Raw genomic sequence first — 70445 nt, forward strand, 5'->3', positions numbered from 1 at the left:
CACATCCGACTCGCTGCGCTATTAATTCTGGTATTGATTGGTTGATTCTGGCATTGTCTTCGCGCAAACCATTGAAAGGGAGGACGTCATTTTTAAGCAGCTGCTAAGTAGGTACACTCCAATGTTTAAAGATTAGCAACTGCTCATTGAATTTCTGGCGAGTGGCAGTGAAACGTTCTGTTCATAAATGAGTACCTTACTAGTACCTAGTAGGTACCTACCCAGTGGCAAATAACTACCGCAGTCAATGAGCATGATTCACGAAGTCCCTAGATTTCTATTAGATAGGCCCTTCAAATGTGCAACATTTGCGTCTTCTCCGCGTTGTATCGTTTCCAGCAAATGAGAAAATCTGCATCTTCTCGACAGCCCTGAACTCAACAAGCTTTCCACATGGCATTATTCCCGAACATAATTTTCAAACATGGGAATCCTCCTCCCCCCCCCCTAAAAAAAAAAAAAAAACGGAAGCACCGTTTCCGTCGCCTCCAATGCGCCGCTCGCCCAGGGAGACGGGAATGTTATATTCTCGGCGGTCCAGTCTGTACTCTGCAGCACGCTCAAGGCTTGGCGGACCCCTAGCTCATGACTGCCTGCGCGATTCGTATTGTGAGGTGACGATAGCAAATGAATTCACTGGTGTTTCGGAATAATTGAAGGCGGCGCAGCCCAGCGTCTTAAAATGAACCACAGCGGCGAATGCACTATGCAGAGAAGAAATTGATTGAGCAGGTGCTCAACCACGCTGAATTGTTAATGTAAAATTGTGCTTTACATTTTCATTATTGCATTTAAGGTTGGAAATGAACGACTTGCGACCCTTATGGCTTACATAACTCGGCACCCTGGTTCGGTTGAACTACACTGCATCTCTTCGGAGCCTAAGCATTTTACAATTTACAACTCAGCTATGCACAAGCACAGGTTTATAATTCAATACTCAACTCCCTTTCCCTATCATCTTTTTGGCACCGTCAATCGCCGTTTGCGCTGTCCACTGTCCAGCGAATAAAACCGGCCGTCTCCAGTTCTCCAGCAGGGGCTTCCAAACTCAAGCGAACTTGCCGAGGTTTCGCGATTCAATGCACAGGATATGTACAATGGAGTTTGAGAGCCTCTGGATTGGCTCGGCGCGCCTGCGCTGCGCCGTTGGTCCGTCCAAGTACGTGAGTGACGTCATGCTATAAGCGTCATCCCTCGACCATAGTCACCAATCAGAGCCCTATAATTGACGTACAGTTCCACACTTAGGTAACTCGCGACCGGGACGACCCAGACGCATTATCCCGTTCGCTGCGCTGCGCGACGTGATGGGCGCTGATCTTCGCGATCGGAACGCACGTGCGTTAATGGCTCGGGCGCCGCTGGGGCGCGCCTCCCACGCAGTTTCCAGGCTGGTCTCCGTGTCTCCTCATCTCGCCGGTGTCCACGCCCAAGTGACCAGGCGGCCGCGTGCGCCGTGCTCTCGCCCGAGGCGTCAACGGCTGGCGCCGCCGTTCAAACGAGGGCGCCGCGCCCACGCCCCGCCCGAGCGCGCGCTTCACGAGACGCCCGGCCGCGCGCTGCGAGACTGCTCGATGAAACAGAACGAACCCACATGTGTTTTAGAGCGTTTTTCTTCTTTTTAGCCTCATTTTTGTGGTTATGATGACGCATCCCCGATTATCCACTTTTGTGTTCTTGCAAAGGGGTAGAAGACGTGGCTGGTAAATTTGCGGAGCGTTATTTATCGGTTCATTACTCGTGGAATGCGCGCTACCCACTCGTTTATGGTCGCGCTGGTCGACGGAGCGTCCGCACCCGTCCCCGGGCACTCCCACTGCAGGGTAATAGCACGGTAATTTGTTTATTTCGTTAATTTTCACCTTGTTAACCCGAGGCGCGGTCGGCGCCGGCCGGCCATCGTCCACCGCCTCCGGCGCTACCGCGCGCTCGGCAGCGCGGCTCTGGCTCCGCGCGGCGCCCAGCCAGAGCCGGACATTCCAGCGGCGGATCGGGCCGGCCGGCGCCCGGTGGCTGCGGTGGCGCGACCGTCCACACGACGGCGCCCCGGCTCGCTCTGCCGCCGCGCCGCCAGCTGACTGGGCGCTCCGCCGCCGCCGCCGCTCTAGCGGGTAGACCGGAGCACGCGCGCCACCAGGGGCGCCGCCGCTCGCTCGCGCTCGCGCGCGCGCCCGGCCGCCTTGTCGGCGCGTTTGATTCGCCGCCGCGGCCGTTTTGAAGCTTACACACTGTGGATATGGATAATTTGACGGCCGTTTGCCGCGTTAACCGACGATTATTGTTACGAGGAGTGATCAGGTGGCGGTTGGGGTCCACTGAGCGGGGACTGTGTGTGAACGGTGGCACGTGGCGGCTGTCAATTATATTGATGATGTCTCGACTGAGCCGACAGGTGGGAGTCTCTGCGTGTCTTTTTGTGATGGGAATGAGGTGTGAAAAAAGGAGAGGAGAGTCGTGGGGAAAGTTGAATGAATGGGGATGCTTGTGGTCGCACAGTATTTGTTTGGGTCAGAAGAACTGAAGAACGGGATGAATAACTCGTTATTTTAATAAGGCTGCTGAGCAACAGCTATCACTGTCAGATGGCATAGCAACAGCAATAAGAAGTTGCTAATATATTTGATGTTGTGTGCATCAGCAATGCATGATTCAATGTGCATATTTGGCAGAGCTCATGATCTGAACAGATACCCTCTTGACGTGGTCGTTGTGCCATTTATCCACGCGTGACTTACGTCAAGCAATTTATGCAGCACATCCCATGTTTCTGAACTTATCGCATATGCAACTGAGACTGGCTTCCTTACCCGGTGGCAAAGCGGCCTACTGACTTAGCTGTCATTCGTGGCGTTACGATTTTGGCATATATGGCTCTCATTGTAATGAGGAATATACGGGCTGATCGGCTAAGAGTCTATAGACATAGCTTGAAATTAAGAGGTAGCATGCGAATAGTTACATAAACACTTGCTACTCAGCTTTCTCGTTAAAGATAAAGCATTTCCTTGACAGTTAACGACCAGCCAATGAGAAATATTGACTTACGTCTATAGATCCTCCTAGTCTAGTCCTAAAACCACATTCTCAGTGCCACTTTTGCCTCGATTTTTGTGACATTGCCGCCTTTACCGCCGCCACCACCACCTTCGTCACCTAAGGTGGTGGTGGCGGTGTCACCTTTTTCATCGGCACCTCCAGACGGGGGATATTACTACTTATTCATCCTTAATTCCTCCTTATCCGTGAGACATAGCCGAGCCGTGTCCGGTATGTCTGAATTTCTGGGAAACTGTCCGGCCCATTTCCGTGTGATTACGTCATCTTACGTCACTGCGTGCCATCATAACGTCATATATCGTGATGTGGCCTGACATCAGATATGCATTACACATCGCAGATCGAAAAAGATAGATGGCGCCATCTTAAGTTGTAATATTACGCTTTTTATTGCGCGTGCGTGGAGTTACGACACACCCGGTATCATTATTAATTTCTGTGAAAAGATCATAACGGATCAAGGATAAGTTTGTGAGTTACGGATTTTCTACATATCCCATTTTTGGAACGGAGAATCCGATTTACCGTAACGTTTCTTGTACTTTCATAATGAAAAGATGAGGTGGCGACATTGTTTAATTCCTCCTGTGCTCTTTCTCACGCACCTCAAACCTCCTCCCTCCATCCGGTCCATCCCTCGCCGACTCACACAGCACACCGCACACCATCTAGCGGCAGATTAGTGAACTGCTCGGCCGCCGCCGCCGCCGCCGCGGGCGCCCACATTCCATCAAACAATGGGCGCCCGCCGCTACTGGTGGGCGCCGCGCGCGTGTGTAAATTGCGCCCACCCCATTACGTATGTATACGTACCACCGCACTAATGGTTAGGGTAATGGGACGAGCGTACTGACGCTGAGTTGTGCTTACCTGAAGGCTTGCGGGCGTTTATGTTATAGCAGAAACCAGTGGAGCGCGTCTGGAGAAACAGTTAGTGTGTGATGTTGAAATTTACTAAGAGTAGTGTTGTTAGAGTTAAAGCACTGAGTACTTGGAATGAAAATGTTTCCATTGGAATACGATGGATAATCGTTTATGTTAATCGTAATCGTTATCTTTTAAGGGAATGTTTTATGACATGGATCAATTCTCATCAATCTGGAGTAAAATAAAATAGCTTCTGTAAAATAATATTATTTTCCCCGTTGTTTGCCAGTGACGTATTTCATCGCAAAATTGTATATTTTTGTGTCATAACAAACGTTTCCACTTAATTTCAGTTTCTTGATAGCCTGGCATGCCCTCGGAAGCTGCTCGTGCCTATGCCTACTCGTATTTACTGAACCTCTCCGCAGAATGCTCGTGCTCAAACGCAGCCGCCGGCTTCGGTGGCGGTTTTCAACATCTCTCGTCCGTTCAGCCATTCTGCTCGCCCGTTTTCCCCATGTGCAATTACAAATTACCTTCCAATGTTCATTTGCTCGAGGGCGCTGGATGGCGCACGCGAATCTCGCCCTTAGCGACTGGCGGCGCCCGTGTCTACCGGGCCCAGTAATGGGGTGGCGGGGGCGATATTCGCCCGGCGCGCACCGCACTTTGAAGCCCGCTGAAATGTGAAATGTTCTTAGCGGCGTAATTTGCATGTGGCCGAGATCCAGGCCGAGTTATTGATCCGAGCCGGGTGAGCGCTGTCTAGCTGCAGGCCGGGCTTTAGTGGGAACTGCCGACCGCGGCTCTGCTGGGTTAGGATGGGACTGAGCTGGGCCGGGCTTTAGCGAAATGACAGACCGTGACTGGACTGGGTTAGACTTGGAACTAAGATGGGCTAGATTGAAAACTGAGCTGGGTTAGACTGGGAGCTAGTCTGGACTGACACTGAACTGGGCTTGACTGGTACTGTATTTGGCTGGACTTGGTAGTTGGTACTGAACTAGGCTGGACTGGTACTGCTCTAGCCTAAACTAGCGTCGGATAACTGACGGAATTGAGCTAGGACTCGGCTGCTTTGGGTTGATCTTTACTGCGCTGTGTATGGTAGGTGTAATCTAAATCTGAATGACAAGGTGATACTGAATTCTTATCGGAAAAATGTAAATCGCTATTCAACCATTCGGCAAGTCGTTTGAATTTGATTTTATTGTCTACAACCGTTTTCTGGCCATCCTTACTGTAATGAAAGTACGGCAGCGATCGGCGAAAGATGTAGGTATTACATTATTCCATCGCCAACGGGTAGCGACAGCTCGTATCGCCAGAGTGGGCTCAGCTCGGGGGTATGGGGAGGTAGGGGGGGGGGCACCGCAGGACAAATAATGGGGCGTTACTGTTGAGCCATGGGGAGTGGGGGTTGAGCCCTGTTCCATAAAGCGGTATTTGCATAAATTGCTGGCTCACATGGATCCTGCCTAACATATAGATCGGCGATGCGGTGTGGGTTGAATTTAAACCGTGTCATTTTAATCCTGCTTTGTGGGTATGTTGTAGTGGTTATTTATTGGCAGCTCGAGCTGTGTTAGTTTCTTTATGCGTTACTTATGCGCGTGGATGACGGGCTTCTAGTCGGTTGATCCTACGCGATCAGAGTGCAGATAGTTCTTGCAAAGCTTGGTCAATGGTCATATTCGACGTCGACATGGGTGGAAAGAAAGCTCGCGCTCCATAAAAGCTAGCTAAGTTGCAAGTCAAAAGCCATCTATCGTGTGCTAACGCTCACTTTCTTCGCAACTGTCTTGAGCACGGTGATTTCAAAGTTTCCGTTTTTTTCAAGACGCTCGTGATAACTCTTCGACGTTTTCTTCCCCTTTCGAGACACGCGTTTTGGACTCGCCCACTTGTCTGTCGCCTCACTTCCCCCGTTGATATCTTCGTTCACCCTGTCTCGTCTCCGCTGATCCGTTTCGCTCTCGCCCTCTCCTCTGTTCTCGCGTCGGTGTCGTCGTGTCGGCGCCGATGCCTCCCGGATGTCGACTCCTTCCGGTGCTCGACGCGCCACCATTGTCGACGCGTCAGCGCGCGCAATGTGGCGCACACGCGTGCATTGTGGCGCACACTGTCGGCGCCACTCAATGCTAATAGCTACTGCTGGCGACTTAAGTGGCGCGCCAACAACTCGGCCAGAAACGGCGCGCGCGAGTTTTATTCGACGCAGGCGGCCCGTGGCGAATATTGCGCGCGCGGGTACATTTATGGCGCGCTGTGGTGTTTTTGAGTGGGGCTGCTGATGCATTGGAGTGGCTGGAGAGGTGGTGACTTTTGATCAGCTCACACGCCTGCCTTGGCTGTCGGTGTGAAATTGCGAAATTTGTTTGCAACACATTGCTTACATTAATGTTTCTTATTCTGGCATCTGGCAGAACGAAATTCTGCTCGCACATCTATGATCTATTGAATTATCCGTCTGATAATTGAGGGCATAGTTAGTTTGTCAAACCAGATACATGCGTGACTGTTAGCTTTGGCATTGTCTTGGGAACTACCAACATATAGTTCAAACCTGTCTTCTTCGCTGTGTTAATTCTCACTTCGCGTCAAACCGATTTGTTGACAGTGGCGTCTCGCTTTTCATGACCGCCTGTTCCGTCTGCTCTCGTTGCACCTCCTCACAAATAAAACACGGCGCCGAGCAAAAAGGCCGCTTGGTCGTGGGCAATCGGCGGGTTCGTGTTGCCTCCTCATCCTTTCAAGCGGTAATAACCCGTATTAGCCGGCATTCAGACGCCCCCGGCGGCTGTGTGCTCATATTTTCCGCCTGATTTACCGCCTCAGACATCTAACTGGGGCCTGTTCCATACAGAGAAACGGCGAGCAGCATCCACAAGATGATTGCTGCGTTTAGAACACCCAACCGCGCCTAACCACTTCCACGGCGTGAAATTACGCCCGATAAAAACACCTGTGTGTGCACACTCGCCTCTGCGGCGTAGAAAAGGTGACGTATTTGCGGTCGTTATGACAGGTGGTCTTCAATAGGGCGCTGTATGACGGGCGATCAAATGGTGTGAGAAAGGCCGGTGGCTGGGCGTATTACACGCCTCGCTATTGTATCGCCCTGAAAAGGATTATGTTATGATGCGTTGAACTGCGGGGGAAAATTCATAAGGTCCCTCGTTGGGCCCTCCCCTAGGCGAGCGCGATGAATGGCGTATTAATTGGCCAACCGCTAAGTGAGCAGGGGGAGTGCACGAGCCTAAAGTGAATTGCAGGGGGCTGCAGGGTGCGCGCGCGCGGTAAATTGAGATGTCTGTGCAGCGGGTAAGCGGTGGGTTAATGGCAATGAGCGAAACTGGTGTCTCTAACTGGTCTTTGAACTTGCGTGGGGATTCGAAATCTTTTTGTGTCCGGCGACGCGATGATACAATGTAACTGATGCAATAATTCAGTAACTGAGACAAAAATTAAATGATGCCTATCCGATTCAACAATGCAGAATCGGAATATTCATAATAGATGTAATTTCTTCAAAATAATCATCTGCTAGCATCAATTTCTCAATACTTAATCGACAACATAAAAGGAAGAGAAGGAAGTGTGTACCTATTTTAACGTCGAACACCAGCTAGGCTGATGTTTCTCCTAAAACTGCCCTCATTTCCCAGAACCTGCGCCATGGTGTGTACGGTAGCACGCCATGATAGGATGGGTGTTAAATTAATGCTATCTCCGGTGAAGTACCTCTCCACAAGATAGAACGCTAACAGATGTGCGCGCCCTGATTGTCCCCTCTATCGTAGCGTTATCCTGCCTATAACATTACACTACAAACTCTGTTAGATAACGCACTAAAATGTCGGCCCAACTTTCCCACCATATTTGCTGACTGTTTGGCAGAGAACAGAGCTGACCTCGTGTAGCTATCAGTGGTATCTTGCAACGGATATTTCTGTTACACATTTGCAACATCCCATTGCAAGATATTGTTCGTAGCTGTCCTTGAGTTGTCTTTCTCGTGGTTGTATTTGTTGGATTTTTTCCTGCCTGTCGTGTGTTTCAGCTATTGTTCTCGTGAAGATGGTCAGTTCATTTATGTGACTCGTTCATGGATAATTAATGGGGTAAGGCTGTTCCACATATCAAAACGTTGTTCTCAGAAGGCATGCAATCCAGGAGAGACAGCAGATATCGTGTTGGTGTTGTTTTTTTAAATTCATTACACGTTGAAAATTGAATTTGTGGTCTACGCGCAGCAAGGTCCTTGCGATTATTTTCACCATGAAAATATGTGAAAAGGACAGGTCACCCAGAACTTGAACCTTCAAAGTCCTACTGACTACTCCAGCTTCGCCTTTAGTCGATTTTAAGGAACGGTTCACTGCCAGGCCTTTTCGAGTTTCGACCGTTTAATTTGACTCGTGTTCCGTCATTTTTTAGCTCTATTTTGGCGTGAATGGTGTGACAAAGCCGTTGTAAGGCCGATGCGTGCTCCATTGTTGCCTGATGTTTTTAGTCGCGTTAGGTCGTGTTAAAAAGTATCCTGACAGTGTTAATGCGATGTTACGACCGAAATCGCGCACTGGGTATTCCCTGGTCCGGTGAGGTGTAATTTATGAACCATGCTGGTAATGAGACGTTAATGGAGGTCGGATTTTTATAAACATAATGCGTAAAACGCATGTCTGATGTAGGTAATGGATCAAAAGCTGTCCATTTTCCTTGACACCATTATAACGAGGTAAATTGTATAATTATATGTAACAGAAAATGCTACTCGGAAAGTACAATGTTGCTTATTGTCTACTCCGCACAGGATATTTGCTGACAATTTTTGATGACACAGGCAACGGTAATCACTGATCTTGGATTTTTTCGTAACTTTAGCCTGCAGTCCACAGGATGCGATAAGCCAACCAGCAATAGTTTGTTTATTTATCCTGCTTAGTAACGAGCTGGACACCAATGGCATTGGCGATGACCATTGACCAGTACCCATTGCACCACCGGACGTCCCTAATCCTGATAGTCACATCTCATTTGGTACGATCGTACCCACACTTTCCGCTACAGGTAGCGGTACGCCATATTGCACCACCGGGCCGGCGGCAGCGGCGGCGGCGGCATCTGAAAATAGCCGCTGGCGGTGATTCATGTCAGGGGTCACCCGCCGCCGGGCGGTCAGCCGCGGCGGAACCCTTTGATGTGGCCCCTGTGCGCCTTTGAGGCCCCGTGCCCGTGTAGATGTTGGCCGGGCCGGGCGAGCTTTCGTTTGATCTCAGCGGAGCATTCGACAATCGCGCACGCGGCGCCGGCGGATTCGGGGAAATGTACCCCTGTGGGTCTGAGGAAGGGGGCACCGGGGGGGGGGGGGGTGAGGGCTGACCGCCAGTGGGATGGGGTAGCGGCTGGCAAAGTATGGAACACACGAAATGTTCACCCACAATATATTTTTTTTTTACTTCCGTTCTTGCTCATTCATTTTCTGCCCGGCCGATCATATCTACAATACAATATATTTTTAAGGAAATTTATAAGTAGAACAGTATTTTTCCACGTACCAACGTATCTTTCAATCTTTCCTATCTCTTGTTAATCTGTTTACTTCTCCATCTATCCGATCTATCCAATATTAAATTCCTCAAGGCCGTGAAATTCCTGGCAAGGATTCTGTTAATTTGGTCGAACTTTCTCGCCATTCCGTTTTCCACGTGCCATGGTGTTGGGTCGCTCCTGCTGGTTCCCGTCAAGGCAGCTCGTTGGCTAGTTTGTATGACATCATTCGTTTACAGCTGCCCGCCTCCTGGTCTTTTTACGTGTATTTTTTTCTGTGCGGCGGCTGCTTCGTGTCATTGAGGAGTGGACGGTCTTGGGGGGGAGGGGCTCTTACCCGGTGGGGGGGGGAGGGTGACAGGCCGGATGTGGGCCCGGATTTTGAGACAGACCGTAGCTCATGGGCGGTCATTTATCATGGATGGGAGCTGTGTGTGACGGAAAATTTATCATTTTCCACAGACTAGTGTTGAAATGCTTGTGTTTTGTCACCCTGGCTAGCTTTAATTGTCAAACTGCTGTCAGGTGCTACGATTAATGTAGCTTTAGCTTGAGAAACTCGCGGTAATACTTGTGAACTAATCATGTGTATGGTATTTTGATATGATTTTGGTTATCATTGATTTAATAGAAATGCATTCTCATATCAATTTTAAACACCCCTTTCTTCAAATATAATGGCAATGATGAAGGACAACGATATCAAGAAAACTTTGCTGAATATTGAATATTTGATCAACGTGTCCTCGCCAGGACGCGACGAGGTTCACTAACTGCCTTTTTTATTAAACGCAGGAGGTACTTGTTATTTTATTTTGCATCAGTTTTGAACATCAGTTAGGTACTCTGAAAAGTGAAAACATCAATATGCTCAGACCTCGTCCATCACATCCCCTTTCCTCCTAGCTGAGACTAGCACTCCCCCTCCCCTCTCTGGGCCGTCTCTCTCGTCTGCAGCAGCCACCTGTATTGACCCACCTGTCTGCGAGCGGCGAGCTCCAGGTCGTGACCCCGGTGACCCGGTCACCCCCTCCCCTCCCCCGCCGGCGGCAGCACGTCTCGCCGTCTGGCGGCGCCCTTTGATCTCCCTGGCGATTGGTTCAGCCGCCCTGCAACAAAGCGGCGGCGGCATCGACCGTCGGCGTCGGCAGCGACGGGGATTCGTCGGCGCCGACGGCCGACGGCGGCGACGAACGACGGGGGCGGGACCGGGCGCGCGCCGGCCGCCGGTGGTCAGTGGTCGTGGGGAGAGGAGATGGCGGGTTCTATCGAGTCGAAAAAACGGTGACTTTTGACAAAGATGATGGCTGATTATCAAATTTTGTAAGTCATCTTGGTGTGTTTTTTGGTCTTGGCTTGCCGGGCTGATATGCTGAGATGTATCCTAATTGCATTCTTCCAGTTTGTATAAATTACCTTACTTGGTTTATTTGGATACTGGTGGATCGATTGCGTTCCAAAAAAAAAAAAAAAAAAAATAAGCTTTCCAACTTACTGTTAATTAGTGCACTTCTCAATGGTGGAGTTAAAGCAAAAACCTCGGACTGAGCATCCTAAAAAGGCTAAAGGAAGGTCGTGTTAACTCGGAATTTTCAGAGCAAATGTCGATTTGTTGTGTTCCTTTTTTCGTTTGCTTTTTATGTAGGCTTTTGTTCAGCGGACCACTTTTGATTCGTGCCGGTGTAAAAAGGTCGGATTTTGTCGCCAATGACTCTTTCAGCTATTACGGGATAATCATATTTTTCCTGTGTTTTGTAAAAAAAAAGTTTTTTTCATTTTGGAAATCACGTGCAGTTGCTCTGGCGGCCTCCGCCGCCGGGTTCAGTCGGGGCCGCCACCGCTGCTCGGAGCCATCGATCCCCACTGCTCGCTGATTGGTCGGCCAGCGGCCGCCGGCGGCGCTGATTGGCTAATGGGACTGTCATTTGCAAGGGTGTCCCTCGGGGGAGGCCCGGCGGATGTGTCGATGGGAATGAAAAATAAATAAAACAGACTCGGGCCGAGATCAAAGCGGCTACTCTCGGGCCGGAGGTAATGGCTCTGTGCGCTGCCGTTGAGCCAATTAAATGCTCTGCCGAGCCCGTGTCGGCACCAGGCGAACAAGAGCCGATTTTGGAAGCACTGTGGGCAGATGCAGCTGCCACAGTTGCCGCTGTTGTCACCGGGGGAGATGGAAAAATCCCCGCCACCGCCGGCGGTTGCCAGCCGCTTCTCACGGGGATGTCATTCCTGGCGCTGAAGGTGATAAGGTATTTCCTGAAGCACAGATTGCGAGACATACCATCGTTAGCAACAGCGAGAGCAAAGGCAGGGCTTTATGCATTTAGGCCAGTAGCAACCAGCTGCCGTCGGTTACCGCTGGGCTTCGCCGCTGCTTCCAGCTCATTTGAAAAACTTGGATGTTTTATTTGAATTCAAATGTTTGCGGTTTTTTTTCGCTCGAAGCATAGATATTCTATTAATTGGTCGCATTTTCCGAAAAGCAACAATTATTGCATTATATTTTGGAACAAGACCCAAAACTTACCTTGGGTTCCTGTTTTTATGTAAAACAAAAACGTCAATTTTGAATGCGCTCCTCGCAAAAATGTTTCCTTTGATGACCTGTTTCCGTAAATTGTTTGCTAGTTTTCGTGTGCGATCGCAGAGTAAGTTGGATTCGTGCTCCACTTTCCTGCACAAGATGTCATATTGTTGACTTTGAATAAGCACCTGACCGCCTGTCAATCCAACAGTTGTGTGCAAGTTCGAACGCAAACAAGTTCCGCACAAACCATGTCTCGCTCTTCTTTCAACCACACTCTGTGCTTTGTTGCATGTGTCCATTTGACGGCCACCGTATCAAAGCTGCTACCGTTCAGCGAACAGTTTTCATCTGGATGACGTCACCCTGTCAACATGTGTGTTCAAACACGGCGATATGTGACGTCATAGCTGCGAACAGCTGCCGTCCGGCCGCGCGATAGTGTGTGACGTCACTGTGAGCCTGCAGTGCAGTGTGCTGTTAGGCTCCTCCAATGAAAGTGTTCACTAGATGTGCCGATGTTTTTTTTTTTTGTCACTTATGGTAAAGACGTTTCAATCATGCCTTCATTCGTCCATGCTGACTTGCGCCCATATTTATTGAACAGTCACCTGTTCAGGGCGAACAGTTTTCTTCTTTACACTCCCCCTCTCAACCCCTCCCCCCCCTCCCGCCCCACCTTCATCCCACCGAATCCCCCGTAATGACATGAATCCCATCCGCCGCCCCGTCCGAGCACATTTGCGCTAAAGAACACTGTTACAATGGCCACCCGAAACTAAGCCGTTTTTTGTGCGTTCCGCGAGCGGGACTCGACCCGTCTGTCGGCTCCCATCATCGTGTCGCCGCTGTTGTCCTGTCTGTCATTTTGTCCGCTCTTTATGCGCTCTCCCTTCCGCGCGCGCGCTCTTCATTGGTAACAGTTCCGGCGCGCGTGTGCACGTGCGCCGCTGGATAGGCGCAGAGCGGTGGTAATCCGCCGTGCTAATTTTGGACGGGTTGTGTGTGAGAGCAAACAGGATTAAAGACAATTTGGAATCTGTCGTGGAGAGAGACGATTGTGGCGGTGGTGGTGGTGGTGTGGTGTCAGGTGTGGTGGTGGTGGTGGTTGATATTTTAGTGGCGGTGTTGGTGATAGTGTTTGGTGCAGGTTGTGGATCATTCGAAACAATTTTTCATGTTTTTAAATTGCAAAGAAAAACGGATATTCATTGTAAACACCTAAATACTTTCCAACAGTCTACGACAGCAGGTTTTCAATATGTTTACAACGAAACATTTTCGTTACTGAATTAGACGTGTTTGTGTTAAGGCTTTCCTAGAAAATGTTTTTCCCGATCTTTTGGGCCAAGCGTCAGATCAGTATCACAAAAAATGTTGGGATTTCATCTCCACCCAATTAATCTCCATTCAATTCATCAATGTTTGACAAACATTTACCAATTTTAAGGAATGTCTGAAAAAGTGAGCAATAGGCAGCTAACGATAAGTGAAAACTTGCAAATGTCTCCTGTTTGAAGTGATGGCTTCGGGGAAATATAACTGGTCGCTAAGTCCATGAATTTATATCGACAGTTATGGCAGTTTTGAGATGCAGTGGTGCAGAGAGACTTGATATTTACCTTTTAGATGCTCATGAATTCGGATAGCTTCGAACAAGACGTGTTGCCGGATCGGGAGTGGTCCTTAGACCTTAGCCAGTGATGCGGAAACTTCTGTTTTCCTTACAATCCTAATTCTGAACACAGTTCTTATGTTACTGAAGTGCTTCTGTTGTTATTACTAAGTGAGTTGAATTCTTCGAAAAAACAACAACTTTTGGAACCATGTTTGTTGCCCATTTAAATGGCATGTCTTTTGAATATTTCACGTTTGATGCCCTCTACCGCTCGCGCTTAACTTTAAACCATGGTTTTAGCACTGCCGCAAATAACTCCTCCCAGCTAGGATCTTTTAGCCAAAAATAGCTATAACGAGAACACATCTATTAAGCCTTGTCGCGCGGGTTAAAACTGGCTGCTGGTGCCGTTGTTCTGATGAGTCAGGGTGGCCGGTGCGCGGCTCAGCAGCCGCTAGCTGGCTGCATCCGCCGCCGGCACGCTCCCGGGCCCGCCGCCGCCCGGCTCAACCCTTTGATCTTGCCGACATTGCATACGGCGCGACCGGACTCTTTAATCGGGCAGACGGCACGTGCCGGGCGGCGCAGTGTCCGAATAGCGAATTTTCATCAGAAACTGAATTTTCAGCCGGTCGGAGCTCGTGCAGTTTTTAGCGGGCCGCCTATTGGCGGCGCAGGCAATAGGAACTGTATTTCAGGGTATCGTTTCCGGTCGAAATGACGGTATTTGCCGGGGGCGCAACAAGAAGAGGAGAGTTCATGGGTGGAGCTTTTCCAGGAAAGTTGGTGGGGCAAAAAGTTGTCAAACCTACAATGTCCGATTGTTAAGTTAGATAAAATTCAACAATGAATCAATTATTTTCATTACAGAGGTAATATTTTGCATTACACAGACATTTCAAAGCTACTCAATGCGAAAAAACATAGGTTTGCTAAGCAGTAAAGTCCTGCAAATCGGCTTAAGTTGGTGGGGCAAAACGCTTATTGGTGGGGCAAAATGGCAAGTTGGTGGGGCAGGCGCCCCACCAAGTGAATAGGAAGCTCCACCCCTGGGAGAGTTAATCACAAGCAGCAGACACTGAAAAACCAACACCACTCTCCGAGAGTGGTGTTGGTTTTTCAGTGTCTGCTGCTTGTGATTAAAAAGTTATTTCTATTTGCGCGAGACAAACGAATGGAGACAATGTTTTAAGAGATTGTAAAAGTTCGCTGAGTTTGATATTGTTCCACTCACAAGCATGCTTTTCTTTCTTTATTCTTCGAGGAGGCAACTATGGCAAATCAACAGCCTTAGGTGGTTATTCGTTTAAGAACAGCAAACCTTTGAGATACATCGCTATGATTGCAATGGGAAAGTGCTTGCTGTACGACAAATGTAGGTAAAGCTCACATGATCACGTGTTGAAACTTCGCTCAAACTGCTATTTGCAAAATGTCTTAACTGCCCAAGGTTTTACACAGCACCAAAATCCACGCCAAACACCAGCCCTGTCGCGGTCGCCCCTCGCGCGAAGTATCTGAGCCCTGACCTCTGACCCCACCCGTCCTCAGCGCACTCAACAGGCGCCCTCACCACCGCCCGAGGCGCTAAATCTGGCAACTCTCGCGGTGCGTCGATTGAATCTGGCAGCATTGGTATTCAGTGGGCGTATGGAAATAGCCACCTTAACGGCGGAGACGGTAAGGTATGTTGACGGATCGGATAGGGACGCACGGCGAAGTGAGGGGAGAGAGGGGGAACAACGGGAGGGGGAGGGACGGCGGGAGGCGCATGGCCGCGGGGAGGCAGGGGCGAGAGGGAAGCGGAGAGGGACATGCCAGGCGCCAGTCGACAGAGGGCAGCGAGCGCGGCAAGACGTGCAGCAGTGATTTTTTTTTCGCTCGTGGGTGTGACGCGCAGGCAAGGGAGCTATGGCGAGACGTTCAGTGTTGATCAGTGAAAGAGATGGGAGTCGGCGAGATCGACAGCGGGGGATTCGCACTCGGCGAAGGAAGTTGGAGGCTAGAGGACCGGCAGCAGGTGACCCAAGGGGAAGGGAGTCAAGAACAACAGGTAAGGGGCCATGAACGGCTTGTTTTGCTGTCTTCCGTTGCCCGCCACGAGGGACCGGGATCATGAATGGCGTCCGAACCGAGTGAAAGAGCGCAAGGAAATGCCTCAGGCGCTGACCGGGCTGACGTTAGGTGGTATCTGTTGAGGTGTCGTTTTTCTGCTGTGTTCAGTCAGGACGGGAGCTGACCTGAGTTTGGACCTCATTAATGTTCGAGGACCGATTGTGGTACTTACCTACTAATGTGGCGCCTGCAGGGGCGGTCAGTGGCGAGGTACATACGTATGTAAGTACCTCGCAAACGCACAAGTCAGGCGCATATCGCGGCTAGCGCGCCCTGTAGCACGGACGCAGCCTGTTTGCCTACAGTGAATAGACGCGGGTCTATGGGCCAGCGGGCGTCGCCGGCGGCTAGCCCCATTCGGCGGAGACGAGGGGTGGAGGTCCGACAAACAGCCCGTCTTTTGGGTCAGCAGTGTCCGATGGCGGCGGTCGGGACGGCCGGTTCACAGCCGAGACCGGAGATGATGTTTAGTTAGGACGGCGGCGCAAGGCCGGGACAAACGGGCAGAGGGGCAGGGACAGGGAGCGAAGGAGCGGGATACCGTCTGGAGGGGAGGTGGGGGGGGGGAGGGCAGGCAGTGACTCACCCGGAGGAGAGGGGGAATCACTGGGTTTGTGTTCTACTGTGTTCTACTACGGGTTTGTGTTCTACTGACGTTTCACCGAGTGGGTGTCACACCGCAGGGTCGGGAGTGTCGGCGGTGTGGCCGGGAAGGATCGGGCCGGAATGGCCGGGTGGTCGGCCGATGTGGCCGGGTGGTCGGCTGATGCAGCCGGGTGGTCGGCTGGTGCAGCCGGGTGGTCGGCTGATGCAGCCGGGTGGTCGGCTGATAGAGCCGGGTGGTCGGCTGATGGAGCCGGGTGGTCGGCTGACGCAGCCGGGTGGTCGGCTGATGGAGCCGGGTGGTCGGCTGATGCAGCCGGGTGGTCGGCTGATAGAGCCGGGTGGTCGGCTGATGGAGCCGGGTGGTCGGCTGATAGAGCCGGGTGGTCGGCTGATGCAGCCGGGTGGTCGGCTGATAGAGCCGGGTGGTCGGCTGATGCAGCCGGGTGGTCGGCTGATAGAGCCGGGTGGTCGGCTGATGGAGCCGGGTGGTCGGCTGACGCAGCCGGGTGGTCGGCTGATGGAGCCGGGTGGTCGGCTGATGCAGCCGGGTGGTCGGCTGATAGAGCCGGGTGGTCGGCTGATGGAGCCGGGTGGTCGGCCGATGTGGCCGGTTGGTAGGAACGGATGATGGTATGACGGTTGGTATGGCGGTGGGCGAGGGGTAAGCGCCTAGCGGTACCGGCCGGCCGTGTCAGTGTAACAGCCCATCACCGATACATCAACCTGTCAGTCAGTGGGGTCCGCCCACACGGGGACTGCGCGACCAGGAGAGAGAGGGGTCTTATTCATGACAGACAGCGGGGCACCGCAGACGAGGCGACGGCCATCATCGTGGGTGGCGCGGCCTGCTGAACGCACCGCACACACCGCACGCAGCAGTGTGCGGTGCCCGTGAACACCCCTGTTCACAGACGAGAGAAGAGGAAGGACATGGGAGGTGAGTGAGCATGACTGGGGGTAGAGTGTGGTTGGGTGATTCGGCCGGTACGGCCGCTGGTGAGCCGGGGGAGCGGTCGGCTGGTGAGCCGGGAGCGGTCGGCTGGTAAGCCGGGAGTGGTCGGCTGGTGAGCCGGGAGCGGTCGGCTGGTAAGCCGGGAGTGGTCGGCTGGTAAGCCGGGAGTGGTCGGCTGGTGAGCCGGGAGTGGTCGGCTGGTAAGCCGGGAGTGGTCGGCTGGTGAGCCGGGAGCGGTCGGCTGGTAAGCCGGGAGTGGTCGGCTGGTAAGCCGGGAGTGGTCGGCTGGTGAGCCGGGAGTGGTCGGCTGGCGAGCCGGGAGTGGTCGGCTGGTAAGCCGGGAGTGGTCGGCTGGTGAGCCGGGAGTGGTCGGCTGGTCAGCCGGGAGTGGTCGGCTGGTCAGCCGGGAGTGGGCGGCTGGGGAGCCGGGAGTGGTCGGCTGGTGAGCCGGGAGTGGTCGGCTGGTGAGCCGGGAGTGGTTGGCTGGTGAGCCGGGAGTGGTCGGCTGGTGAGCCGGGAGTGGTCGGCTGGCGAGCCGGGAGTGGTCGGCTGGTAAGCCGGGAGTGGTCGGCTGGTGAGCCGGGAGTGGTCGGCTGGTAAGCCGGGAGTGGGCGGCTGGGGAGCCGGGAGTGGTCGGCTGGTGAGCCGGGAGTGGTCGGCTGGTGAGCCGGGAGTGGTTGGCTGGTGAGCCGGGAGCGGTCGGCTGGTGAGCCGGGAGTGGTCGGCTGGTGAGCCGGGAGCGGTCGGCTGGTGAGCCGGGAGCGGTCGGCTGGTGAGCCGGGAGCGGTCGGCTGGTTAGCCGGGAACTTTTCCGGTCGGGTCATGACCTTGACCAGCAGTCAAATTTTCAAGTTAACATTTAGGAGTTAACTTATGGTCTGTCGACTCGTCTCGACGAGAGGAGTACGATCCTTGCAAAGTAATGTCGTGGCTCTACTGAGTCAAGGTGGTTGGAAAAAAAAAAACATTTTCTGTAAACCAGTTATTTCGTTGTTGTTTTTTTTTTTTTTTTTTTGCCCTCTAGAGGCCTGACCGTGGGCATGGGGGTCAAATCTGAGGACGCAATCCGGAAAGAGGGTTAAAAGTGCTATCGAATGCGCTCTTCCGCGGCGCTGTGGCTTTGTTGGTTCTCGAGTTATGTGCGGCTGTTACCATTTTTTTCCAAGTGTTGAACAACACGGAGGTTACAGCGCGCTCCTGAAAAACCGCGACGTCACCGCGAATAGGTGCGCACGGAGGAGGAACGTGCGTTTCTCGTTCCGGGTAGTTAGCGGGACGCGACCGGCTGGACGCGGCGCGTCCCAGTTGCGTGCCTGGGGACGCCGTCTAGCCGACGCTGATTTCATATGCGTCTGAGGAGGGTGCAGTGTTACGGTATGTGGTGGCGGCGCGAGTCGCACGAGAGGGCGAGCAGCGCGGTGGGCAGCTGCCGCCGCCTGGCAGAACCCGCGGCGCGGTCCAGCAGAATGGCCCTCAGCGGGGCGGCTCGGTTGCCCCCCCCCCCCCCCAGCGTTTCCACCCGCGCCGCTACGTGACAGGACAATGGACAGTGACCGCGGCCGAGACACGCCCCGGCGAGGCGCTCGCTCGGGTAGGGAACTGACGGTCGTCGCGCAGGTGTCTCGGTGTCACACTCCCTCCCCCCGACCCCCTGGGGAGCCGATTTGGGAGGAGGCGGGGGAGACTGGCCGATACGTCGGCGCACCCTCTTCCGAAGAGGAAAGGAAGGGATGGGACAAGGGGCGCTGATCGCCGGGATGAGGCAAGAGGGGCAGAATAAGCTACAGCGGGGAGGGATTGGGGACTGCAGGGGCCGTGCGACGCTTGCAGGGAGTATGTGAGCAAACGGCAGGAAAGCGGCCGTAGTCGTTTCGGGGCTTGCGAGTTGTTGTCTCGCGGCCGATTTCATATCTTGGTAATATCTCACATCACGTGGTATTTTACGCCCCAAGTAACAACACTCTCGATGCCTAATATGCCCCAACTGTATGTCTGCGTGCTTGGGTTGCAGTTCACTTTATCACTATGGAAATCATAGCTAGTAACAGAATACGATAATACCATTCAGCTTTCAAAAGAGAATAGGCGGAAAACGGTCAGATATTTTTTTTAGCCACCTTTATGGAATCGACCGCTGATGGTAGCTTACTGCGAAGACGAAATGTATTCCGTGCAAACGCGTTCCGGGCATCTTCGGTCTGCACAGGAATGTAGCTTCGGAAGTACGACGTCACGGTAAAAATATTTTGCCGCAGAACGGCATGAGAGCAGTAATCGCCACGAAACTCGAATGCGCAGATCGCTCACGAGGGCGCAATACAACACATACAATATAGTGCATACAATGCATGACAACCTAACCGGCCCGGGAGGACGGCTAGAGCTGTGCGAGGCTTCTAAGGAGCCTGTCAGGAGCGGGCAGCTGTGGCCTGACCGGGACCGGTGAGGGTCTGTCGGGGGTTATGTGGTCTGACCGGGATCATGACGGCTGGACAGGAGCCGTGGGAGACTGCTGGAGCCGTGCGGGGCTTATAAGGAGCCTGCCAGCGGTGGCCTTATCGGGGTATGTGAGGATCTGTCGGGGTTTAGGTGGTCCGTCTGAGACCAGAACGGCTTGACCAGTGCCGTGGGAAACTGCTGGGGCTGCGAGGGGCTTGTAAGGAGCCTGTCAGCGGGCAGCGGTGGCCTGATCGGGGCCTGTGATGGTCTGTCGGGGGCTAGGTGGCCTGACTGAGACCAGGACGGCATGACCGGTGCCGTGGGAAATGCTGGGGCTGCGCGGGGCTTGTAAAGAGCCTGTGAGCAGCGGGCAGATGTGGCATGACCGGGGCCGGTGAGGGTCTGTCGGGGGTTATGTGGCCTGACTGAGACCTTGCTGGCATGGCCGGTGCCGTGGGAAATGCTGGGGCTGCGCGGGGCTTGTAAAGAGCCTGTGAGCAGCGGGCAGCTGTGGCCTGATCGGGGCCGGTGAGGGTCTGTCGGGGGTTATGTGGTCTGACTGAGACTAGAACGGCTGGCCTGGCGCCGTGGGAAACTGCTGAGGCTGTGCGGGGCTTGTAAAGAGCCTGCCAGCGGTGGCCTGATCGGGGCATGTGAGGGTCTGTCGGGGTTTAGGTGGTCCGACTGAGACCAGAACGGCTTGACCGGTGCCGTGGAAAACTGCTGGGGCTGCGCGGGGCTTGTAAGGAGCCTGTCAGCGGGCAGCGGTGGCCTGATCGGGGCCTGCGATGGTCTGTCGGGGGTTATGTGGTCTGACCGGGAACACGACGGCTTGACCGGAGCCGTGGAAGACTGCTAGAGCTGTGCGGGGCTTGTAAGGAGCCTGTCAGGAGCGGGCAGCTGTGGCCTGACCGGGGCCTGTGAGGGTCTGTCGGGGGTTATGTGGTCTGACCGGGACCACGACGGTTTGACCGGAGCCGTGGAAGACTGCTGAGGCTGCGCGGAGCTTGTAAGGAGCCTGCCAGGAGCGGGCAGCTGTGGCCTGACCGGGGCCTGTGAGGGTCTGTCGGGGGTTAGGTGGTCTGACTGAGACCAGGACGACTTGACCGCAGCCGTGGGAGAACGCTGGAGCGTGCCGGGCTTGTAAAGAGCCTGTCAGTAGCTGGCAGGAGGGCGCCAGTGGCCCTTTCCGGGGACTACGAGTCGTTTGTCCTAATGGCTGCATCACTGCGAATATGTATGCATTTCCACGCGCACGCGCACGCTGATGTAAGGTCGATCCCCCGCTGACGAGTTCTCTCGAGAGAACCACACCGCCTGCGGGTTCACAACGGCCCCTCCCCTTTAACGAGAAAAACGAAATAGCGTTCTAGGAATTCCATGGAAGAAGGTAAAAAAAAAAAAAAAAAATCACTGCTGCACGTCTTGCCGCGCTCGCTGCCCTCTGTCGACTGGCGCCTGGCATGTCCCTCTCCGCTTCCCTCTCGCCCCTGCCTCCCCGCGGCCATGCGCCTCCCGCCGTCCCTCCCCCTCCCGTTGTTCCCCCTCTCTCCCCTCACTTCGCCGTGCGTCCCTATCCGATCCGTCAACATACCTTACCGTCTCCGCCGTTAAGGTGGCTATTGACGTCCTCGGTCCGGTCTGCACGGTAATCACGTTCACATAGTTGAGCAGTCGGGTAGGAAGTAAGGCATGTATCGCATTCGTGGGATAGTATGAGTGAAATGGTTTTTATCGTGGCTTAGATCCAAGATGGCTTCAAGGCTACTAAGTTTCCCGAAATGTGTACATTTTGTTATGCGATGTTATGCCATGGATAGCTATATATGTATTTATTCATGTACTAAATGAGCAGCTGAGTTTATCATGAAGCTTCCCTCCCATTATCTCGTAGCTAGTAATACGCTAAAATCACCTAACCCTCACATCAGATAGGCCGTGACGGGCGGCATTTTGGACATAAAAATAGCCTCTGCACTGGTGTCTGAATGGCCTATTTGGCGTTTTTGTTGGGCTAATAGCTGCTCTCGTTTGTTGTACCCTTCAGAGGCTCGTCAGATCTCGCAAAGATCGCAGAGATATCGCGGCGGGCATTGTGTCGCAGAGGGTCGCCACGGGTCTTCATTGTTTTATTGAGTCGGCTGCAGATGCTAGCTATGTGATAGTATCTGTGATGAGAGGGGTAGGGGCTGAGAGGGAGAGATGGGGTAGGGTGAGGGAGGAATATTGAATATTCAAAGGGTGAAATAAATTATGAGAGTGTAGCGCACCGTCCATGCCCGTTTTATACGTTTTCAGATGCTATTTTGGTTTCGCTATGTTGGTCGGAATATATCGTTGCAGCTTTCCGCTGTATGGCGATTAGAGTATCGGCATGTTTGCAGAAAGCTGAGTGGAAATTTTTGTGTTGATGAGCTCTGTGCTGCAATGTGTGATTTGTCGGACGGGGTGTGCTGTCATGTATAGTTTGTCACTGATACTGACGTGTGCAAGTCAATCGGATACTCTTCTAGTTTTTTTTTTAATTTCATGGCTTTTAGCAACGGCCAGTCAGATTGTAATTCAGTTCACCGCTCAGTTTCGATTCAATTAAAGTCTGCTTGCTATGATTTCGCCGTAACTCCTTTGTACCTCAGCGGAAGAACTTTTGGCTCGCTTTTGTCATTCCTGATAAGAATCTCTTTCGCTACGTGGATAGTCATGCACCTTGGGCAGTGGGCACTTATAATCACATAACAGATTTTACCATATTTAGTTTCTTCGAGCTCCAAACTGACGTTGTCTTGCTCCTATTTTCAGTCGTCAACCTTCTTTACATACCTGAAGTGCCACATTTAAGTTTCTCTTTTTCCCCACATCTGACGTCTTTTTCTCCCTGTTTTCCAGCCGGGAAAGGTGCCTCTGCACCCGCCGGGTATCTCGCCGTTCTTCTACTCTGGAGATTCACTGTCGCAGCCCCCGCCCGCCCACATGGGTATACCGTCGTACCCGCTGGATCCCAAACCAGGTAAGACATGGGAGAAATATCGGGCGGGATTGTGTTCTTGGGTGAATGTATGGTATTGGGATAAAGATATGCTCGTGGGTGAAGATATATGCCTGGGTGAGACCTACATTGGGCGCGATCTATACTTGCACGTCCTTTGATACGATTTCAAACGCGGATTCGTAGATACGTAGATGCGAGATTACGAATTGATTGGATAAGACAGATCAAGTCCCAATGGCCCAGTAAATAGCCAGTAATATTTCACGTGACCATTTTAGTTGGAACCGGCCAGCCGCGTAAACACACAAAAATAAGGACACATGGTCATTGGTTAGCTTCATCAGATATTGTGCGCTGATATCGCTCTGCATCAGGAAGAAAGGCGTGGTACGCGCTTCGGTGGCATCTCCTGGGCTACGGCCGGACGACGCTACGACTCGGGTGTTCCACTGGGGTGTGACGATTTTCCTCGTTAGTTTTTCACATGAGAGGCTGGCAGTGCTTGTTACTGGGCATTCTTCGCTATCTTATAGCAACTTGTGACGCTAAGAGATCGGCGTGAGCGCGCAGCTCAGCACATTTGTCTCGAAGAGCCTCCTGGCTCGGTCAAATTGACCGATACCTTGCTGTGTTGCCAAGTGTGACAAATTCAGGATTATAATGAACATGGATGTTGCATTTATTTTTAATGGCATCTTTCCCGGATAACATTGATATCCCCATGTGAGTACACTTCACGAAGTCAAGTATAATTCTTTAAGCCATTTTTGTCGTAAGCCTTGACTTTGCCAGTGCCGTCCTGTCAGTCAAGTCAGTCATGTCCCTCAGAGGTATCGTGTCTAAACTTTCCTAAGCCATATTTATGAGCCAAGCCATGTCTAAGCCAACCTTAGATCACAAGCCATGCTCTCGCTGCATTGCGTCTGGACGCCACATGCGGTCGCCTGTCTTTGACGCTTCTGGCTCTATATCTGCACTGGTCCAAATATCACTATCGGCTGTCTATGACTGCTGCCAGACGCACCGGTGACAGGGCTGTCATATCCGTCAGGACTGTCATATCTGTGCTCGTGCACCGGTATACGTCAATCGTCACTCGGGGGGGGGGGGGGTCTGGAAGTTTGGTGGTGGATCTGTGCCATCATGAGATCTTGCGCTGTGGTGTGAGAACTGGAAGCGACTATACGACGTCTCAATGCCGCCTATGCAGTGCTAGCGATATGCCTATTGCCAAATGTTTTGCAGCGATATGCAATTGATAAAAATCTACTTCGCCCGGTCTTGTTCTTTGCAGCGTTCATGCGTTGACCACCTGGATTCTGTTGTTCTGACAACCGGGGAGGTAACTCGTTTTGCGGTGGCATATCGTGGCCATGATGGCACTAACGGGAAACCGTATCATTCGCCGGTGCCCACAGGAAAATTTAGACGGATAGCGTGTTATCCAAGTTTTACGGAAGTATTTTCGTGGCGCGAAGTAGACAAAAGTGTATTCATAACGTGCGAAGACTCTGTTTTACATGGTAATTTACATGGGCGTTATTTAAAACTGCATTTTAGCACCTTTCACAGACGTTCACAGACATGGTTTCCTATGAAGCGTTTCATATTGAAATCACGCAAACTAAGTTTGCTGGAAACGTACACCGTTAGTAACACCCATGCACCCACCACAATAATGTTATCTATCAACTATCTTTCGACCAGTCTCAAATATTTGTTTTTGGGCGCAGACGTTCATAACTCTGATTTTATCGAATTTCTACCGGCTGTCCAGTGGCCGGGCCCTCCCTCGGTTGGATTGAAGAGTTTTTCTCCGTCGAACCGTGCGCTGATTTCGCCAGAGCCGATTCAATCTCGTCCAATTCTGTCCCGATGTGTTGTGACCGATTGATCCGATGTGAGAGAAGAACCTCCTGATTGGAATCGGGATTAAATAGCGCAGATTTTGAAAAGCGCACCGGATGTCGTCCGGGTAAGCCTTTTTGGTCAGAGGCGTGTCCAGAACGGGAACGAGTTTTCCGGCGGAAACTGTGAATTTTTGTCGCGTGGGCGCGTATTTGTATGTGATTTTTGTCGCGTATTCATTTGCTATCTAAAAACTCAATAGAACGAAGCTTGTCACAGCATACTGATCATGCATTTGATGCGCGGCACGACCCCAAAGACACAAGGTCCAGAAGTCTTGTTCTCCCATTTTCTCGATGCTGGCGACGCCTCTACGAGGCTGGGCTTAGACGGTGAAATCCAGGAAGTTCATTCTTGTAATCCGCGCAGAAAAATGCTGCCTCAGAAAGGATCGTCTCCAGATAAATCGAGCCCTCGTTATGATCATTTTGTCGGCGCTTGGTTTCGGATGGGTCTCAGGGGTAAGGAAAATTGGACTTTGAGTCGCGTGAGGGTGCTTTGATTCGCCAAATGCCGCTGTTGTCTCGGCGGGTTTAGACCACTATACAGCAAAAATTTACGATTTCAAATGGCACAACGTTATTCAATTCTCTTTTCCTTTGATACTAAAAGCGTGAAATTCTTCTACCTGGAATACCCCTCATCAAATGAGCTTATTTGCCATTTCTTTCAGTAGCTATTCCCATTTCTTTCAGCAGCTTTTCCGATTCCATGAATGACCACCACATCAATCACACTGACGAGCCATGCCGTTATCTCAATAGATCACGACTCACGAGTCAGTTCCAGATGGCTGTTGTCCGTACCTTAATCCACCACCGCCACCGTATCTACATTTTTACCCTCAGCAGCCTCCGCGCCGTGCAAAAACCATTCTTGTGGCGTCAATTGCCGGTCGAATGGTCCTCACTGTCTCATCGGCAGTGACAGCTGCGATACATGACCGTCTGCAGTGCACAGAATGTCCGCCCTGTGTCCCGATTTATACAGGGCACATGAACCGCACTGCTCAGCGATGTTTTATACAGAACGGAGCCCATTTGGGGCGGCCATTTGCACACAATGAAGATGTTACGGTGGATGTGACTGTCTGGCCCGCTGGCATGCTGTGTGGCTGGCTGGCAGGCTGTGTTGGCTGGCTGATGGGTCAGCAGGAACAGGAGGCTTGTTCCTCAGGGTGTCAGCCGTGCCGGCCGATGGCACTTGTTGCACACGAGAGGGGGGGGGGGGGGGGTGAATGTCGTGGGAACCGCTACGTGGGAGCGTGACTGAACTGTCATCGGGGGCTTAGACCATTGTAATGAAAAATACAGCGGCGGGTATTTCGTGTTTGTTGTAGGACCAGTGGTTGGTACTTCGGGCAGTCGACATTGGGATTTTTGTTCTGTGTAATGTGTATTCTTGGCTTATGTTCCTTCATGTGACCTTTACAGGCATCGGCGAGTATGTCGTCAATGTATGTGACCTTGACCCAATGTGACCTTGACATGCATTTGACGCTTTGCCGGCAGGGATGGCGCGGGCTCCGGTGTACCCGTTCACACCAGTCTCCTCCCACTGCGCGTACCCGCCATTAGGCGCGCCCGACCTGCCGCCGTGGTGAGTCACTCTCCGGAGATCGCGGGTTCGAATCTCAGGGACTGCCTTCGTTTATAAAAGATGTCTGTAGTCAATAAAGCAGTGGCATTTATGAATGACGGGAAGAGTTGTTGGTCTACGATGATAATTTTGTTTTTGTGATACCAAAGTTTGTTTAGTGGTTAACAACATATTTGTAGGTAGCTCTTCCACTACCCCGTTTTCACTCGTTTTGGACTTGTAGAAAAACCATGTTTGCCTCATCAGACCTCGTAGGCCTAACTTTCGCTGTTATAGACATTTTCAACGTGGACTGTGTACCGTCTCGTGCAGCTAGACTTCTGTCAGGCTGTGTCAGTGTTTCTCGTGCCTTCCTGTTCTCGTGGCGTTGTCTTATGTCTATATCTCCTTTATGTTGTCTCATGCTCGGTATTCCATCTTTGTGTCCTCCCGTGTCCCCCCAGCCTGGGTGTCCTCAGGTGTCCTGCCCCCCCCCCCCGTACTGATCACGTGTCCTCTGACGCTAAATACTCGCTCGGCCGACCCTCACCACTATTGGAAGTGACATCGCTGTCGGTGATAAGACTAACACGTGTTGGAGGCGGCTGGTTAGCATAGGACACTGATTGATGTCGGGTTGAGCGAGGCTCAGAGTGAGAGATGACGTCATCAATTTAGGTAGAGTAAAAGATGACTGAGGTAGAGTGAAGGCCGGTCAGTTCCATCTAGAAGACTCGTGGATTTATCTCGTGGACCATGGATACTAATTATATCAAGCAAACTATGTTATGCACTCAACTCTGTTTCTGAAGTTTCGGGCAGATCAGCCACTGGTTGTGGTCACTACCCCACCGATCTGGAGCTTGCCTGGCAGCTGGCTGCAGTGAAGCATCATCTGGCAACGTTGAAGCAGCGACGGCCAGTGCTGTTACCAGATGGACATTTCGTGTCCGGCCGGCTGCTGCCTTATCGCAGCTCCCAGATCTCCAGTAGCGGAGACGGCTGGGGCGGATAGTGCTGACATCTAGCGGAAGGCTGACAAGCCGTAGTTTGTAAGCTCTCGCTGAAAAGGTGTAGCGCTGCCTTACAGACAGGGGAGAAGTGTGGTTCGCGCTTTTGGCCTGCACTGCATTATGCATTGCATAGTGACTGACTGATAAACTTTACCAATTTCGGTTGTAGCCCATCCAGTGCAGGTCGCGTCTCGTTGTAGCCTTGATAAGCACCTCAGAACTTAGCGAAAATGACAAGACGAGGCGGCAAGTTTCGCCAAGTGGAGACGAGCTCTCACTGACTGAACCAGGCATTTGATTTTTTTCTGGGGGAATGTTGGCAAACTCATGGTCAATAGTTGGTCACCGGCTGCTGCATAAGGTATTGATTAGGGAAGAGGGCAACAGCCGTAACCTATCGGGAAATCAGAACGAAGGCTGTCTCCGTTTGACTTTGTAGTTATTTCTGGGAAGCTGCACAGGCTAGGTAACATGAGATGGTATGTGTATATTTGCGTTCAAATGGGGGCATCACAGTGGATATAAGCTCGCATGGTGGTCGACCGAGAAGGCTTGGGAGTTGAGAGTGTACCGAGTTAAGAGTGAGTTTACGAGCGCTGCCCGCCTAGTATCTTGTAAACCTGGAAGCTCGTTGGGTGTTAACGTTTCTCGTGGCATCATGATTGTAAATCGTAACGGAAATGGTGCTTCTTAAACGTCTTAGATACGGATTTCTGGTCGGTTTTGTTAGTCAGGCACCGTGTGTAAATGTACTGTCCCTTAGAACCGAATTTCTGAAATTGATGAGGCCACAGTAACTTGACTCATGAAGTTGAGTGCATTTTATGCATCCCATCAATCCTTTCCTTCACAACCAGCTGTAATCCTAAGCTCACTGAGTCAAATGATCGGCTTACCGCAATCAGGCTATGACCACGTGACATACAGACTGATGTGTGTACTGTGTTGTGAGTTCAGTCGTGAGTCGTGAACTCATGCGACTTTTGAGTCCATGTCGTTACCTATCCGTGTATCGACTCTGTGACATTTTGATGTAAAGGGCTTTGTAAAGGGGTAACCTTTGAGTGTAGTGTATGGCCCAAGCCGTGACTTTATATCGTGCACAATGAATCGTGAGTCCATACACACCATTATACCTACGCGTCATGAGTCCATTGCGTGTAGGTATAGCCTACATCGCTAACACTTCCTCCCCACTCTACCCGCAGGAATTCTCCGGCGCTCTACCCCTCCACCTCTGGCGCGTTTCGGTCAGCCTACTCTGGCCTGCCCTCCAGTCTACACAGGTGGGTGACGTCATCGGGTAGCAGACAGCCGCAGGATGACGTCACTGGGTGCATTGTGCGCCGGCGACGGGACTGACTGTGTTGACAAATTGTGTGTTAGCAGTGGGCAGTCATGTGTACCTAAGAGCTCTGTATGGGCTGTCGTCTCATGGGTTTAGTACTGAGCGAATCAGCTTTTGTGTTGTTGAACATTGCGTGCCTCTTCGTTGTCGTTTTTCTACCGGATAAAAACAGGACATTTAACCTCACTAAGTACTCACAAGCATGATTGATTATTTTGTATGAAAAAACTGTTCATGAACGGATTCAGGAGAATATTCTTCCCTAGCTATGATAGCTGAGACCTGATGATGCATTTGTTTTTCTATTTACCTATCTTGGAGAAGCAAATATTGCTATTCCTCCGAGACGTTCTTACCTACCTATGCTGACGTTTCCTCCCCTATCATTTCAGGTTTTCTACCCGCCTGCCTCCCCACAGTTGACAATGACTGACGCATTCTCTGTATCGTTTCAGGTTTTCTCCTGGCCTGCTGCCTCACAGTTTACCGCCCCACCTGCTCCACCCCGAGTACCTCAAACACAACGGAGACAACCGGTGAGCGAACTGACGCAGCATACAGCGGTGGAATAGGGGGAGGGGCTGCGTGATAGCTGTGATCGGTGAATGGTGGACCTGTCCTGTGTCATAAAACTATGTTCAGCTGTAGGTTATCATCTTCATTTATTCATTTTTTATGATAGCATCGAATAATTGCCAATGCAATCGCAAGGAGCTCATGACCTTTGTGTTTCAGAACAACTTCTATAGACCTGGGAGCTGTACGTGTAACTATGTCTTTGTATGATTTCAGCAATTATTCTACCCGTTTAACCCCAGATGAAACAATTTAACCCCGTTTAATTTCCGTTAAACCCTCATCAAACCCCATCTAACATCTGTTAATTCCATTTAACCCCTCTGACCTACCTGACCCATCTGCGTAACCCCCGTGACTCGTGTTTGACCCCGTGACCCCTGTTCCAGGCATAACGCGGACGTGAAACCGGTCATATCTGCACCACCCCCCGGCTCCGGCTCCAAACAGCAGCAAACCAATGGTCAGGAGCCGGGTACGTGTCGATACACTCACTCGGATGTCTATCGAACACACAGAATGGGGGTAAACTGGGTGTAGAGTAACTCGGGGATGGTATGGTTGAACAGTTGTGTCAATAGTTCGGTGTAGATTCAGATGTGCAGTCATACGTTGAAGAATTTGATAAATTATTATTTCAGTGTCATTTGTGTGAGAGTTTTGCATAATTTTCTTAAATATTGCAAAATATGACTGATATTTTTTTCGATTAGCTTGTAAAGAAGGTCTTGCTTCAACGATACTCGCATCGTAGGTACATGTATCTCTAACGCTGCTCGTACTGTTCTCTCCCCAAGTGTCTGACGCTGCCCGCCTGTGCCGAGCAGAGAAGAAGAAGTGTCACATCAAGAAGCCTCTGAACGCCTTCATGCTGTACATGAAGGAGATGCGAGCCAAAGTGGTAGCCGAATGCACTCTGAAGGAATCGGCAGCCATCAACCAGATCCTCGGCAGACGGGTAGGTGGCGCTGCTGAGCCGCTCGTGTATAGATGTCGCCACTGAGCAGAGGCATGCGCAGCTTGTGGTTATCGGCGGAGCGATGTATGTACACTACAGCCCACCGCTAAAGTAATGTAGGGTTTTACCAATCTCAACGGTTGGCTTTGACTGGCGATTGTTTAATGCGGAGTGATCGAAAAGAAGATGTCAATAGCTTAAGTTGCAGCTGCAAGGGTGCCGATACACATAGGCTACATTCAAAGTTTCATTGTAGTCTGGCTAATCGTTCCTAAGCTTCAGAAGCAGAACATACCCATTACTGAAACCCCACATTACATCTGCTGTGGACTGTACATAGGAAAGGCGCTGATGATCGCTGTTTGCTGATATGTGTGGATATTTTAATTTTCTTTTTCTTGCATATAAGCTGTTTTTTTAGCTGTTTGTTCAGCGCACGTTCTCTTTGACAGAAACTAAGTTAGAAAAAGGTGTACTTTGATCAATTAAGCGAGAGCACATGTACACCGGCAAGGAAAAAAGTATAAAAAACGCAACGCAACGCGTGATGATCCACTTTCTAAATAGCATATCCGTTGTATGTATCTTATGGTGCAATTTCAATTATACCATATGTTTTCAGTGGAGTGCTTTGCCTAAAGAGGAGCAGGCTGTGTTCTATGAAAAGGCTCGCATCGAAAAGGAAAAGGTAACAGCACAGAGCGTGGTACTCCAATGTAGGAAACATTTCAAACGCTCACTAAGTCGCATAATCGGTCTCAGGTCATGGTTTGGCTGCAAGTCAACCTGTCTTACTCTTGTCGCGATTTTTACTTTTAGCTCTTCATAATATCTGGATTCTGGATATTGTGAGAAAAGTGTTGAACTTTGGCTATAACCTTGCATCGGAGTACCACGCTAGAGCCTTCACTAGACGTAGACCCTCTCTGCACCTGATTTTGTCCGAGTTCTCTCATAGTGATATTAAATCTCTATGAGTAGCGCACATTTCTCTAGAGGGCGTTGGCGTCCAATGCGCTGCGCTTGTGATATATAATATATATGTAGAATTAATTCAAACTTGCAATTCATTTAGCAAGTAGACACTAGACATACCAGGCAAGGTCACCAGAGTTTATTTCCTCTGCAGAAATTGCTAAAGATAAAGGCTCGGACACCATTTTCATTGCGGAGAAAGGGATCTAACCTCTAGTGAACGCCTTGTGCTGTTGCCTTATCTGGAAGGATTTTACTGAAAACAGATAACCGCCAACTCAGTTACTTGATGATGTTTGCATTCTTTGGAACTCGAACTTGCATGCGTGCTGGCTTATCGGATTGCGATTTTGTTTGCAATGTTTATATGCAAAGCACGATTATGTGTTTCCTATGTCTGTTCTCTGAAGCCATTGTTGGGTCTGCATTTCTCCAACCTCGCTCTTTTTTGTCGTGCTACGTGACCTATTTCGTCAAGAGCAAAGTGGGTAATTAGGCGAGATGGTCTCACTGTTTCTGCCCACCACGCTCTCTCCTCTCTCTCTCTTTCTCTCTCTCTCTCTCTCTCTCTCTCTCTCTCTCTCTCTCTCTCTCTCTCTCTCTCTCTCTCTCTCTCTCTCTCTCTCTCTCTCTCTCTCTCTCTCTCTCTCTCTCTCTCTCTCTCTCTCTCTCTCTCTCTCTCTCTCTCTCTCTCTCTCTCTCTCTCTCTCTCTCTCTCTCTCTCTCTCTCTCTCTCTCTCTCTCCTCTCTCTCTCTCTCTCTCTCTCACTCTTTCTCTCCTACTCCCTCTCTTCCCCTCCCTCTCCCCTCCCTCCATCCCTCCCCTCCCTCCCTCTTTCTCCCCTTCTCTCTTCCCTCCCTCTCGCTCACACACCCCTCTCCCCACCTGCAGTGGCACGCGCTCAACCGTGACGAACAGTCCAAATACTACGAAATGGCGCGAAAGGAGCGCCAGCTACACATGCAAATGTACCCGGGCTGGTCGGCGCGGGATAATTATGCCCAGTCTAAGAAGAAGAAGCGTAAAAGGGATAAGGTGGACGGAGGTGAGTTAGAAGGTGAGAAACGTGAGATCACGGTGAGATCCGCCGGGGAGAGTGGTGGTGGTGGTGGGTGAAGGGGGAGGGGGTGCGAGAGGGTTTGTGGGGGAGTTAGATTTGTTGGAACTTGGAGGGGTTTATAATATTCATGTTTTTGATTAATTATCGTTTTAATGCGAACTTCTTTGGGTGGTTTTGCTACTGGGATATATCGAATTGGATAGTTTATACGCTGTTGTAGTATTTTATCGATAAACTGATTTTGCGGTTCGCTTTAGTTGCATGCTATTTGATGCATCGTAATTTGCCATGTTAGTTAACATTTGCCAAATATTAGCTTTAGTTCTATATGCAACTAATTTAATATTTATGCCTTTAGAGCCGCATCGCTAATTTTCCCGCCACATGGAGAAGTTAGATATCAGTACCCATCTGTGAGTGTGACCACACCCCTGACCGTCCCTGCCCGCCCGTTCTAACCAACAGCCCAGATGAAGAAGTGCCGGGCCCGATACGGTCTGGAGCAGCAGGACCAGTGGTGCAAACCGTGCAGGTATGAACCCAGCTTTAGTCGCCACTCGGTCCTGGTTGGCGCAGTCGCGGTGCATGGCGGGCGATGGTGGCGCCCCTGGCGGCCGCCGTGGGAAACTCGATGATGGACTGCCGGCTTGCTGGGAACATCAATAGAGCTGGATGAAGTGACATTTAGTGGTTCACTTTTCTGAAGCATGCGCTTTCCATTATTCTTTGGAACTTGGAACAGCATCAAATGAAACCGTTCTGCCATATTTATGCGAAAAACAGGCGTGATTAATACGTTCTAGTTCCCCTATGCTCTAATTTGACATGAATGCTGGTCAACCGAACCCCGGATACAAATCATCAGTCAAGATTTAGTGCAACGCACAGATGCGTTTTTTATCTTCTTTAAGGAATTAAAAAAAAAAAACTGACCTTCTCTGACAGAAAGAACTCACGCTCTCCAAATTTGTAATGAGACATAACCCAACATTTCTCTTAGTTTGGCGATCATTAAAAAGTTTTTTTTTTTCGACGATCCAAATTTCCCAGTCCCCGCCTGCAGTCCAGAGGGTGGCGGCGGCCGCTGGGGCGGCTAGTCCTGGTGCTGGGTATAGGGTCTAGTCCTAGTCTAGTCGGTACTAATCCACCGCGTACGGAACCAAAGCTCTCACGGTGTGCGTCGTGCGTTTCCGGCCCTCCACCGCCTCCATCCGCGCCGGAAGTGCCCTCAGTGGCCACCGGAAGTTTCAACTTCCGGTCACAAAAATGGTGACGAATCGTTAAGGATATCTTCGTAACTGCTTAAAATGAAAAAAAAAACTTGCTTAAATTCAAAATTTCGTTTTTAAATTTTTCCGAGATATTCCCGGGCCGGAAGTGGTTGGCTTCCGGTGTCGGTTTCCGCCGTCGCGCCGCGCGCGCCGTGAGACTTTGTGTTTGGTACCGGGCGCCTGGGGTGACGGTGAACGGCGGCGCGGCGGCAGCGGCGGCGGCTCCTCACGTAGCCTCGACTCAATTCTGGCGCGGTGGGCGCTTGTGGCGCGGGCGGAGGGCACAAAAGCGGCGCAGGGTGTTGGTGGCGGGGCCTGGGAGATGTTGGGGTTTGAGGGTGTTTTTTAATCGTTACGTTCGAGAAGTGAGTTCAGTACTGGGTTGGGAAGTTTGTATTGAAGCCCAGGGATCTCAGTAAAAATGTTGAAGTTTTAAATCTAGGCTTTAAACTAAAGCGTCTTTAAACCAGAAGTTGAGAAAACGCACAGTTCAAGTCGATAAGTTGTTGTTCAGCTGTCTGTTTTGATGTGTCTGGTATGCAAATGCCTATCATGTATTTCAGAAATTATTGTTAAGTTGGTATTTTTATGCATAAAACAACAATATTTTCGGTTATTTGGCAGTTATTGGTGCAATATTCTCGCAGATCGATATCTGCCAAAAGATATTATTTCTAGTTTAACCAAAATTCCTGTTCGCCTTTGGTGAACAAGATGCTCCTTTTTTAGTTTCTTTTGCTCCTATTTCCTTATTTGTTTTGGGTTGTTTCGTTAAAAAGTATTTTATATTTTTCCATCAGGCGTCCTTTCTTTTCTTTTCAATTTTCTGCCACTCCGTTTGGCCATTGCCAAATGTCCTTGAAAATCGTCCGCTGATTGGTCGATTCCCACAACACATGGCCCCATGACCGGTCGCGGCCTTGAGCGCTGCGCGGTGATTGGCCGGCGCCGCTGGCCCCGCCCCGTTGGCCTTGAGCGGAGCGCGTTGATTGGCTGGTCTGACGGGGCGCCGCCTGCACGCCGCAGCCCGCCGCGCCGGCGGCGCGCCGAGCCCGTGTCGGCGCCGCCGGCGGCGCCCGCGCCGGTTCCGGCGCGCGCCGGTGCCGAGCCCGATAGCCGGCCGGCCGAGGCGACCCACTCACCCTCCGGCCGAACGTTTATTAGTCTCTAGTGTGAGTCGCCGTCTGAGGCCTTTATCTTTGGCGTGCTGTGGCTCTGAGCATGCGCATGCCTGCATGCTCCGCACTCATTCGCATGCGTGTGTAGAAAATGGGCAGGAAGGGTTTTTGATGTAATGAGTAGGATTTTGACGGCTTAGAACTCGTTTTGGGTTTGAATTTTGTGGTAAGCAGCGACAGCATCCGGTCGAATTCCAACTTAGTTTTTGTTCCAACTTCTTAAGATGGTTGTTGGAGGTGATCCGACGAATGAAGAAATTGACTTTTCCGTAACGTGTAATGGTGGTCAGCTCAGCAAGGCCCTTCTCGCTTATCCAGTACATGCTCGTCAGTTCTTTCCAAAATAGTTGACACCTCAGTTTCGTCGCACGATGCATTGGAGAGCGGCGATGTGGGAGCATTATTTATTATTGGTCTTGCACATCACATTTATTTCGTATCCATTAATAGATGTACCCACAGTAGGCGACACTTCACCGTTCACGCTTTGGGATCAGCACATTCCATTTATTTTTCGGTTTTAGCTCCCCATTCTGTTTTTGCTTGATTGTTGTTGGCTGTTCGACATTGGCCGTTGTTTTCCACGGTTCCGAGCTGCGTCGTTCTGTTCAGTTGGTAGCGTTTTTAGTGGCCGCCGCCGCACGCTGCCGGTGACCAGTGACGTCAAATGACGTCACTGGGGCGCAGGCGCGCGCTGTGTGTTTTCGATGCCGTGTTGCCGTGATGTGGCTCATAGACTGAGCTGAGCGTGGCTTGTGTGATATGCCTACTAACATTTCCAATTTCCGCTAACACCTAGTAGATGACAAAAACAGCAGCAAAATCACGATGAAAGCTTTTGAAAGGCAAATGACGTGAAGATGACAGGCAGTAAAGAAAAAAGAAACGATTTATCTATAAGAGAAATCCATGTGTGCTTAATTCGTTAGTGTGTACCTACCTGCCAGAAAATGTATCAATGTTACTGGCTAGATCTATGTTAATGTTGAACGTTTGTTAAACGGTCATAGTATTGGTGTTGTGATTGTCAAGAATTTATGTGTAGCAATACCCCAAGTCCTGATAACAAAAGCAATTCAATCAAAATAAGTAGGTATGATTCATCTACAAAGCCACATTTTTGCCTAACGTTGCATGACTGGTTTGAATTTACAAAACCCGAACATTGTATCATATCTTAACCACCCTCATAATGTTTTCATGGTTTTGTGAGAAGTAATAAAACGATTCAATGTGGACATTACGCAAAAGACACTAGACACATGCTAGATTGACTTCACATGTTGATTCAGCCCCCCCCCCCATTGTGCACCCCTTTCCCTCTTCTCTCCCTCCCCTTCTCACTCTCCTCTGTCCCCCAACAGGCGGAAAAAGAAGTGCATACGCTACATGGAGGACGGCGAGGGAGGAGGCGAGGACGGCGATGGTGACGGAGAGGACGCCACAGACGACGAGGACGGCATGGATTCCTCCGGAAATGGCGACGACGCCCAGACGCCCAACTCGGGGTCGACGGACGACCAAGCGGCCACCAACTCACCCTCGGTGTCAATGTCGAGTCTGGCCAGTCCCGGGTACTCAGTGACCTCGCTGCTCAGTCCCAGCCCCATGGCGCCCAGTCCAAAGACGCCAGGAGGGGTCATGGTGAACGGTGTCGGCGACGCGGCGGCGGCGGCGGCGGCGGCGCCCGTCACCTCGGCCGGCTCGGGCGGGTCGTCGGTACCGTCACCGGCGTTCCAGCAGCCGCGCACGCCGGTGGGAGCCAACCCGCGAGACGTCAACAACCCCCTGTCGGTGGGCCAGCTGACCAACAGCTCACCGCGCCCCTGCCAGCCGCTGGGCGGGCCCGCCGGCGCGCCGCGCACCGGCCAGCCGCCAGCCGCCTCTTGCGTGAGCGTCACGTGACCTGCGGAGCCGCCGCGCGCCGCCGCCTAGCGTCGGTCACGTGACACCCACTGTGCCATATGTAGGTGTAACGCCAGTGCCGAATCCAGGTGCAATTGCTGCCGAGGCGCCCCCTGCCGCCGCTGGCCGCAGAGGTGCTGCCAGAGTGGCGCGCTCTTCGGCGCCCTAAGTGTACCCCGCTTCCTGATTGTGCTTACAGAATGTGATATTGCTTGAGCCCACGTGACGCGGTGGTTCTGGCGCCGCCGCTCTGGTGGACTGGCGAGCGCGCGCCGGCGCCGACGGCGCCCGTTGTTTTGCTCAGTGCGTGTGTGCGCCGGTCGGGCGGCGGGCGCCGACTCGGGGCGCCCTGCGGGGGCGCCGGCGCCCGTCACAAACCGATCGAGATGTTATATTTTGGTATCGCGCGCTTTCATTGGAGCCGGAAGGTGCGGCCTGTTCTGTTGATAGCGCAAGGCTCGAAGTAGATACCATGTTGGAGACAGGTCCTGGCCGTTTAGTTTTGCGACTCCCTAAAATGCGCCCGAAACTTTACCTCATTTCAGCTTAACATCCATTCCATATTGACTTGTAAATAGAGGATTTTTATGGTGAATCATAGTGTACATTGTGTGTGTGTGTGTGTGTGTGTGTGTGTGTGTGTGTGTGTGTGTGTGTGTGTGTGTGTGTGTGTGTGTGTGTGTGTGTGTGTGTGTGTGTGTGTGTGTGTGTGTGTGTGTGTGTGTGTGTGTGTGTGTGTGTGTGTGTGTTTGTGTGTGAGAGAATGTGTAGGGCGTGTCTCATCCGTAATGGGGGTTTTGTTTGTGATTGCTTGGTAAGAGTCCTTGTGTCATAGCGGCGTAACTAATGCTTCTCATAGTGGCCGAGAGATGGCGGGCGCAGCGCGCCGACCGGTCACGCTGTCACGTGACTCGGGCACGGACGCGTTTTATTGGGTGTTTCTGTTTTGCTACCTGCATTGTGGCGCTGTTCATGTACAAAATTCAGAGAAGACTGAGTGCTGGACGGACTATTCTTGTATTCTGTACGGGCATCGCACTTTTGACATCTGTTATCAGACCTCTCACCGATAGCCCGCGTATTCGTTCTGGTGGCCACGCCCGAAAGTGCATCGAGATTGTAGGCACGTGTAGAGCGATTTTTCTGAGCTTCAAGAGTGTCACTTGGTTAGCTGTTGCTGGATAGTGATCATGTTTCGCCAGATTGGCATTTCAAGAAAATGTATGACGTTTTTTATGTTTGGTTTGTCGCAATGTGCTCACCACGAGATTTGGGGATTATCTGGAGAGTTTCAATCGTGCAGTTGTCAAACTTAAAAGTTCTCGGGAAGTTTGACAGTTTTCCCATTGTCAGCATATTCGGTACTAGGTCGCTGCTGTGTTACCTGAGCTTGTTTGCGAGTGGCTGTTACGAACAGGAACCCAGTAGGAAGAAACTTACGCCTCTTCATTTTCAGGATAATGCGTGCTATATTTTACCTAAATTACTGCAATATTAATAGTATCGTTGACAACGTAAAATCGAATGGTATCAGACTACTGAAATTTATAGACCGAAAAGTGTCTATGGTCTGCGGACAAAAGTGCCAAATGTCTTCACGGAGTGGGATGTGTAATACCTGAGCGTTCGCCCGTTTTACTATAGGGCCATTTCAACGATACAATGACATTCGAAATCAGTAGACATCACATCACCGAATCACGTCATCGGAACGTAGTGACATCATGCGAGCTACGTCATTGTTCTATCGTATATGACGTCATTTGTGGGGCCGATGACGTCACTCTTGACAATCAATTTTGGAGGCAATAGTGGTGCACATGGCGCCCCTTCGAACGGCGGCTCCTGCAGATGTGACGTCACGTGAGTGTAGGTGTGTGCGTGACGTCATACCGCGCGCGTGTGTGACGTCATATGGTGTGTGGTGACGTCATTACTGGTTTGTAACGATCTCCCGGCGAGGGCATGCTGATGAATGCTTGTGGTGCAGAGAAATACAGTGTTTACATACGAGATGCAGACGTATTTCGAGGAGCTGTTGATGTATGCAAGGTCTCGAGAAAGTCAAAAATGGTACTCGATTGGCAAGAGATGCGGTAATCAACGCTTCTTTTTTCACTTCATGCGGAATGGTTCGACATCATGAAACAATAAATTATAATATTTGGCGATAAAGAAGAACAAGCTAAAAAATCACAATCCCAAGCGCGACGGGAAGCCATCTGTAAGCACGGACGATGTTTGAACCAAGATCACACCAGAACATTGACACGCGTACCAGTTTCACCTAAATCCATTGTGAGTTTTACTCATCTTATGCATGCCTTTTGATGATGTGTTTAACGTGTCTCAATCGTTATACCGAACTAACTTTGGGAGCTGAGTGACTAGCCTGTATCCAGCATCAAACCCAACACCACCAAGTTCTGAGACGGACACCTTATTCACTATATCTACCACTGAACACACCATGTTTTGTTCTAACCCTTACTCACCCGTGACAATCGTTTGTCATCCTTCCCCCTCCCCCCGGGGGTGCGGTGCCTGGGCGCGCCTCTGCGGCACGTCCGTGACCGGCCGCAGGTCAGGTCAGGTCAGTCACGTGGGTGGCGCCGGACACTGCGTAGTGCGTGACGGGACGGCAGTGAAAACAGGGCGCCGGGGGGCATATTGAGTCACGTGACTATAAAGAACTTCTACCCGACTCAACGCCTTCTACATGCTGGATGTCACGTGGTTTATGCGAGTGAATTTCAGGGCCCTGTTTCACCGGTGATAGCAGCAAGCTGCTATGACGTTTCGCGAGCTGACGTCATGTCGTGACGCCATACTGTTGTCGTAATGGGTAGTTCCGGCGCACGATTGCCGCGACCTTGGCGGCGGCATTAAGTGACGTATGAGCCTAAAAGTAAGAGTTTACGCAGTCATGATAGTATATATATTTTTGATATATATTTTTTCAATATGATGTATTTAAAAGAAGTTGGGTTTAGGAAAAATTTTGACATTAACTTCGAACATTTAGCTGATGACGTAAAACAATATTGCGGCAATCGTGCGCCAGAATTGCCCCTTACGTCAGCAGTATGACGTCATCACATTACGTCAGCTCGCGCAATTTGATAGCAGCGTGCTGCTATCACCGGTGAAACAGGGCCCGGGAGCCTTGATCAAATCGCCCAAGTTTTCACCGTCGTCCCGTGACGGGACGGCAGTGCGTGTGGCCGCTGAGTGCCGGAGGCTCAGGCTGTCAAGTGTGTGTATGTGGGTGTGTTTGTGTCGTTGTTGGTGTGCTGGTGCCTGGTGTGCTGGTGCCGTGTTCCTGAGTCTGCGGATACCGTGAGCCGATATTGTTCTCGGAAACTAACGACTCACACTAGCAGAGAAGTTAGCTCAGCTTCGGGAGACGGCGAAAGGTAAGTGAGCATTGTTTACAGGACTCCCATATTCTATTTTTCCACCGGCTAATCCGCTTAATGCTCGGATAGGTAATAGTCAGCCTGGTTAAATGAGCTTGTTTCCTGGAACCGATCGAGGGCTTCCCAACGTCAATGTAAATCACGCTTTGTTGTTATAATTGCACTGCGTATTGGATATTGCCGGCAACAGTTACATATTTTAGCCTATTTCATTCGTGTAGCCAAAATGTTGAAAGGGTGTGCGGGTGTTTCTTTTTTAGGGGAAGACTTTTTATAGATGTGCTCCGAACCTTTTCAATGGCAGGATTCACAAGGACAGAGCTGCGCTAAGCGAAGCTTGTTGCGTTGACCCTGTCCTCAACCCTCCGATCGCGTAATTCCTGACCTATGGCAGAATTTGGAGTCCAAAGTTTAACGTGCGCAGTGCGCACATAGCCGCGCACGGCCGGTCCCCTCACTGACTTCGCCTGGCTATGGCCTACCACCGACCGCAACCATATCTGTCATGCCCATAACTGTCAAGCGCCCGTCGCGCTTCGAACCCGGACTGCTATAACTGGGAACGCGTGCTCTCACCATGCGGAGGTTTGCCCCATAACTTACTTCCAGTTCCAGTTAGCAAACAATGAAATGTTCTTCATATGCATGCTTTACAAAGATGAAGAACAAAAATCAAGTGTGGATTATCTGGCTCGCAAACTATCGGGGCCTTAGCTGAGAACCGCCTGGCCCGTTTTAGTTTTAGGATCACGCAGCCGGCCATTCGGTACACTATACTCCTACAAGCAGCTACAACTACTGCATTACTTTCTCGGGAGAGCATAACGCACAGCCACCGGAAGCGGCGGCGTGCGACACCGGAAACGGTACTTCCGGTCGGCGGTCCAGCGGCGCTACGAACAAATGTGACCAGCTTCTGGTCCGTCCGATCTGGTAGAGAGACTGGCGAGGGCGTCGATTGTTCATATTTCTATTTTTTATTTTTTTTTTTGTTATAAAAAGAATAAAACAACGTCGATTTCTTTACGATGGATCTGAGTACAAAAATGTGTATTAACTGCAGGGAAGCGTGCATGCATGCAATTGCACACTCTTTGTACGTCTAAGAAGATATCTTTATGCTCGTCATTGTTCATCTGAGTTTTACATTTGTTGCCGGCTTAACATTTGGCTAAAGGTTAGTTATATAAGATGAGACCGCCTTTATGATTTATGAATGCACTTCCGAGACCTCGTGTCTGTGTCATAGATCACCAAGGAAAATAATAAGCTGATGATCAATCCTGCGGAAACAAACAATAGCAAATGATCCTGAGTCATCCTCAATTAAAGCAGATACCGGGTGGTTGAACTCTGGCTTGGAGGCTGCACCGGTGACAACATTAGACAAATAAACGGAAGAGGGGTCTGTTTCTCTGCTCCGAGACATGCACTCTGTTGGTAGGTATAACTTTTCACTAACATCCGACAAACATTCATAAACATTGGAATTTTCTTTAACTCGTTTCTTTTTTAAATTGGTATCAAAAGTTGCGTTATCGTACCTATAAATAACTTTAGCACACACATTATGCTACACATTTTTATAAGGCATGTATGCAGCGCACGAACCCGGCATACTTCAACGTCATGCACACTGGTTTGCACAATAATTAGGTCCCAACGCGGTTGCTCAACGCTCTCACCCCGTCGTAAACTCACACCGATCCTACGCCGGAAGGTGTAATTATTCCCACACCCGGCCGTAGTATTACACGGCACATTTCCGGTGATTCGGTAGCTGAATCATCCCAGTCAGCTGAAATCGGTATGTTTACAAAGAGCCACTCCCGCGGCCTCCCCGACCGGTCGGTGGGCGGAGCCCAGGATGACGTCATATGAGGAGAAAATTGTTGGTGATCATCCGCAAACTCGGGTGGCCTTATATGGACGGAGAGGGTGAATATCCATACATTGGACCTAGCGCTCCTAGGCCATAGACCCGGGAACAGGGGGGGGGGGCAGCGGGGGCGCTTGCCCCCCCCCCAACTTGAGAGCCCAGGGGGCGGCGCCCCCTCAACATTGAGGCAGCGAGAAAGGCTCTTTCCTTCCTTTTCCGGACTTCTTTCCTTCTCGTTTCCTTTATACATATAAACATCAACACACGACATTTTCCTTGCCATCTGAGTGGTTTCTGCTTACAGTATCGATTTGACAACATCTGTTATTGTCATCCCGCTTTGGTTTGGGCCTGACCTTGGACATAAGTTTGGCAGACCAGATTTTCTACTGGACCATTTTGAGTCAACTTTGAGAAACATGTATATAATGTACAACGGTGGTAAAATCCGTAAAATCGTTGCTATAGGCATAGCACAGTTTACCCGCTCCGGGTGTGAGGGAGGGGTGTGGGGCAATGGCTACCAGACATGTGCATGGATCCGAGAAAATGGATCTGGGATCTGATCCCACGGATCCTGATCTCGGATCCGACGGTATCATAGATCCAGCTCTGTAATTTATCGAGAGATCCGTAGGGATCACAGATCCGAGTCTCATTTTTTTTGCGTGAGATCCAGTGAGATCACAGATCCTCACTTATTTTTTGTCAACACATATATCCCAAAAAAGCACTTGTTTCAACTCACGAATGTTCTGTTTTAGTGATTTTATGTGATCGCACGTCATAATCCATAGTTTTGTATCATTTATTGGCATAGTAGAAACCCTTCAAAACATGGCTTCAAATGTGGTGCATGGTGGGATCCACTCAGATCATAGATCCATGTTCTTCATTTATCGTTAGATCATATGAGATCATAGATCCAAGATGTATTTTTCACGCCGGATCCGGTGGGATCATAGATCCCAACATGTACTTTGCTTCGAGATCCAGTGAGATAGATCCATCACTCGGATCCATGCACATGTCTGATGGCTACGTTTTACTGTTCATGGCACAAGCTAAGCCGATTTTGAAAGATGGCTTTGCTCCATCATAGCATTTAGGCATAATTTAAAAATGCAAATATAGGATTAGGTGCTAGCTAAAACCATATATACGCCCATTTTTTGCATAAGGTAAATAGTTTCCGAGAAAAAACGCACGTGAAGTTTCGCTAAATCGAGTTAGATGTGTCATGGAAACGTGGTGAATGAGTGCACTGACGTGGCGTCCTCGGAAGACCGGTATGGGATTAACCCGCGAGTTGCTGGGGGGGGGGGGGCGTTAAACGCCCCCACTTTTTTCGCCGGGTCATAGCATAAAAACGGCGCGCCGCAGGCGCGCCAAATTTTGGGTACCTGTAGGGAATCGATTGAAGTTTATTTTGACAAAGTTGTAAAAAAATCGATTGGAAAATTTTTGAGATATCGATGTTTTAGTGACGTCATGATTTCTGAGTTTTCGACCAAAAACGGCATATGTTCACAAAATCATATAAAATCACAGAATAGACATACAGACATGCCGTAAACGCCATTAGACTGCCGATACCATGAACAATTAAATGGCTATCTTCGATTATTGATTATCGTTCCGCATTTTCCAAAATCTTGAACTGAATCCTGGCAATTTCTCGTGACTACTTCACCACCATGATACATGCATTTCTTAAATTGAACTTTTTGAGCCAAACACGTACATATATGATAAAATGAATGTCACCATCGTGTTCTACGCCCCAAATTACCCATAAAACATGTGTCACAGGCTGCGAATATCAGTTTTGATTTTCGGGGATATGTGCCTACCCGGTTGACCTGACCTTGACCCTGACCTATGCTTGACTGACCCCTACATGGAGCTGACACTCTTGTAGGCCTTATATGATGGATTGTGCACCATTTTGACAGAGTTTATGACGAGAGGAGCCCATTGCGAAGTCCTGAAGTCCATGCTTCTGAAAGTGATTTCAGGTGTTTGACCTGACCTTGACCTGACCTCTGACCTCAAAATTCAACTTTAAAGTACTCATCTGAATCGTCTCGTCGCGTTCTTTCGTTTGCCGCCTCGTGTGTTTCGCTGCGCCTATTGGTTCTCGAGTTATCGGCTGGGGGCGTTTAACGCCCCCCCCCCCCCCCAGCAAACGGTGGGTGGCGAAATACCCCAGCAACTGCCGGGTTAAAGCTCTTAGCTCAGCGACACTAAGGACTTGTGTGGTGCCTTCGGTTATCGGTAGCACCCTCAGAATCACCGGCGTAGAGCCCTCAGAGCCACCGGTAAGGGCGCTCAGAGGCGCTAGTGTGATTCTCTCAGAGGCGCCGGTGAGGGTCCTTACAGGCGTTGCTGTGGACCCTCATAGACGCTGGTGTGGAGCCGCGACAGACGGGAGTGGGTCATTTAGAGCTGCTGACGCGAACCCTCTACAAGCCGGCAGGGGGTTCTCAGTGACCGGCAAGGGGCCCTTAGGCCGGCACAAGAAGTTTTTCGGGGTCCTTACTTAGAGACCGGCATGGTAACTACTGTCAGACGCCGGTGGGGCCCTCAGAGTCACCGGTGTGGGGCCCTCAAAAGTCATCAATGCAGTGGGTGGCCTTTAGATGCGCAGGTGTTAGGACTTTAATAGGCACTGGTGTAGGCACTCAGAGTTGGGCGTGTGAAATCCTCAGAGACACTGGTATGGGCCCTCATAGGCGCCGATGAGGGCCCCCAAAGTTACCGTTATGGGGCCCTCAGAAAAATAAGTGTGGGACCATTTCAGGTGGGAAATGACCCTAGAACTGGCCCCTCAGAGGTCGGTAAGAACTCTCAGAGGCCAGTAACGGGCCTTTGGAGACCACCGAGGGGCCCTTAAAACCGCAAGAGGTCCTCAGAAGTCAGTGTGAGGCCCTTATGGAGATCTTAGTGTGGCTATTTAGGGCCCATGAGGTGCTCTAACGAGCCCCATGGGGCCCTTCTGAGTCGAAATATGGCCATCGTTAACCTTCAGCGGTCAAATGGCGCCGCAGGGCCCTTCTGACCCGAGGGTCCCTTTGAACCCGATGGGAAGGGGGGGGGGGGGTACGTGTCCCCTTAGACCCCTAGCTACGCCACTGTTTCATATGCATCATGTCAGGTATTTTAGGCTCGCCCCCCAACTTGAAAATCGTTCCCGGGCCCCTGTCCTGGGCCTCTAAAATGTTCCTTAGTATTGTTACTTAACTGAAATAAAATTATCTTTTTTACATGCCTCTTGCTGGGACGTTAGTCTTTGCTTCGTGTTATTATTGTATTGACATTTAAATGTTAACTTGTAATATTTTGGATGTTAGTCATATACGGACAATAAACCTCTGTTAAACTTAATATTTAACTCGTCATTTTGACCGAAACGTTCAATAAGTAAAAAAATTATACCTTCTACTAAAGGAAAACGGCCTGGCCAAAGGCTATAGGCCTGGCCAGTGTACTCTCGTTTTACCTAATAACCTGACGATTGTATTCGCGTTTTTATTCTGACGAGTGTATTTACCATGCGGCCTATCGGTTGTATGCAGTGTGTCGCAGCCATCAGCTCATTGTTCCATTGTACATACCATTGGTACAATCGTCATCAAGGCAAGGATGAGGATTGGTTGGTTCCTAGAATAATCGCGGTTGGATGTTTCATCGAACTTGAAACAGATCATGGTTAACCCTCGCCCATGTAGGGGGGGGGGGTTGGTGCAACCCCCCCCTGAGGTTTTTCGGAAATAGTGCAAAAACGGCGGCGCGCAGCGCCGCCAAATTTTGGGTACCCTATGGGGCAAACCTTGCGCATCTTTTGATAAAAAAAATTTGACCGGGTCATGTCAGGTCACGGAGTTATGACGTCACAAAGGGAACAGCCTCCGGCCGGATTTTCACAAACTGAGTGCCAACGCCCGAGGTTTCCTGCCGGTGGTACGGACATCGGTTGATGGATCGTGATGAAACTTCCCATGCATGTTGGGGCAAGTATTGGCTATCATATGGTATAAGAAACTTGACCGGGTCAGGTCAGGTCACGGAGCTATGACGTCACAAGAGGAACAGCGTCCGGTACTATTTTTGAAAAGCGCCCGAACCACTATTTTGCTAATTCTTGTCACCTCAATGGGAATATGCAGCAATATTAGCTTCTATAGGGAGCACATGGACCTTCTACATCCAAAAATAATATCAGATTTCAAAAATTTAAATTTTGATTTTTCGAATTTCTGCCGCCGACTGTGACCTTGCCGACTTCCGGCGCTCCCAACGCGCCATTTTTAGAGCTAGGGAAACGAAATACATACCAAACGATAGAGAATTGATCAAGGAACACGATAGTGAAGGTTTCAAGTCGATATCTCCCACCGTTTTGCCGCAATCGCCGCGGAAAGTTGAAAAAAGTCTATTTTTCCGAAAATTTGACCTTTGACCGGTCAAAAGTAGGTCAAATGTTGACCTAGGACCAAAAAATATACCACCAATCGCGAGATCTCGGCGAGAGCAATCCGTTGGTCTTTTCCGCTAAGCTCCACGACGCTCCGTTTTCAAACGCCAAGGGGGGGGGGGTCGCACCAACCCCCCCCCCCCCCCTGCATGGGCGAAGGTGGCAGATCGCCGTTTACGGGCGAGGGTTAAATTTGGCTACTTGGTCTTCCAGAAGTCGCCAATTTATGCCAAGTCATTCCGCCCTATTCTGGTCACACGCTGTCGTCACTGGAACTTTTCGATACGCATTAAACGATATCCCACACTCCCCTCATGGGTAATGCATCCCAGCCGCGTGAGACGTGCGTAACCCGAGATCGGCGCGGTTCCGCCCACTTGTATATTCCTGCAGTCGTGCCCCCTGCCCCGTGTAACCCCCTCCCCCCACACCCGGTGTGATCTCATGTACCCTCTCGTCACCGGTCGGAAGTTCTTGACACAATGTGTGACGTCACTGGTATATTATGACGTCACTGGCGTATAATGATATCACCGGAGCGGGGTTTATAGAGCCTGTGGTCGCTGGTGGCGGACAGAGTTAGACCGACAGCGGAGTTGGTGCGAACGGAGGACCGAGTTAGAGAAAGAGTGTGAGAGTGTTGAAAGAAGAGCGACAGCGTAAACAGGTGAGTGGTGAGGGGTGGAAATTTGGGACAATGTTGTTTCATTGTCAGAGTAATGTGGTTTCATGAAATCATGAGGAATGGCCATAGGGTTATTCTGGATATAGTTCAAAGTTCCATAACATATGTGATATGTTATCAAATGGAATATCCAGCAGATTACTATAGTTGAAGACGAATTTCCATGGCAAGAGTGATATGATATCATGATATCATATATGGAATATCCAACTAGCTATTATCGAGGTAAATAACATCACCACAGTTCACTTATATTTTCCTCTCTGTTTTTCCCACAATGAACTCACCTGATGGGCCAGAGGGACAATGAATAACCACCAAACATAAAAGCACACAATGTGCTTGATTCCAGTCAGTCTTCTGAAGCGACCCGTCCGCCTTGTTACCCACAGTCTGTCCAGCATGCAAGCCCTCCAGTTCGCCCTTCTCTTGATCGCGGCTGCGAGCGTAGTCTCCGGCGCTCCCACTTCATACAACGACGACTACAACTACGATTACGACTACGGCAGCTACGAGACGGGCGGCAGCGAGTTCCACCTACCGAGCAGCATGTTCGACAACCTGCGCCCTCAGCCAGTGAAGAGGGATTCGCCGGTCCAGTCGCCCTGCTCCTGGGCAGTGGTGCAGTGCTGCGGCGTGCCAGATCAAATGGTGAGCGACCGGCTCCGGTGTTGCGTTCTCAACAGTTTCTTTTCCTTTTATGCATTTCTATGAAGTTTTAGCCTTATTATAGCCATTAACAATGATACCTTCTCACATTTTTCAATCGTAACTATATGTACCGTAAGGTGGGGCTATTTGAGACAGTGGGGCTATTTGAGACAGTTTTTAAAATGGCTATAAAATAAAAGCCACTTAAAATTTATGCTTAATTTTTTGCTCAGGCGATTTACTGCTCGATTCCACACCTCCCTGAGCAAAAAATATCACACAAAAATCAAACGATCTTCATTTTATAGCGATTTTCAATACTGTCTCAAATAGCCCCACTGTCTCAAATAGCCCCACTTTACGGTATGGTTTTTGTTTTCGCATCAAAATTATTAACATTCATCGCAAACAGTTGTATCTTGTTTCCACATTGAATTAGGCAATTATTATTGAATTAAATATCTACCACTGCTCCGAAATTCTCAGACATGTTCTTTTCCTTTTCGGCAGGGATCTCGCGCGAGCTGTTTCAGTCGTCTGGGCTGCCCGGGTGCCTGGTTCTCCGACATCTGCACACCGACCATCCAGAAGAGTGTCCTCAGGAGCATCATCGACTCACAGACCGGCAGGCTCTAGAGGTTGCTGCTCAAACTTCGGCATCATCGACTCACAGACCGGCAGACCCTAGAGGCTGCTGGTCAAACTTCAGCATCATCGACTCACAGACCGGCAGGCTCTAGAGTAACTTCGGCGCTATCAGCTTACATACATACAGGCTGTAGAGGCCGCTGGTCAAACTTCGGCATCATCGACTCACAGACCGGCAGGCTCTAGACTGAGTAACCTCGGCATCGTCAGCTTACAGACAGGCTGTAGAGGCTGCTGGCCAAACTTCGGCATCATCAGCGCACACACCGGCAGGCCCTAGAGGCTGCTGGCCAAACTTCGGCATCATCGACTCACAGACCGTCAGGCTCTAGAGGTTGCTGGAGTAACTTCGGCATCATCGACTCACAGACCGTCAGGCTCTAGAGGTTGCTGGAGTAACTTCGGCATCATCGACTCACAGACCGTCAGGCTCTAGAGGAACTTCGGCATAGTCAGCTTACAGACAGGCTCTAGAGGCTGCTGGTCAAACTTCGGCATCATCAGCGTAAAGACCGGCAGGCTGTCACTGCTGGTCAAGCGGCAGGATCTAATATAGGAGCTGCTGAATCAGCGTCATCTTCTTCAGCTAACAGAGTGGCAGGCTTTGATAGCTGGTGGCTTAGGCTCTGGAAGGTACAGATTGGCTTGAGATTCTAGGAGGTCATGGTCTGACCTCAACATAAACAAATCAGAGACAGGGAGGCTCTAGAACCTGCATTTGTACATCGGGCTCTAAAAATGGTTGCTCTGGTTTCCTTCTTCAGGAGCTAATGGTCATTCCAGCATCAGGCGCTCCACATGCGCTCCGGAGTGGTTCTCTGTGTCATGCATTGAAACGTCAAGACTATATACGAGAGATTGCAATGTTTGGGATGGCAATGTGTCCCTTTTTTCATCGGATGATGGAACTTTTGTCAAATTTGGAAGATTTGGATAGTTGCTGGCTGGTTGAAAAAAAGTTGAGATCGGCAGACGCGTGCCTTAAAGAAAGGTAGATAGTTTTTTAATCACCAAAGATGCATTGACATAAATGCTGTGTCAGTGAAACTTTCCTTTCATTTATCATTGTTGTTGCGTGCATGCTCGTAGAAGCAATGATTGATATTTAATGTGACTTTCGCTGTAGAATTAGCACACATTTAGGTATGTGTTCGTGCTGTCATGCAGCTAATGTGTTATAATATTGCATAGGATTGGGATTTTTTAGCATATTTTCCTTCTAACTATGTATTTTGTACGTGACTATCAAACGGCCAGTATTGTCGTAACAAAAGTTGTTCAATATTTTAAATATGTGTGAGACGCAAACAGCATCGTCCAGAATCACTTCGACGCTTGTTTATAGGTGTGCGTGTTTTTTCGTGAATCATGTTTAAGCCTTATATATATATTAAACATGTTGTTCATTGTTTACTGTTCTCGATCAACATAATACATTCAACAATGGTGCATTTGTGAGTAAATATTCGGTCTTATCTACCTACATGGCCAACTGCATGGACCACTTTCAGTTGTCACAGGAGACGAGACGGCAAACCCAGCCACAAATTGCCGCCAATTGGCTGAACCACCCTACAGGCGTCCCGTCGGCTTAGACGGGGAGGGCGAGCGATGTTCTGACCTTGTCTGCCCTCAGAGGTCACACCAATTCACCGGCTATAAACTGAGCCAGACAGGTCACGTGACAACCAGAGGCGGATTCAGCAACGTGAGAGTGGGGAAGTGGGCTCAGCGACGTAGCGAAGGAATTGAAAGGCCAGTTTCTGTATTTCTACCAGTACCGGTTGTCATTCAATTTGAAAACGAGCGGAGGCCTCTTGCACCAAAATCCTCTTGCACAAATGCTTGGAATATTTTGCATTGTATACCCAGTCCAAGTCTCAAATGTAACAATTTGCGTGCAAAATTTAGCAAGCACATGTAGGATTATGTATTGGGCTATTGCAAACAAATTTACCACCGTTAGATTAGCTTATTCTGAAACCGGTTTTTCGATTTTACCTAGCTAGGTAGTTTGGTGCAAGAGGCCTCGGATTTGGATAAAACACATTTTGTTGTCACACGACCGTTTATTGTTTATTGAAGACACTGAAACCCTTGAGCAATATTGTACCGTTGTTGGCATTCCTTGAACAAATCTGGGCATTTGGCGACAAATAGTAAAATACCTATACCAATAACTTCAGCATATCTGTTTCTGTATATATTCGAGCGAATGACAACAATTATACCTTCCTAAAATACCATACCATTTGTATAATTGATGTCATTCGCTCGAGCATATACAATCATGTCTGATAATTCACTATCCATCCTGTCTATCTGTTTCTATTGTTGGCATTGTAACTCGCAGGCTTTTTACTCAGTCATTTCTGAAAGTCCTGCCACACACAACTCACTAGCTATGGCATTTATGGCAACATCAACGTTGACAACTAAATGGTGCCCACGATCAGAGCACTGCCTTTTTCAGCACTACTGCACGATTTTGTTGAATGAGGCTCGGGATTTATTTTACCTCACAAGAAAGTTCACTTGACACCATTTCGCATGCATGTACAGTTACCAGCCCCTCCACTTTGCTCTTACACTCCTCCAAGGCCCATATACATACACATCTCACATATGTAGAACAATGGTGCACATAATCAAGGCGAGAATTTCATAGATTTAAACACGGACTTGAACACCACCCTCTTTATTTCTGGAGTGCAGAAATCTTGAATCCACGAGCCGTAGCAGCCCACGTGACTAAAACAGCTGACACGAGAGCCCTGGAAACAAAACACAAGGTTGGAACCAGAGTTGGGACGATGCAGCACAGAAGGGCTACATCTTTTTTTTAAATTGAGCCCTATAGTAAGGAGATCAGCAATCGGGTGTGTGTACAATGTTCATCACCTGGATATATTTTATAGATTCCGTTCCTGGCATAATAGTAAGAAAAGTTGAGCAGGCCATTTACGCGATCAAAGAGACATTCGAAACGAGACGGTAAACGTTTTTGACTCTTATTGCATGAAATGAATTTAGAAGAAAATATAGGCAACCATCGTATTCAGTTTTTTATATATATGATACAAGCTACATATGTCCATTACTGTCATAAGCAGACGATAAACATTTTACCTCGAGTCAATTTCTCTCCTGAGTCCTCCGGTCTCTGAGCTCACCAGTTTGTCGGGGTTGGAGCAGCACTGGACTCACCAGTTTGTCGGGGTTGGAGCAGCACTGGACTCACCAGTTTGTCGGGTTGGAGCAGCACCAAACTCACCAGTTTGTCGGGGTTGGAGCAGCACTGGACTCACCAGTTTGTCGGGGTTGGAGCAGCACTGGACTCACCAGTTTGTCGGGGTTGGAGCAGCACTGGACTCACCAGTTTGTCGGGGTAAGAGCAGCACTGGACTCACCAATTTGTCGGGGTTGGAGCAGCACTGGACTCACCAGCTTGTCGGGGTTGGAGCAGCACTGGACTCACCAGTTTGCCGGGGTTGGAGCAGCACTGGACTCACCAGTTTGTCGGGACTGGAGCAGCACTGGACTCCCCAGTTTGTCGGGGCCGGAGCAGCAGTGGACTCACCAGTTTGTCGGGGTTGGAGCAGCACTGGACTCACCAGCTTGTCGGGGTTGGAGCAGCACCAAACTCACCAGTTTGTCGGGGTGGAGAAGCACTGGACTCACCAGTTTGTCGGGGTTGGAGCAGCACTGGACTCACCAGTTTGTCGAGGTTGGAGCAGCACTGGACTCACCAGTTTGTCGGGGCTGGAGCAGCACTGGACTCACCAGTTTGTCGGGGCTGGAGCAGCACTGGACTCACCAGTTTGTCGGGGTTGGAGCAGCACCAAACTCACCAGTTTGTCGGGTTGGAGCAGCACCAAACTCACCAGTTTGTCGGGGTTGGAGCAGCACTGGACTCACCAGTTTGTCGGGGTTGGAGCAGCACTGGACTCACCAGTTTGTCGGGGTTGGAGCAGCACTGGACTCACCAGTTTGTCGGGGTTGGAGCAGCACTGGACTCACCAGTTTGTCGGGGCCGGAGCAGCACTGGACTCATCAGTTTGTCGGGGTTGGAGCAGCACTGGACTCACCAGTTTGCCGGGGTTGGAGCAGCCCTGGACTCACCAGTTTGTCGGGGTTGGAGCAGCCCTGGACTCACCAGTTTGTCGGAGTTGGAGGTGCACTGGACTCAACAGTTTGTCGGGGTTGGAGCAGCACTGGACTCACCAGTTTGTCGGAGTTGGAGGTGCACTGGACTCACCAGTTTGTCGGGGCTGGAGCAGCACTGGACTCACCAGTTTGTCGGGGTTGGAGCAGCACTGGACCACCGCCCAGGCGCAGGAAGATGGTAGCACGTCTCCCTGGGACGGCGGACGCGGCTGCATGTCGCCGAACATGCTGAACGGGAGCGCTGTGGGCGGCTGGAAGTCGCTGTAGACCTCGTAGTAGTCGTACTCATACTCCTCAGTGGTGGCTGGAGGTGGAACTGCGGTGACTGGAGGTGGAACTGTGGTGGTTTGGAGCGGAACTGTGGTGACTGGAGGTGGAACTGTGGTGGCTGGAGGAGCGCTGGCTGCTTGAGAGGATGGAGGATGCTCGCTTGTGGATGTCAGTGAGGGAGATGAAGAATCTGAAGATGTTGAGGTAGCTGACTCGCTGCCTGAGGATAGGCCATTCGGTGAAGCGGTAGCTTCTGATGATGTTGAGCCCTCGGAGGTTAAAATGTTAAATTCCAAAGAAATGGCAGTTAAATTCACAAACGGCATATCTTCTTCGAGCGAGGTTACATCATAGTCATCCAGCACGCTGTTCAGCAGATCTGCGAAGATGTCGTCCTCTGCGGAGGTGCTGTTGAGGTCCAGCATGCTCTCCAGGTCGCCGAAGTCCTCCGTTAGGGAGGTGAACTCGGCGAGAAGGGCGTCCTCGGGTCGGTCGGTGCTGGTCGGAGCGGAAGTCACCAACCCCAGACAGAGACACAGCGCGGCGGGGGTTATCCACATTTTGTGCGGAGCCCTGAAACAGCCAGATAATGCTTGTGAGACCGCCAGTTAGCTTAAAAGTGATTATTTGTCTGGCTATGATGCTAGTCTGATGCCAGTTGTCGATTGACTGGATAATAATTAAAATCACACACACTGGTGAATCGGATACTTAAAATTTTTTGCATGCGTAAGCACTCGATAGAGCGACGGGCCTATACTCGCTTAGTTGAATCCGTGTCCCTTTCAATAGCACTCCACCACCTCACGTCAGAAGGTTAGGTAACTAGAAAGGTTAGGTAACTAGAAGGTTAGGTTACTACGTATTCATGGCACATTTTCCACGTCGAATTGCTCAGTAAGTCCATTGTGCACACCTCAAGGCTCAAACACCTCAAACAGGTGACCTGTTTCTATGCTCCCAGCGGTCAGCTCCAGCGCTCGGCCCAGACAATCCCCCCCCCACCCCTCGCCGGCCGCCCCCCCCCCCCCGCCCGCTCCCCCACTGCCCCAGGCGCCGTCTGGCACCTCCTTACAGGTGCGTACTCAGATCAACCAATCAGCGATCGGGTGACATCCATTACCCATAATGCGTGAGTCCGCGACCTGCCATAAGTGGCATGTGTCATATGGGGACTTGTTTGCGATTTCAGTGGTGATGGAAATGAAAGCGTGTGTGTTTTGCGCTATTGTGTGTCAGTGGTGTGTTGCATGCATATTGCATTCCAGTGGTGAATTTGAAGTGTGCTGGGCGGCCATGGAATCAGAAACGCAGATAATATGATCGTGCAAAGGCGCCTATCCTCGTGAGATCAAGATTGCTCCCATCCATCATGGCGCCGGGGCGATTGCAGAACAAATCGGATCTGCGTCCAGCAAAGAGACCGGCTCGGACATTCTTCATAATGGTAATGTACCGATAACTTCATAGCTGTAGCCTTAACTATGCTTTTGTACAACATTTACTGCATGCATTTTGGTAAGAACCGTGCATTAACCCGCGCCCCGCTGGGCTATTCAGCAATACGCGCCCTGCTGGGGGGGGGGGGGGGGGGCAGATTCTGCCCCCTTGTCTAACTTCCAAACCGATGGTCGTAGAAAGACGGGGAAAACGGCAATCGAAAGCTCTTAACAAGGCGGGGTATTAGTATATATAAGGTCCGAGTGGCGAACCGATTATGAAAAGCATACTATACGATGTATTTTGACCTCCTCATTTCATATCTAATAGTTATTCCTTCTGGAACCAAGTATCAAAGCACCTATGAAATACTTAAGTTACCGCAAATCGCTACCGCACTCCACACCAACTCCACACTAGCGCAATGTGCCGGGCGGCAATTACTTGCGCAAAGCTGGCCAAGGTCAAGTAAATCAAGGATGATATCTAACAGTTGCTATTCAACTGTGAATAATGACGTCATAATGCTTCTCGCGGCGAAGCAGCGCAGTGCCGAAGGCAATGCCTTAGGAGAGATTACAGGCAAGAGTAAATCAAATATTTTTAGGTTAAGTGGTTATGTATCTGGCTTCAGGCCGAAGGCCTGAAGCCTGATGCATGACCACTTAACCTAAAAATATTTGATTTACTCTTGCCTGCAATCTATTCCTGCAAGTAACTTTTTCCTTATCCCCGGTAGGCAAACATCAGTAGGTTAGGTTAGGTTAGGTTAGGTTAGGTTAGGTTAGGTTAGGTTAGGTTAGGTTAGGTTAGGTTAGGTTAGGTTAGGTTAGGTTAGGTTAGGTTAGGTTAGGTTCCTTTTTTTGTAATTATGACGTCACTTTCATCACACCATTCGTATCGTTTTCTTTTTCCCCACCCAAAACCCCTGTTCCTAAAATTTCCCCTGAAATGGCAGCAATCCACATATGGCAGCGCTACAACGCCCACGTTTTTCATTCGTCGCGTGTTAATGCCGCCGGGTGGTATTGTAGTGAAATGGGTTGGTGATTTGGTGTTTTTTCCACGTTTCCAGTACATGTAAGTATCATTTTTTGATTCAGGATGTCAAATAATGTAAGAATGTGAAAACTTTATCTTTTAACAGGCACTCGGACCTAATGTATACTTTTACCCAAGGCGGATCTTAAGAGCCCAATTTTTTTTGCTTAAGTAGATCAGAAGTCAGGTCAAGGTCAGGTCAAGGGTACAAAATGCAAGTTTCGACAGTATCGGCCTTGCACCGTAGTTGCCGAAGAATGGACTGAGACTGATTGCCCAAAACGTGTTCTTAGACTACCAAGACAATATTCGTTGCATACAATGTCATTCAAAGGTCAAGGTCAAGGTCAGGTCAGGTCAGGTCAGGTCAGGTCAGGTCACCAAAAACAAAATATAGAAAAGGGCATGTGCGACACATGTTCTATGGGTAAAATGACCCATAGAATTCAATAGGCACACTCAATAAGTGATATGGACCACCTCTGGATGAATTTCAGGTCGAGGTCAGGTCAAGGTCAGGTCAAGTGAGGTCAAATTTTGAAGTTGGTTGTTAAGGCCTAAAAAGGTGTCTATCTGATGCAGTTTTTCACGGCGAATCGAATTGTGCTATTTTGTTTCCGTACCAGGTCTAGAACTTCAAAAAAAATATTTTTTCAAAAATTTTGTGTGTCGTGACGTCATAAAGTTTTGAATAACTCCCACATTTTTGAACCGATTCTTCTAAAAATTGGTATGTAGGTGCACATAGACCACTTCTCTGACATATATTCCGGTTTTTTCGATGCACTCAAAATTTTGGAATTTATAATTATTTTCCCAAAAGTCAGTTTTTTGAAGAAAAAAAAATTTGGGCCCAAAACCAAAATTTTCAAAAAACCGAGATAGCCATTTGATAGACAAAGTAGAATCACGTATAACCTTTTTTGATACGTCTTGATTTCTTTATAAATGAAGATGTTAGCGGCGTTTGAAATTTTGCCGTTTTTTAGGCGAAAATGGCGAATATGACGTCACTAAAACGTCAATTTCTCAAAAAATTTCCGACGGATTTCGCTCAAATTTTTAGGGAACGTGTCAAATTGATGTATGATAAGGTACCGAAAGTTTGACGTCGCTGGCGTAACGCGTTTAGAAGTTATTGGCGAAAAACGGGAGGGGGGCAGATTCTGCCCCCCAGCGGGGCGCGGGTTAATAGTCGGGTCATAGACCTTGACGTTGACCTGAGGTCAAGTTTCATGGTCGACTTTAGGCAGGCATCTAGTTCATTCGAAGCTGAAGCGTCTTCACAAGGGAAACACTATGAATGTAAGCGAAATGGTTACAAGCATTTTGCTTTTTTATCATCTGACCACAATATTTACCCTCGCCCGACAATGGGGGGGGGGGGGGGGTGAGGCAACTAAGGCTTTTCGCAAAATAGCGTAAAAACGGCGGCGCGTAGTGCCACCAAATGTGGCATACCCTCTGGGGCAACCTTTTGGCACCTTCCCTGAAACTCACCCTTTTCTGGTCAGGTCACCAGGTCACGAAAATCGGTACAAGGTCAGGATAAGATTGGACTAACTAGTTGAGCGACAACGGAATCACACAGTTTTTTGTTCATAGTGAAGGAACCGTGGCACGTAGCACCACCAAATTTCAGACACAACTTGGGGCAATCATTTGACACGTTTTCTTGGGGGTTTCAGTTCCAGTGACCTCAGGTCAGGTCCCAAGGTCACAAAAACCGACCCATGGTAAAAACGGCACTGAAACTACACTATTTTGTCAATGAAATATAGTGTTGTTCATCGATTTGATTCGGAGTGACAGGATATGCTAAGCTCACCGAGTGGTTTAAGCTGCACTTTCCAGTTTTTTTTTTCAAATTCGGGTGACCCGAGGTCATCTAGAGGTCACAACAAATTTTGAGAAAATTTGGCCGAATGGTTGAAATTGTAAAAATATCCTCCACATCAGCGTATTTTGTCTTGCAATACCTCAGTTTACATCAATGCGTGATGAATTTGATGTTTGCTTGCTGCGAAAATGCTAGGGTCAGGTCAACTACGGTCAAATGAGGTCAAACTACTTTTTTGCTAACAACTTGGCACACAATGAGGCTAGAGCTTCAAAAATTGTGTTCCTTGTGATCAGCCGAGTTGAATGATATGCGATATGCCGCATTTTGATGAACTTTTGATCTTATGAACTTAATTAATAAATTTAAGTTCGCTTAATTTTTAGTAAAAATTAAAGTTCACCTAAACTGGAAACAAAGTGCACTGTTTGATATGTATGCGCATTGACGTGCTGAGTTCACTGGTGCTTTTTATTTTTGCTCTATTTTTACACGATGAAAAGTTATTGACGAAGAGCTTTTGAGTTTCAGCTATGTAAATTCTCATATTTTTACCCCCAAAAGTCAAAAACCCCTAGATATTGACCTAGAATCACCAGATTTGCACACACACGGGCGGGATCCCTTATGGGCCCACCTACCCTGTAAATGTTGTGTTTCTAAATGCTATAGGAGCCAATCGCCAGGGGGTTCGTAGTTCGTACCAACCCCCCTCACCGTCCGCGTTATGAAAAAGGACCTCGCTTTGTGAGGGTTAAGCGTATATTTGCATGGTTCTTGTCATTTAGAGGCTATACGTTGGTCTGAAATCAAGCCTAAGATCATGTTAGTGAAGAAAGAGCTTTGAAAAAATGTCGATTGTGAGGAGGCCATGGTATTAACAACAGAAAAAACGCCGGATGCGGTTATTCTTTTGCCTAATGGCATCCCCGAATTTCGCGGTGAAAAAAATCCCCTAATGTGAAAACTGACATCATTGTACCAAACTGATGTTTTCACATTACCTATCGATTTTTTTCTCGCTTAGCTGGTTTAATTTGGGGAGACTGCAAGAGCTAAATATAGCTATCTGCAGCTGGCGGCTTTCTGTTGGAAAAGCTGGCCAATGATATTACTTGATCAATACCAGTTGACCATTATCCCTAATGACCGATAAATTGACAAGGTGGAGGGAGGTAAATGATAATGGGTGATCTTGGAATATCGATAGTTCTTGTATCACATGATACATACGTTGTGTAAACTGGACGCAACAGGATAAAAATCAAAGCCCGTTGACTATTACACACAAACCTCAAATCCAGAAACGTAAACTGCATATTCGCCGTCACGATAAGCCTAACAATGCCTAGTTATGTGATCAGTTGCACGCATTTGGTATTTTACATACTTTGAGGCCACGGCGGTCAGTAATCTTGAGGTGGAGTGGCAGACGACTTGGTGACTGGAAGGAGGAGGACGAATGAAAGAAATCACTCACTGTGACCGGAAACTTCTTCCCAGTTTCCAATGTTACGTCGGTGAAAACTGGAAATTCCTCTTCTCCTCCCTCTCTTCTCCCGCTCTTCTCCTCCCTCCCTCCCTCTCTCCTCTCTCTTCTCTCTTTCCTCCCTCTCCCTCCCCTCTTCCTCTCGCTCCCCACTTCACTCGCGTGACACGTCACAGTTTCTTCCCTCTGCCGAACCGAATCTATTCCGAAATTCCTCTCGTGTCTCTCCACAGGCACTGTCTGTTCACAGTTACTTATCCTCTAAAAATCTGAGACTTTAGGTAATGAAATCAAGAGGGCACCACGCGCGCTGCCGGACGCACCACGCGCCGAGCACAGATTGTGCCGCGCCTCTCCGCCCCTCTCCCCAACGCGGCGGATGTGCAGATTGATACAGACGCAGCCTCTTCCTCTCTCCCTCCTCCCTCCCTCCCTCTCTCTCTCTCTCTTCGCCGCTCGGTGGCTAAATTTGTGCGTCAGAGGAGCACGGGCGTGGTAAGAGCAGAGGTGCAGATACATCGGGTGAGAACAATGAAGGTTAACCCTCGCCCCGCTGGGGGGGGCATTTCTCCCCCCCCCCCCTGTAGTTTTCCTGCATAGCAAGAAATCGGCGGCGGGCAGCGCCGCCAAATTTTCAGTACCTTCTCGGGCATCAATTTGACACCTCCACACAAAATTTCATAAAAAGTCTTAAGACATCTTAGGTCAGGAGTTATTGAGGTCAACCTGTTCGAGCAAAGCAATGTTCGAGCAAAAATGAGCAAAAAACATGAAATCTTGAAGCGCTTACATTGATTTTCAATACATTACACGGTATTGCCGATGTAATATCGGTCGAAAAGACATGCCTTCATGGCAAAGACTGCACTGCGGCTGATTTTGGGCCACTTGTGCCGGCGTATGGTAATCATCGGCTGGCGAAGGGTTATGGGAGACTTCAAGGCCCTGTAGGATTCGAAGTGGGCTCGTCAGAGGCCGTGTGCGCCCATCCTGGGTCTGGGTAGGTCTATCATAGGGACATACATGACAAGTCAGGGGCCAATGTTGATCCACCAGGGGTCGTTGAAGGGCTATCAGGGTCCGCAACTACCCCTGATGGGTCTACGCCATGCCCCTATGGACTAACGCTGGCACTTGATGAGCCATCACCAGCCTCTAATGGGTCTACAAAGCCCCCTGATGGGTATAAATAGGTCACTGATATGCCCAAATGGGACACTGAGAAGCCCACAACATCTAACTGCAGCTGATGGACCAATGCTGTCCCCTGATGGGCCCACCACGGCTTTTGAATGGTCCCCTGATACGCCTTTAGGGGCCTGAATGGACCCCTAATAGACTTAAGTGGTTCTTAATGATCCTCAATCAATCAATCAATCAATCAATCATGTATTCTTATAACACTCCACGTGGTGGCTCTTCCGGTTACGCGTCACATTTTACAATGGTACTCACATTCATGCACATTCACATTCATAATAAAAGGTAGGTATAAAAATAAAAAGTAGAAATAGGTACAAATAAAATGAGAGACATCAGATATCGGCTGGCTGGTGGTGCGTTCATTGCGCCCGCCGAGTACAAGTCCGCGAGCTCGCCGAGTCGCGCGATACCGACTTGCTGCTGTTCCATGCGGAAACAGCACGGAATGCAAAGCAGCGACGAGCAATCTCTGTACGGACCCTGGGCAGCTCCAAGAGTCTGTCGGCTGTGCCTCGAGTGACACGGCTTGACACGGTCTCACGGTAAGTCACACGCTCTCTCAGGCACACAGGCGAACGAGGCGAGTGCAGAATCATGTGCATCGCCGCCAAATCACGCTGATTTAACAGATCGTCAAATCGCTGCCAGCCCAGCTCCGTCAGGAGGGGGGTCACGTGATCATACCGGCGAGCACCCTTCACAATACGAACACAATGGTTTATTACCTTCTGGATGCGGTACCGCTGGGCCCTGCTGCAGCTCCCCCACACAGTCAAACAGTACATCAAATGAGGAAACACAAGTGCTTCAAGAAGTCTCTTTTTCACAGGCTCGGTCAGTCTTTGCGAAAATTTTGATAGACCACAGATGCATGCATAACAGCGCTTGATTACAGCTGACACGTGTGCCTCCCAGGTCAAGTTTTTGTCGACAACGACGCCCAATGTTTTGATAGACTGGGAGGGGTGAATAGTGGATGAGTCAAAGTCGATGGAAAACGTGCCTACCGAGCGCCGCTGGTGGGCATGCACCAGCATGAAATCTGTTTTGGTGGGATTGATTTTTAAACTGTTCTGCGAGAACCAGGCGTCAGCTATCCTTAAACTTTCCTCAATGCGCTCTTTCAACTTAGTAAAATCTTTTGGGTGACATGTGTGGATGAACTGCACATCGTCCGCGTACATTATGAGCCTACAACCAGTGATGTGAGATGAAAGGTCGTTTGTAAATAATAAAAATAAAATTGGTCCTAAAATTGATCCCTGGATCACACCATGACTCAGCGGCAAAACATCATGACCATCCCGCACACGCTGTCTGCGGCCACTCAGCCAATCACAGAACCAGTGCTGCTCAATACCATACCACGCGAGTTTTTCCAGGAGCCGGTCATGCTCGACGCTGTCAAAGGCTTTAGAGGTGTCAATCGCCGAAAGAGATGCAATTTGCCCTTTGTCCAAAGACTCAGTCAGATACATCACAGCATCGAGCATGGCCGCCTCCGTGGAGTGGCCGGGTCTAAATCCGTGCTGCTGCTCACACAGCACAGAGTTCACAGACAGGTACTCCATTAGCTGGTCACACACAACACGTTCAGCTAATTTTGCGACAGTCGGCCTGTAATTGTTTGGATCAGTTTTACTACCGGACTTATGAAGCGGTAAGACAGTAGCTAATTTCCAGTCAGGCGGTATCTCAATGGCTCCCATGAGCCCTCAACGTCCCCCGACAGCCATAAATCAAATGGCTCCTGAGCCCTGTTGGGTCAACACCGGTCCCCTGATCCACCTGCACTGGACCTGCCGGGCCTATACCGACCCATAAAGGGCCTATGTCGAGCCCTCATGGGCCTCCGATGACCAAACGCCGGCATGTGTGCTTGAAGATGGGTTTACGAACTGCCGCATGCCATTTTTCCTCCAAAATTGAGTTCATACTTGCGGTTCGAGCTCAGGTAAAAGGCAGAGTTTTGCTATACCTTTGTGCTGAAGTAGTCTGCTTAATAATACACCTTTTTGCGTTTGAATTCAACCATTCGCCATAACTGTTTGAGGAGCCATTTCGACAATCGGCATTGAGCACAACTATTCCGGCGCGACGTGTTTCATTTCAGCCATTCAGCAAAACAGATTGAGCACTGAAATGAGCGATCTGCAAAACACTTTGACACTTCGCCAGACTTCGGCATTGAGCGAGCCAGCTCGGCATATGACGAATAGTTTCGACCATTGACGATTTGTTTTGCACAATGTTGAACCCAGGGGGGTTCATTCCCGTGTTAAAGGGGATATTCAAAAGTGGCAATAGGCCAAGTGGCTCGCTGATTGGCTGTCAGCCTTGCCACGTCATAATATCCCCTGCTGCACATACCGCTATAGAAGCCCGTGGTTACTTTTTGACCTCGTTTAAAAATATCTTTGAGTTTGATGCAAACTTGAGGCTTTTTATGAAAGTTAATTTTCGTTTTAAGTGACACATGTGCACGAAACTAAATATTTCACTTTAAGTTTTACAAATTTTGGGATGAACGATAACCGTACCCCTGGTGACGTCATTTGTCGTTTTCCTGATTTACACAGAAGACAGGCCCCCAGAAAAGGCCTGAATGGCGCATGATACAATGTCGGCGCAAACTTGTTTAGCTTTTGTTGCGGGTTGTATGTGGTATTACCTACCGTGATATTGTGAAAATATATGAAGTTATTACGAAGTTCTTTGGAAAATTAACTAGGCTTCTGTGCCGCAGACATCGTCAAATTGATCATCACCATAATATTGACATGTAAATGTCCTGCCATACCTTTCAATTTGGGCAAAACAGGTGAGTATCAGTACACCTACATTTGTTATGTTCCTGATGCATGAGTGTTTGTTGTGGTACAAAAATGAAATTGTTAATAACTTTGTTGCTTATGCTTTATAAGTTACCATACTGAAAAGTGAAAATAGTATTGCTACCTTGCATAAGGATCAGTGAACTTTCTTTGCACCAATTTACACTGCACATGTTTGCTCATAACTGGCTCATTTTTAATTGAAATCCATAGGAAGCTTGAACAGTGAAAAAGTAATACAAAATCTTAACAAAATCTTTGGTAAATTGAGTACGCAGCATGCACCATATCTATTTTACTCTGGTTTTGTCTTTCTTAGCCATGCAACAATGATTTGAACCTGAAAGTCTTGAAACATAAAAATGCCACTGTCAGTGCGGAGACCTGATTGTTCTCCTGCTTCTTTTGTTATAAATTTGAGTCACAGCTTACGTTTATTCTGCATTTGGAACTGTCGCCCCACTTTGTGTAGGCATTATTTCAACCCTTCACTCACATATTGCCCCATACACTAAACAAGCCATCATATTCCTTCCAGGGGCGGATCCAGAAAAACTCCAGGGGGGGGGGGGGTCATGAATTGAAGTAGGCCCCTACCTATACCCAAAATTAAAAACTTAACAGACTTTGGCCACTTAATTTTGGTGGGCCCTATTTTTAGTTTTTTTCCTGTTTTTTTTTTATTTTTCCCCTGCCCCCTGGGCCCTGACAGAACTGTGGTGCCCCTAAAAGGCCTGAAGTGTCCCTGACAGGCACGTGGTGCCCCTGACGGGCCCAAGATGCCCCTGCGAGGCCGGTGGTGCCCCTGGCTGGCCTGTGGTGCCCCTGACAGACCTCTGCTGTCCCTGACAGGCCTGTGGTGCCCCTGAAAGGACTGTGGTGCCCCTGGGCCCTGACAAGCCTGAGGTGCCCCTGACAGACACATGGTGCCCCTGACAGGCCCGCGGTGCCCTTGCTAGGCCTGTGGTGCCCCTGGCAGGTCTGTGGTGCCCCTAGCGGGCCTGTGGTGCCCCTGCTAGGCCGCTGGTGCCCCGGGCCCTGGCAGGACTGTGGTGCCCCTGAAAAACCTGAAGTGCCTCTGATAAGCCCAAGGTGCCCCTGGGCCCTGCGAAGCCGGTGGTGCCCCTGGCCCCTGCGAGGCCGTTGGTGCCCCTGGCGGGCCTGTGGTGCCCTCGTCAGGCCTGTGGTGCCCCTAGGAATTGATAGGCCGGTGGTGGCCCTGGCAGGCCTGTGGTGCCCCCGTGGGGCACCGCAAGGGCCCCAAGGGGGGGGGGCATGACCCATATGACCCCCTTGGATCCGCCACTGATTCCTTCTGCCTTGTTTGTGATATATGTGCTTGTGTCCCTTTCAGATCCTGCATTTCCTACATATCCAAAAGAACCAGTACCCAGTCCGCGCAGCGTAGAAGACCTGACAGATACCGGTGTCCCGTTCGCGCAGCGCAGCGCAGAAGAACCGGCAGACGCCGATGTCCGGCCCGCGCTTCAAGAACTGACAGACGGCAGATGCTGATGTCCCGATGTGCCACCGGGGCAGCGCAGTAAACCCGACGGACGCCGACGTCCAGTCCGCGCAGTGTAACGCATAAGAACTGACAGACGTCGGTGTCCCGTCCGCTCAGAGCAGCGCAGAGGACCCGACAGTCGCCAGTGTCCCACTCCCGTCCACGCATTGTAGCACAAAAGAGCGGCAAGGTGGCATGACAACAACCAATCACCGCGTCTAAATCAAGCTTGGCATGACAAGCGCATTTACGACTGCGTCTCGCCAGATATCCTTCTGCAATCCGGCGCCAGTCCGGACAGATGAGTAGTGCGTACATCATTGTCATCGTTCGATTACTGCGTTTTTACATAATAAATTATTTTTTCCGTCACGCTCGACCTTGTCTTAATGTTTTCAGAATTTGTTGTATATGTTTCTTGTTACGTGTTGGGTGGCCTATTGGGTCTTGTGAAGAAACCGAGAAGTCCCTTGGGGCTATTGAAGTGATCTTCTTTTGGTCTTTGTATTAGACGTCTAGCTCAGTTGGCCGGCTAGTTATTGTTCTTCAGTGAAGAACTTCGAGCTTATGGACCCGGCGCTGAATTTTCAATAAGCGCGAGCTGAAGCGTATCGATATAGATTACTGACGGGATTGACTGCAGCTGGTGTTGGCAGCCGCAGCCAACTGTCATTAGGCTAGGTTTAGCCAGTTGTCAAGCCTCGTCTGAATGTGTGGGCATTTTGGCTTTCAAAGCTCTCAGAAGTCCGGATTACTTTTCAATTGGGAAGTGCCCTCTCGACAAGCTACCCATGACATCAATCAGTCAGCAATGCATTGCTCATTGTCAGCCAGTCTGCAAAGTCAGTCCGCAGGCTTTGCAAGTAAGTGCAAAGTCTGCGGAGATCAGTTGCTTTACACCACACCACCAATATCATGCTGCAATGTGCTCAAAATATGCCCATACACCAACAACAAAGCACAACCATGAAGCACCACTGATAACACTTAACCTCAAAGCACACAACATGATAATTTATTTATTTTGAGTACCTACAGAAACAGAATGTCTCAAGGCCACTCGTGCTCACTCCGAAATCTGCCAGTCGCTCAGCCTTGAACATTGACATTATTTCATCTGAAATCTATTTTCTTCACTTGATCAAAGTTGATCTGCGTCATACATCTTACAACGGATGTCTCGAATTATTGGTAACGTTCAGCACTTAGCATTAACATTACAAATGATAGGTAACTTTGATTCAACGTTCCATCCAAGCTTCTTCATTGCTGGAGCTATATCACTTTCAAGTTTAATTGCTTGAACTAAGACATTCTTGAATTACACTCGGGATGAGCTTAGTTTGAAAGCACACAACATAATTTTTTTAATTATTTTGATAACCCACAGGATATCTAGAAGCTACACGCACTGGCTACAAAGCCCACAAGTCTTGAACATTCAAATATGAATAGGAACAGCTTTGTTTCGCACAGATTTCGCACATGGCGGGATGGCGCCATTCCGTCCAACTCATACAGCCTCAGAAATTACAACAACACACTCAACTTACGGAATATCCGTCAAACAAATCTTATTTACGACGACACGAGCCAATGCTAACAACGCTTGCCAGTTGCGCTAGAGATATTGGAGTGGAGACGTCAGAGAAAAAAGTCTTTAGATTTCTCCCATTTCCCCACGTAACGTTGAACAGCCGTTGCGGCCTTATCTGGTATGCGACGGCCTTATCTGGCATAAAAAATATCTCTAGAAGTCTCTAGCTAGTGTTAAGCCTATGGACTTATAGGGAAATGTATCCGAGTACTTGGTACTGCCTCCTCCAGGTACTGGCTGGCAGACGGATCAACTTTGGAGGCCCACCATTTGGAAATTAGGCAATTTTGAGACGAATGACCTCGGATTGGGGCCTCAGCCACCTTCTTCTACACGTTTCACTGAGTAACTCCGAAATTTCGGAAAAAACCCTGATAATACCTTTAAGCAGAAGTGCCTAACTACGAAAGTGGCGCGGCGCGGCGAATAAACAAAATTCCGATAGTGGCCACAAAAAGCGACTGGTACAGAAGATTTGCAGTTTCTTTTTCTCATTTTGGCTGTTCTTTCTTCCTCACCGCACTGAAAACTTTTTTACCATTTCCTGAAGGGTAAACCCGCCATAGCATGGTAGCTTGACACACAGACGTTTTTTACCACCTTCCAGATGGTAAATTTTACTCTTTCATGAAGAGTAAACTCGCCAGGGAGGGGTAACATGACACACAGACGTTTTTTACCATCTTCTGAATGGTAAACTCCTTTGATTTACTCTTGTCTAGAGTGTAACATTTTTTGGGTTACACTCTTTGAAAGGGTAAATCTTTAACGGAACCCTTTTTTAGGGAGTAACGCATCATCTACTCTGTGCTTTACCCTCCTACAGAGAGTATATTCTTATGGCCTACCCTTTGTCACATGGTAATGTTTATTCTTTCCTTTAGTGTAAACCCCCCAGAGGATGGTAACAGACCCACAGACGCTTCCTTCAGAAGCTTCACGAAGCTTCTGTTAACCGGAGCTCACCAACTAAAAAATGCTTCAAGAGCAATAATGTAGGTATATTTGGCTTCCGTACAAACAATACGAGGGGCACACCAACCATGAACATTGTGAGACTCTTCACTTATTCATACAAATTTATACAAAGCGTTCAGCAATGCACAAGCGGTAAATAAACACCACGATACAACTTGAATGCATTTTGAATATGAATACAAGACATTCAGCGCCCTCATATTGGATTAGGCAGAGCGCACAATATTTGAAGTGAGCGACGGCGTTCCTTGGTGGTCGCCCGTCTGCGTGAGATAATGAGACTGGATCACTACAGTGCAAGGCTTTTTCAAAGTCACCAACAAAATGCATAAACTTGTAGCATCACAACAAAATTAATGTACGTACTCACAACACTAGGCCACGTGGCCGTGCACGGGGTCCTGTTAACCAGGTCAAATTAGCACCACTCAACGGCACGCAATGCTCTAGCACATCGGTACTTACAATAAAATGTCCACAGAGGCTCTATAGGCGATGAACAACACACAAGCACAATCACCAACGGCCACGCCGCGCGGCACCGACACTGCTCACATCCGCTCTCGGAGACCAACGGCCGAAAACTGACAGATGCGCGCGGCCTTCAAACCGCAAACGGCCGATCTCGTTTCTGATTGGCTGATTGTTTCCATTTCAAATATCATCTTCACGAGGGTAAACAAGATCCACGCATGAAACGACTATCTGTACCCGAGTCACGATACCAAGGAGGAAAGAGTTTTCGTGATGTTCTGGATCGCGAGAGTAATATTGATATTTACATGGTAATAATACTCCTCGCTGGCGAATAAGTTCATATTAACCACGTACCGTTACTATGCACATAATGGTAGCAGCGAGTTACCCTTTCAATATACTATTATCTTGCGGGTTTGATGAAAATGAACTCTCCAGGAGGTAGTAAAAAAGTTTTGAGTGCGGGCTCATCAATTATAAAATATATTAAAAATTAGCTTCGAATCTTAACATTAATTCAAAATCACGCAACATTTTTGTGCGTAGTTTACACCACTGATATCAAGAGCTTGATAAAATATTTGGCGTTAATTACGTCGTTTTATGAAACCCAAATGGCATCAATTGGTCCGGAATCGAGCATTTGCCGTAAATGAAGCTCCGTACTTTCGATGGCGTGAATTACTCCGGTCTCCGGCTTTATGAAACCGAATTGGCATCAAGTACGCCAAATCTGGCATAATTGACGGAACGCCGTAAGTAATTCCTTTTATGAAACGAGGCCCATGTTTGGCCGGAATCGCGATTCGGCGTATGTCGGCTCGCATTAGCAGTGCGTTTGTGGTCTTTTCGTGGTTTCAAGCGTTCAAACATGTGATTTGATGCTGCTCCCATGCATTAGGGTGGATGTCAAGGTAACCTGAAAGTCAGGTCAGGTCATTGACATTTGATGACCTCGGTTCACTTTATCGAGCTTTACATATTTCTAGGCTAGTTTTTGGAGCTGAATTCGAATTAGCCAACCATTTGAACATTTACGAAATAGTTTTGGTGCCATCGTAACATGTTACGAAGCTGTCAAAGGCAGTTGACACCTACTCAGACTTGTAAACGATTCAAAAAAAATTCAATCAATTCAATCACGACTCACTTGATGAAATGACCGATTCAATCATAACTCAATCAAACAGTCTGATTTTCCAAGCGATTCAATCATGACTCATGGACCTTGTGATTCAACTCAATCACGACTCATCCCATTATCAGTGATTCAGGGAATGACTCAACTCATGATTTGACTCAACGCGATTCAATCAAGATGTTATATAAAATATATACATATGTGATATCAATTTAAGACATTTTTGGAAACTGATACCAAACAGATATCAACCAAATACACAAGGAAAATACCAAAAAACATAGAAAAGTACTAAATCTATGCTTGCTCACAAATGTCCTGATGAAACAGGGTATTGAAAATATAAAGATTAGGATGGTATCTAAAACATGTGTGTTGAGCACTGAACTCTATAATGAGCGTGAGGTGTTGAGCAATGTGCGCCTGCTTACTGCTACTGTTAACTTGATTACTATACTGATTTTAGGGCACTTGAAAGAAACTTTACATTCATTTTTTCATCTTCATGCATTGACATTTATGTATAATTTTGTGTTTACAGTTTGATTAAAAACTTAAAACAAAATTTTTATGTTTTTTTCAATACTGATAGCTATGCGCATTTATAATACTGACAAAATACCTAAAAAAATTTGCAGTGCATTGTGTGTGACTATGAGGCAAATGCCACATATATTTCCACATAATATAGTACTAAATATGGTCATAACTTCAATTTCCAGCACATGGTGCTTGAATCATTTTGTTAATTGAATCAACTTGAATCGATGAGTTGCCGATTCAATCACTTGCAGTTGCCATGTGTGACCGATTCAATCAGGATTCATATGGTGACAAGAGGTGATTCAACCGACTCAATCACAGTGAGTCGGCATTTTCAAGCGATTCATGAGAATCGATTCAATCAGAGTTGAATCGCTTACAAGTCTGCACCTACTACGAATACCCGACAGGACCCCTACTGGTTGACCTGATTTGACCTGACCTGATCTGGCCTAAATGCATGAAGACATCATCTGTGATCAAAACTAACATGATATTCTTGATTGGTACCCCGCAAAAGCCATAACAGCCACACTTTACGATGTTGTAACAGGTCTTGATTTTCCCGACTTTTAGGTCATTGACCTGACCTGGAAGGTCAACCGATGACCTAGGACCTTAAAATTGGGTATCATCGGCTCCGTCTTGTGACGGGCAACACGCTTTTTTTCTCCGCGAAGCTTTAGTTCGACCAGGGGGGGCCAAACACGAGGGGGGTCGTACCACGCAAAATGGCCTGTGCCGGCGAGGGTTAAATGGGCTTCAGTATATTACAGCTCTGTATTATGTCATTCTATGCAATCTATGAACTTTTAATGATTGCTTTGCAGCGCAAAAAAGGAAATATGTGACGAACAATGCCCGCAATTAACTTGATTAGATCAATACTCGATCTAATTTTATGCGATATTCTTTCATTTAAATCGTGCCGTGTCATGATCTGCCACTGATTCGCATGGTGATTGATGCGCTTTATTATCTGGCATGACTCTCACGTCTCCGGCAACATCTGCGTGATGCTTCTATCAGCGTCCAGCGGCCGATTTCATAAAAGGTAGTAAAATACAACCGGCGCAATTTCCCACCCGTTTTTGCCGGATTTTATGCCCTAGCGGTTTCATAAAGAAAACGGGGTTGTATTTTGCGACCGAAATTTTACTACGTCGACTTTTATGCCCAACAGCTGTTTTTGGAGAGAAATGCAGCAGATCGGTTTCATAAAGCGATGCATTTTACGCTCAAGTAATTTTTCATGTTCTTGATATCCCCCAAAATTCTGCGTTGCTCTGAGCTGCATAACTTTCGACATCACCCTTTGTTTTGGTCATCGTTGGTATGAAAATGAATCAAATTTCCCGTCTTTTTATTTTGAAATAACTTTTGACTATGGATTAGGTACTTTGAAGGCATGAAGCACTCCATACTGATACATTGTAAACAGTAAAAATGCATTGTTGTTGAATACTTTATGTTATAATTTATACCTTGTTGATTGGAGACTGAAGGAAGGGAAACACATGAATGTCCTCTTTTCAATACAGTAACAAATATGAAATGAGCATGGTAATACTTTTAACCGCAAGTGATTTGTTAGATTAACATGTCAACGGACAGATGCCTACGTAACTTTATACATAAAGGAACCTTTGACCGTTAACAAGTTGA

General features: G+C 49.1%; 3 protein-coding genes and 1 long non-coding RNA gene across 25 annotated transcripts; 3 read left to right on the plus strand and 1 right to left on the minus strand.

The window, feature by feature from the left end:
• The first annotated feature begins 15448 nt into the window (after positions 1–15448).
• LOC122375153 (protein pangolin, isoforms A/H/I/S-like) lies at positions 15449–38507 on the plus strand. Of its 21 annotated transcripts, none has more exons than XR_006255344.1 (12): positions 15466–15675; positions 22621–22741; positions 26143–26230; positions 28431–28508; positions 29026–29106; positions 29536–29621; positions 29944–30104; positions 30727–30792; positions 31972–32137; positions 32606–32672; positions 35954–37102; positions 37217–38507. XR_006255344.1 is itself a non-coding variant. In XM_043354368.1 (11 exons), the coding sequence occupies exons 1-11, from the start codon at positions 15568–15570 to the stop codon at positions 36492–36494; spliced, it is 1521 nt and encodes a 506-aa protein (XP_043210303.1). In that variant the 5' UTR covers positions 15449–15567; the 3' UTR covers positions 36495–38507. The 21 variants fall into 21 exon arrangements, 16 of the variants coding, with proteins under 16 accessions (XP_043210303.1, XP_043210305.1, XP_043210311.1 ...); XR_006255345.1 differs by having other exon boundaries at positions 31972–32125; XM_043354368.1 differs by having other exon boundaries at positions 15449–15675; positions 29536–29609; positions 29974–30104; positions 35954–38507.
• Positions 38508–46816: 8309 nt separating this feature from the next.
• On the plus strand, positions 46817–49652 carry LOC122375154. Its single transcript, XM_043354380.1, has 3 exons — positions 46817–46936; positions 47347–47605; positions 48116–49652. The coding sequence occupies exons 2-3, from the start codon at positions 47357–47359 to the stop codon at positions 48239–48241; spliced, it is 375 nt and encodes a 124-aa protein (XP_043210315.1). The 5' UTR covers positions 46817–46936; positions 47347–47356; the 3' UTR covers positions 48242–49652.
• Positions 49653–50302: 650 nt separating this feature from the next.
• On the minus strand, positions 50303–58946 carry LOC122375155 (zonadhesin-like). 2 transcript variants are annotated; one of them, XM_043354383.1, is made up of 3 exons: positions 58492–58946; positions 52546–53263; positions 50303–51027 (listed from the first exon to the last, which is right to left on the minus strand). In XM_043354383.1, exons 2-3 carry the CDS (start codon positions 53248–53250, stop codon positions 50902–50904), a joined length of 831 nt encoding a protein of 276 aa, XP_043210318.1. In that variant the 5' UTR covers positions 53251–53263; positions 58492–58946; the 3' UTR covers positions 50303–50901. The 2 variants fall into 2 exon arrangements, with proteins under 2 accessions (XP_043210318.1, XP_043210316.1); XM_043354381.1 differs by having other exon boundaries at positions 58402–58847.
• Positions 58947–62145: 3199 nt separating this feature from the next.
• On the plus strand, positions 62146–64421 carry LOC122375156. Its single transcript, XR_006255349.1, has 2 exons — positions 62146–62524; positions 63981–64421. It is a non-coding gene; the product is annotated as an uncharacterized LOC122375156 (long non-coding RNA).
• Positions 64422–70445: the final 6024 nt, after the last annotated feature.

Source organism: Amphibalanus amphitrite, unplaced genomic scaffold (genome assembly GCF_019059575.1).
Source record: "Amphibalanus amphitrite isolate SeventyFive unplaced genomic scaffold, NRLGWU_Aamphi_draft 001784F_arrow, whole genome shotgun sequence".
Lineage (NCBI taxonomy): Eukaryota > Metazoa > Arthropoda > Thecostraca > Balanomorpha > Balanidae > Amphibalanus > Amphibalanus amphitrite.

What these genes read in the sequence shown, in the direction of transcription:
- LOC122375154 (XM_043354380.1), top strand. Translation starts at nt 47,357, where the DNA reads ATGCAAGCCCTCCAGTTCGCCCTTCTCTTGATCGCGGCTGCGAGCGTA. An exon ending in GCGGCGTGCCAGATCAAATG is followed by an intron (nt 47,606 to 48,115) that starts GTGAGCGACCGG and finishes CCTTTTCGGCAG; the next exon opens with GGATCTCGCGCGAGCTGTTT.
- LOC122375153 (XM_043354362.1), top strand. Translation starts at nt 15,568, where the DNA reads ATGGGAGTCGGCGAGATCGACAGCGGGGGATTCGCACTCGGCGAAGGA. An exon ending in ACCAGATCCTCGGCAGACGG is followed by an intron (nt 30,105 to 30,726) that starts GTAGGTGGCGCT and finishes ATATGTTTTCAG; the next exon opens with TGGAGTGCTTTGCCTAAAGA. An exon ending in CTCGCATCGAAAAGGAAAAG is followed by an intron (nt 30,793 to 31,971) that starts GTAACAGCACAG and finishes CCCCACCTGCAG; the next exon opens with TGGCACGCGCTCAACCGTGA.
- LOC122375155 (XM_043354383.1), bottom strand. Translation starts at nt 53,250, where the DNA reads ATGTGGATAACCCCCGCCGCGCTGTGTCTCTGTCTGGGGTTGGTGACT. An exon ending in GCTCCAACCCCGACAAACTG is followed by an intron (nt 51,028 to 52,545) that starts GTGAGTCCAGTG and finishes TTTTGTTTCCAG; the next exon opens with GGCTCTCGTGTCAGCTGTTT.